At 37.7% G+C, this 68,722-nt stretch overlaps 14 protein-coding genes across 20 annotated transcripts in view; 7 read left to right on the top strand and 7 right to left on the bottom strand.

Annotated features, from left to right (window-relative positions):
- LOC106313243 (tRNA-splicing endonuclease subunit Sen2-2-like) overlaps window positions 1-2,521 on the top strand; it is a 2,613-nt gene extending 92 nt beyond the window's left edge. The window contains exons 1-4 of one of the 3 annotated variants that reach the window (XM_013751009.1): window positions 1-46; window positions 575-1,312; window positions 1,865-1,939; window positions 2,355-2,521. The exon at window positions 1-46 is cut by the window's left edge and continues 92 nt beyond it. In XM_013751009.1, the coding sequence (XP_013606463.1) occupies window positions 584-1,312; window positions 1,865-1,870 (735 nt within the window). In that variant the 5' untranslated portion in view covers window positions 1-46; window positions 575-583 and the 3' untranslated portion in view covers window positions 1,871-1,939; window positions 2,355-2,521. The other 2 variants (XM_013751008.1, XM_013751007.1) reach the window with 2 other exon arrangements.
- Window positions 2,233-4,720, top strand: LOC106315094 (interactor of constitutive active ROPs 3). The gene is given in 5 exon segments (XM_013752864.1): window positions 2,233-2,249; window positions 2,355-2,529; window positions 2,859-4,500; window positions 4,503-4,599; window positions 4,711-4,720. Coding segments are annotated over 5 exon segments (1,941 nt in total).
- Window positions 4,721-9,730: 5,010 nt separating this feature from the next.
- Window positions 9,731-10,895, bottom strand: LOC106315514 (dof zinc finger protein DOF5.3). Its single transcript, XM_013753260.1, has 2 exons — window positions 10,721-10,895; window positions 9,731-10,633 (listed from the first exon to the last, which is right to left on the bottom strand). Exons 1-2 carry the CDS (start codon window positions 10,742-10,744, stop codon window positions 9,884-9,886), a joined length of 774 nt encoding a protein of 257 aa, XP_013608714.1. The 5' UTR covers window positions 10,745-10,895; the 3' UTR covers window positions 9,731-9,883.
- A 9,982-nt stretch (window positions 10,896-20,877) lies between these two features.
- Window positions 20,878-21,562, bottom strand: LOC106317732 (NEDD8-specific protease 1). Its single transcript, XM_013755495.1, is given in 2 exon segments — window positions 20,878-21,480; window positions 21,482-21,562. Coding segments are annotated over 2 exon segments (684 nt in total).
- Window positions 21,563-27,996: 6,434 nt separating this feature from the next.
- Window positions 27,997-29,313, top strand: LOC106315092. Its single transcript, XM_013752862.1, has one exon. It carries the CDS (start codon window positions 27,997-27,999, stop codon window positions 29,311-29,313), a length of 1,317 nt encoding a protein of 438 aa, XP_013608316.1.
- A 6,131-nt stretch (window positions 29,314-35,444) lies between these two features.
- Window positions 35,445-36,412, top strand: LOC106315091 (protein ariadne-1-like). The gene is made up of 2 exons (XM_013752861.1): window positions 35,445-35,776; window positions 36,166-36,412. Exons 1-2 carry the CDS (start codon window positions 35,445-35,447, stop codon window positions 36,410-36,412), a joined length of 579 nt encoding a protein of 192 aa, XP_013608315.1.
- Window positions 36,413-37,731: 1,319 nt separating this feature from the next.
- LOC106317586 (pumilio homolog 18-like) lies at window positions 37,732-38,737 on the top strand. Of its 2 annotated transcripts, XM_013755377.1 has the most exons (2): window positions 37,732-37,795; window positions 37,865-38,737. In XM_013755377.1, exons 1-2 carry the CDS (start codon window positions 37,732-37,734, stop codon window positions 38,734-38,736), a joined length of 936 nt encoding a protein of 311 aa, XP_013610831.1. In that variant the 3' UTR covers window position 38,737. The 2 variants fall into 2 exon arrangements, with proteins under 2 accessions (XP_013610831.1, XP_013610830.1); XM_013755376.1 differs by having other exon boundaries at window positions 37,732-38,737.
- A 1,249-nt stretch (window positions 38,738-39,986) lies between these two features.
- Window positions 39,987-45,090, bottom strand: LOC106315090. The gene is given in 13 exon segments (XM_013752860.1): window positions 39,987-40,135; window positions 40,138-40,243; window positions 40,246-40,341; window positions 40,344-40,570; window positions 40,655-40,765; window positions 40,845-41,559; window positions 41,620-42,103; window positions 42,181-42,266; window positions 42,396-42,516; window positions 42,636-42,748; window positions 42,857-42,905; window positions 44,202-44,223; window positions 45,066-45,090. Coding segments are annotated over 13 exon segments (2,304 nt in total).
- A 562-nt stretch (window positions 45,091-45,652) lies between these two features.
- LOC106313117 lies at window positions 45,653-51,154 on the bottom strand. 2 transcript variants are annotated; one of them, XM_013750857.1, is made up of 11 exons: window positions 50,772-51,154; window positions 50,468-50,665; window positions 50,134-50,384; window positions 49,931-50,004; window positions 49,673-49,830; window positions 49,398-49,531; window positions 49,027-49,284; window positions 46,666-48,926; window positions 46,467-46,569; window positions 46,248-46,328; window positions 45,653-45,940 (listed from the first exon to the last, which is right to left on the bottom strand). In XM_013750857.1, exons 1-11 carry the CDS (start codon window positions 50,953-50,955, stop codon window positions 45,857-45,859), a joined length of 3,786 nt encoding a protein of 1,261 aa, XP_013606311.1. In that variant the 5' UTR covers window positions 50,956-51,154; the 3' UTR covers window positions 45,653-45,856. The 2 variants fall into 2 exon arrangements, with proteins under 2 accessions (XP_013606311.1, XP_013606312.1); XM_013750858.1 differs by having other exon boundaries at window positions 49,401-49,531.
- A 518-nt stretch (window positions 51,155-51,672) lies between these two features.
- Window positions 51,673-52,953, bottom strand: LOC106315089 (putative nuclease HARBI1). Its single transcript, XM_013752859.1, has one exon. It carries the CDS (start codon window positions 52,951-52,953, stop codon window positions 51,673-51,675), a length of 1,281 nt encoding a protein of 426 aa, XP_013608313.1.
- An 816-nt stretch (window positions 52,954-53,769) lies between these two features.
- LOC106315088 (glutathione S-transferase T2-like) lies at window positions 53,770-54,616 on the bottom strand. The gene is made up of 2 exons (XM_013752858.1): window positions 54,613-54,616; window positions 53,770-54,143 (listed from the first exon to the last, which is right to left on the bottom strand). Exons 1-2 carry the CDS (start codon window positions 54,614-54,616, stop codon window positions 53,770-53,772), a joined length of 378 nt encoding a protein of 125 aa, XP_013608312.1.
- Window positions 54,617-54,739: 123 nt separating this feature from the next.
- LOC106318916 (B3 domain-containing protein At5g60142-like) lies at window positions 54,740-56,055 on the top strand. The gene is made up of 4 exons (XM_013757081.1): window positions 54,740-54,949; window positions 55,040-55,110; window positions 55,196-55,706; window positions 55,778-56,055. The coding sequence occupies exons 1-4, from the start codon at window positions 54,940-54,942 to the stop codon at window positions 55,822-55,824; spliced, it is 639 nt and encodes a 212-aa protein (XP_013612535.1). The 5' UTR covers window positions 54,740-54,939; the 3' UTR covers window positions 55,825-56,055.
- A 1,226-nt stretch (window positions 56,056-57,281) lies between these two features.
- On the top strand, window positions 57,282-58,819 carry LOC106318915 (B3 domain-containing protein At5g60130-like). 2 transcript variants are annotated; one of them, XM_013757080.1, is made up of 4 exons: window positions 57,282-57,466; window positions 57,550-57,620; window positions 57,697-58,209; window positions 58,311-58,819. In XM_013757080.1, the coding sequence occupies exons 1-4, from the start codon at window positions 57,457-57,459 to the stop codon at window positions 58,569-58,571; spliced, it is 855 nt and encodes a 284-aa protein (XP_013612534.1). In that variant the 5' UTR covers window positions 57,282-57,456; the 3' UTR covers window positions 58,572-58,819. The 2 variants fall into 2 exon arrangements, with proteins under 2 accessions (XP_013612534.1, XP_013612533.1); XM_013757079.1 differs by having other exon boundaries at window positions 57,544-57,620.
- A 60-nt stretch (window positions 58,820-58,879) lies between these two features.
- Window positions 58,880-62,767, bottom strand: LOC106318914 (AP2-like ethylene-responsive transcription factor TOE2). 2 transcript variants are annotated; one of them, XM_013757078.1, is made up of 11 exons: window positions 62,527-62,767; window positions 61,907-62,307; window positions 61,770-61,795; window positions 61,656-61,686; window positions 61,457-61,544; window positions 61,228-61,376; window positions 60,790-60,881; window positions 60,552-60,649; window positions 60,271-60,384; window positions 59,503-59,835; window positions 58,880-59,138 (listed from the first exon to the last, which is right to left on the bottom strand). In XM_013757078.1, the coding sequence occupies exons 2-10, from the start codon at window positions 62,305-62,307 to the stop codon at window positions 59,530-59,532; spliced, it is 1,305 nt and encodes a 434-aa protein (XP_013612532.1). In that variant the 5' UTR covers window positions 62,527-62,767; the 3' UTR covers window positions 58,880-59,138; window positions 59,503-59,529. The 2 variants fall into 2 exon arrangements, with proteins under 2 accessions (XP_013612532.1, XP_013612531.1); XM_013757077.1 differs by having other exon boundaries at window positions 61,907-62,767.
- Between the last annotated feature and the right edge of the window lie 5,955 nt (window positions 62,768-68,722).

Genomic DNA, 68,722 nt, shown 5'->3' with positions numbered 1-68,722 from the left:
GACGAGATCGCGGAGGATTAACAAAGAATCAGTAACGATAATCAAGGTAATTAGTAACCTTTGATTTCGCTAAATTACTCGGTTGTTACACCTCAAATCAATCATATTGTGAATGAATCTCCATTGAAGTTAGAGTTTATTTTGGTGCATTTAAATAATTGAACTTCTATAAGGTTTGGTATTTGAATTGTGAGCTATTTGAATGTTTTCTATGTATCTTCTAAGGAATATTGGTGCACGGAAACTGTTCGTTAAAATGCCTGAAATAAGTTTTTTGCGCTAAACTCAAAAGCTTAAGCATGTATAGGGGCACGTTAAGATGCAATTTGCGTGTTGAAGTATGTATGTCTCTCTGCTGGTAATAGATAGCTTTGTCTCCAACTTGGATTCTTCCAAGTATGTCAATTGTTGATTTACCATTGGTCACTAACAATGTTCGTCTGAGTTCCTATACTGTAATACTTGTTGCTGCTGATAAACTAAGCAGAAGCATATGCTTTATATTTTGCTCAACCTGTTTTTGGCTTTTATATTCTTATGTTCAAAAGTTTGATTTTTAATGCTATATATGCAGCTTCATTCCATGGCACCCAGATGGAAATGGAAAGGTGCTGAAGCCAAAGCTCTTGCGGAACCAATTTCAAACTCAGTCTCAGAGCTCCAACTCTCTCTAGCCAAAACAGAGACATCCGGTTCCCTTTCGAGTTGCAACGTGCTTCTAGCGGTTGAGCCTGAGCAAGCTGAGCTACTCGACCGCTGTTGTTTTGGCAGACTCGTCCTATCCGCTGAGAAAGACAAGAAATGTATTCAGTTATCCTTTGAAGAAGCTTTCTATTTGCTTTACAATCTCAAATGCATCAAAATCTACCTCCAAGGCCGTTGCTTGGAGAACGAAGTCGACACTTGGATGTACATGAAATCACAAAGACCAAACTTCCCGATATTTTTCAAACCTTATTCACATTTACGGTCCAAGAACTGGGTTTTGAGATCCGGGTTGCAATACGGTGTGCATTTCGTGGCATACCGTCACCATCCATCTCTTGTCCACTCTGAATACTCTGTTTTGGTTCAGTCTGGTGATAGTAATCGGTTAAGAGTGTGGTCAGATGTCCATTGTGCTGTTCGTTTAAGCGGCAGTGTTGCCAAGACGTTATTGACTGTCCATGTGAGTGGTAACTCTAAAAAAGAGGATTTGAATCTACCTTTGTGTTTGGAGAACTACAGAGTGGAAGAGCAAACTATTTGTAGATGGAGCCCAGAACTCAATCGTGAAGATGAAACCACAAATCCAAAACCAAATGCTACCACTGTGAGTGATTTGAAATCTCTTTGATGAACCTGTCCTGGTTAACTGAGTACTGGTTTTGATTTTCCACATCAATCTCTTAAACAATTGTTTTCAATTATATTTGATATTGAGATACACAACATTTTACTTTCTTCGGGGAATCTCAAATCTCATACCATCTTTTATAATATTATATTTCTCATGAGCAGTAACATTTGAATAGAAATAGTCTTCGAGTGACATGTTAAACACCAAGTTTTTGATGGTGTTCCAGAGCTATGGATAAGCAGGTTCATTTGAATAGAATAGTCTCAAGCAAAAAAAGAAGCAGTACATTTGTTATAAAATCAGATGTTTCGACACAGACACAATCCAACGAATCTCTATGCAAACATAAGACATTAGTAAGAAGTGCGAGAAAAGATTTTGTTTCTTCCTTAAGATGTTCATTTGCTGGTAATGAATATGAATTCAGACGTAAAGAAATATTTTTATACGCTTATCCTTTCTTTTTAATAACTACCGTCATGTTTTCTTTGCCATTCGATTGTAACCTATGTCTCCATCTTTCAGTATTGAATATTCATGAGCTCTCTATACAATTGTTGGTGGGTCAGGCTATACATTGAAGAAGCAAAGAAGAGGATGGTAAATATCTTTTCGATAAACCCAAAATATATTCATCCTGTGAATTGGAGGGAGAATATTACAGTATGCAGACCCAAATCTTGATTTTGACTTTCTATAGATTCTTTACATTTATGGCTGATTCTTTTCCCCTTTTGTTGTTTCCTTATGGGAGTTATATTCAACACTGAATCTTAAAGGTTGCATTCTTGTGGTCCTCAAATACATTGCCTCTGTTTAATCAAATTCAATCACAACTTTTCTCTAGTCTCTCTCTTTTTTTTTTAACGAAAATCCATTCTAGCCAACAAATTATGACCTTTAATGATCTGTTACTATCAGTAATTCTCTTGCACATGTGCTTGAGTGTGAATGTCCTCGTGATTTTCATCTTGTCGATCTTTTTGTTTTTGATTTTGTATGTGTTTTGGGGCAGAAATGGATCTCCAGATGTTCCCAAGAAGCTGTCTCCTCGTGCTGCTCGGCCACTAAAGTTAGCAGCGCTAGAGACAGACTCTTCTTCATCTGCTATCTCAGCTAATAATAGAATACCAAAGGACACAAGTCCAAAAGTTTCAGACCGTAAACCTTCACCAAGTCCTTTCTCCGAGGTATGAGCCTCTCTTGTACTAAGCTTATTTCAGATTCAATTTTTTATTGTTTTATTCTTTGTTGGATGTTGGTGCATTTAGATTTCAATAAACTATCTTTTATTTGCATGATCCTAGATAAGCCGTTCCATCATAACATGTTACTGACTTGACTTTAATGAGGAAAAATGTAGCATACATTAGATTTCGTGTCTATGGGATATAAAATTAGGTAGAACATTTAATTTAGAGTAGTTGAGAGATAAAAATGTAACTAACTTCCACTCTATTGTCTGTTTATTTTATCTCCTTGGGATTGCCGTAACACTGTCATGCTTGTTTGCTAACAGAAGAAGAGGCCGAGCAGAATAACGGAGCTTGAGTCGCTAGTCTCACAGCTTCAAGGGGAGCTGAAGAAGGCGAAACATCAAGTCAGTGTGTCTGAGACATCAAAGAAGCAAGCAAAGCAAGAAGCAGAAGAGTCCAAGAAACAGCTACAAGAAGTTTCCTCTAAGCTCCAGGAGACTAAGAATCAGGTCTTGGAGGAAGAAACAGATAAAACCGGTGCTTTTAATCATCGAAGTGTATCTCAGGGATGGGATTTGGAGTTTGGTGCTACTAGTACTAATGAAAGGGGACGACTGGCTGTTGTTGTTCAAGAGATCCGACAACTCAAGCTTCAGATTGAGATGGTGGCTTCTTCTGAAGCTGATCATGTGAAACAAGCTGAGTTGCGTAACTCTGAGATTCAGCTTTTGAGAGGAAACTTAATGGACACGCTTTTCCTCGTCGAGAATTTTAGTAACCAACTTAAGGACTGTGAGGTAACAGACGCTGAAACGAAGGCTTTAGCCACCGAAACTCTAAGGCAAATGGAGAATGCTAAAAAGGCAGTAGAAGAACTGAAGTCAGATGGCACAAAAGCAGTTGATAGTTATAAGAAAATGGCGGTGGAGCTTGAACAGTCAAAATCTAGGATGGTATGGCTTGGAGGTCTTGTGACCAAACTTCTGGCTAACCCGGGGGTTTTGGAAAACCACGAAACTCTGCTTAAAGAGTATGCAAGTTTAGAACTTGGGGAATCAAATGAGATGAAGGATGAAATATCTTCCTTGAGATGTGAGGTAGAGCGACTGAGAGCGGCTCTAGAAGCCTCTGGTAAAAATGACCAAGAGGGGAATGTAAAGGCTTCATCTCGGTTAAGGATACAAGCTGAACTCCGGTTTGAATTAAGGACAGCTAAATCCAAGATAGACAAGCTAGAGGCGAGGTTGGTGGGTAAGGAAACAGAATTAAAGTTTATTTCAGAGGAGAACGATAACCTATGCCTATTACTAAAGAAGAACCAGAAAGAGACAGATGCTGAAGCTGAGCTGAAACAACAAAGGGAGGTAATCAAGAAGTTAAAGGCGGATTTGATGGATAAAGAAACACAACTCCAGATCGTTTCAGATCAGAACGAGACACTGAAGTCAGATATCCACAAGAGGGAGACAGATATACAAGACGTGCTCATGAAGCTAGGGTTTGCAATGAGAGAGGCTGAGAAGAATAGCCAGAGAGCGGTTAGAGTCACTGAGCAACTAGATGCAACTCAAGCGTCAAACTCAGCAATGGAAACAGAGTTAGACAAGCTAAAGGCGAGGTTGGTGGCTAAGGAAACAGAGTTACAGTTTATTTCAGATGAGACCGATAACGTATACCTATTACTGAAGAACCAGAAAGAGACAGATGCTGAAGCTGAAGCTGAGCTGAAACAACAAAGGGAGGTAATCGAGAAGTTAAAGGCGGATTTGATGGATAAAGAGACACAACTACAGATCGTTTCAGACAAGAACGAGACACTGAAGTCAGAAATGGGAACAGAACTCAGGGAGCTCCAAGTTCAATCAAACCAATTGAGAGAAGCTGCGGAAAAGGCTAACGCCATGCTCTCTGCTGGAAACAACAATAATCAAAGAAACCCTTCTTACTCTGAGGATATCGATGATGAAGTGCAAAGAAGAAAACAGGGAATAAGCTTAAGAAGATTGGTGTTTGGTGGAAGAAGTCGCAGAAATGGGTGGAGACTAACAGAATAATAATAATAAGGTAATCTATTCTAAAGTTCATATATATATTTATTAGATAAGTGATGGTTTCTCTTTGAAATCTCTAAAGGAACTGACTTTCTCTTTGCTCATCTTGGTTTCTGCTTCTCAGGTACCGTTGATTTGGAGTTGGATTGTAAGAGCTACTCCTCTGACTCTGTTATTGATGTGAATTATTAGTTTGATGACTATGTTCTGAAGGAAAAAAAAAAACACATTTTGGAAACATCTGAGTTGTGGTAATTTTATGTCAAGTAGTAGTCAGGAGCAAAACTGTTGATTCTTTTATTGTGAAACTAGTTGTTCCCTTTAAATATGACTGAGCCTACCGTAAGGCCGAAGAAGTCCTATAGAATATTGGCCCCTTTAATGGGTATTGGGCCCGAGAAGCCTAAGCCTAAAAATGGCATCTGAAGTATTCTAATCCCACAATTGCACTGAAGAATTTTTTTTTTTTTTTTTTTTGTCATCAACAACACAGACTCATACTGACTCTGTAAACTAAACTGGGTGATCTGCATCCATGTGAACAACGAAAGACGATTGCTTTCTAGCACTGCGTACTAGACTATCCGCCTTTGAATTTTGCGTTCGTGGTACATAGATAAGCTCTGATCGGGTGAAACTCTCTCTCAGGATCTTGATATCTTCTAAATAATTTGCAAAAGCTGGTCATTCCTCTGGTTCCGAAACCATCTTCATCAATTGAGAACAATCTATTGCAAACGTGACCTGAAATTGACGTAAATTCCTCATGCATTCCATTGCCCATAGTAGTGCTTCCATCTCTGCATGAAGAGGCGAAAGAATAGCCCGGACATTTCTCGCCCCTAACAATCCATCGAAACCTTCCAAAGTACTGAGCCAACCTTGTCCTGAAAAAATAATGCCCTCTTTCCACGAGCCATCTGTAAAACACCATCGTCCTGGGATCGACGGCAATATCGTATCTATTATTGGTGGTGGCGTCCTCTGATCATTCACAATTTGTGCCTCAGCCCACAATGTTAATTCTGTTTCAGCCAATTTAAGTGTATCCATAGGGTCCATATCCAAATTACTGAAAACCTTATTATTCCTAGCTTTCCAGATGTACCATAGTATCCATGCAAACTGGTGATCCTCTATCTGTGATAAAACTCTCCAGAATAGATGATCCATGTTTGTGAAGAGGGAACTTGTTGGAAAAATAGCTGGATTTGATGGTATCTTCGAAAGTGCTCAAACCTGAAGAGCTGGAGGACATTCAAAGAACACATGATTTACTGATTCCTCAGGAGCTCCACATCTTACACAACAAATATCCTCTTGAATCCCTCTTGCTTGTAAATTCTTCCGCACTGCTATACACCCTGTCACTAATCAGTAATAGTGGTCTTTCTCTATCTGGATAAATCCGCTCTACCTGATATCCTGATTTGACCGTATATTTTTCCGGTTTTTGTAAAGTGTCATCCATCTCTATCAACCCGCTGAGTCCTGCTTAGTGGAATACTTTCTATAAGTTTCGCATCCTGAGGATCCACCAAAGCCCTAATTGCCTCTGTATTCCAAGTACGCGAGGTAGAGTCAATGAGGGACTCTACTGTAAGGTCCGGGTATAAATTGTGTTGATTTTTATTAGCTAGTCTGAGGCGAGTGGTTGGGAGCCAGGGATCATTCCATACAGATATAGAAGACCCTGATCCCACCCTTTTGATTAGTCATTTGCTAACCAGAGATCTAGCAGAAACAATGCTCCGCCAGCCGTACCACGGATAATATGAACGAATCGGTTCCAAGGGTGAAGCATTCCTAAAATACCGACCTTTGAAAACTCGAGAAAATAAAGTGTTTGGCTTCTCTATTAGACGCCATAACTGTTTACCAAGCATCGCTGTGTTGAAATCAGCGATATCTTTAAACCCCAAACCTCCTTCCTCCTTATCTACACATACTTTGTCCCATGATTTCCAGTGTATGCCTCTTGTACTTCCCCCTGGACTCCACCAAAATTGTGATACCGCGCTTGTCAGTTTTTTCACCGTTGCTTTAGGCAAACGATAACAGGACATCGTGTGATTTGGTAATGCTGTAATCACTGAATTAATGATCACTTCCTTTCCACCTTTTGTGAAAAAACTTGAAAGTCCACCCATTGACTCTATTATTTAAACAATCCTGTATAAAGCTGAAAACTTGGATCTTTGATCCCCCCAGATTTTCTGGTAGACCAAGATATGATCCCATTCCTCCAAGATTCTGAATACCCAAAATATCTCTTAATTCCTGTCTGACAGATTCTTCAATCTTATATCCAAATTGGATGGAAGACTTATCAAAATTTATTAGCTGCCCTGAAACTGCCTCATATTCCTTTAAAATCCTAAGAATAGTTTGACACTCTTCCTTTTGAGCTTTACAAAAGAAAAGACTATCATCCGCAAAAAGCAAATGAGAAATCAATGGGCAAGCTCTAGCTACCTTCATTCCCGTAATTTGTTGCCCTCTCTCTGCCTTTTTTATATTTGCAATTAAAGCCTCAGTGCAAAGAATAAATAAATAAGGTGATAAAGGATCTCCTTGACGTAAACCCCTATGTGGAACAATGAGGCCACGTGGTTGGCCATTTATAAGAACCCGATATTGAACCGATGAAATACATTCCATCATCAATTTAATCCAATGAAGATCAAAACTCATTTTCTGCAATAAAGCCTTAATAAAATCTCATTCCACTCTATCATATGCTTTGCTCATATATGTTTTTATTGCCATATACTTTCCTTGACATGCTTTATTGGTCCGCAATCCGTGAAATATTTCCTGGGCGATAAGAATATTATCAGAAATCACTCTCCCTGTCACAAATGCTGATTGAATTTCAGATATGAGTAAGGGGAGATAGATTTTCAATCGCTGACACAAGACCTTGGAAATGATTTTATATCCGACATTACAGAGACTGATTGGCCTCAGTTTCGTCATCTTTGTAGGTCTCTCCGTTTTTGGTATCATACATATATTAGTAATATTTAATCGTGCAACCATTGCCCCCGAAACTAAAAAAATATTCACCATCTCAACTAAATCATTCTTAATAATATGCCAGGAGTGTTAAAAAAATAGTGTTGTCATGTCGTCCGGTCCTGGCGCCTTTTCTGGGTGCATCATAAACAAAGCCTCTTTAACCTCCTCCTCCGTCGCTAGCCTCAACAGACGTTGATTCATCTGAGGAGTGATACCCGGTGTAATCTCTGTAAGGAAACTATCGAATTCCGATGGAGAGGTTGTACTAAATAAATCTTCGAAATAGTCTACTGCCACCTTTTCCACACCATTATCTTCTGTAATCCAATTCCCATTAGCATCTTGTAGGCCAACAATTCTATTACGAACCTTTTTTTGCTTCGTTAAAGCATGATAAATTTTGTGTTAAGATCACCAGATGAATACCACATGTTCCTACTTTTTTTGTGCCAATAATATTCTTCATCCTTATATCCGTCTTGTAATTTCCTAGACACCTCCAGAATATCCTCTTGAGATCTGGTATTATATGTTTGTACCTCTTCAAGTGCTTGTTGTAACTCAATTATTTTTTCTTTTCCATAAGGTGGATTATTTTTCCACCATTTAGCAATTTCATGACGACAATTACTAATTTTTGCTACTATACTCTCTGCTCCCCCTCCGACTCTTTCTTCGCTATGGTCTATCCAACCCATTGTTATTGATTCCAGGAGACCCGCTTGTCCAATCCACCTCTTATCGAACCAAAATTGTCCTTTCCTTCTGGAAACTTTATCTTCTAGATAAGCCACCACTGGCCGATGATCAGAAGCCACCATCCCAAGATACTCTGTAAAAGAACATGGAAATAGGGTAAGAGCACAGTCTAATTAAACGACATCTAACCATCATTGCCGCTTTCCCTTTTCCTCTTCTCCCTTACCATGATAATTTGTTTTCCTTAGCCGGAAATTCTAGTAAATCACTATTCCTTATCATATTATTGAAATGAATAAAAGAATCTGCACTCTTTATAGATCCTCTTTCATGATTTCCAATAATCTTAATAACCAGTTGCACTGAAGATAATTTCACAAATTTTAATGAATTTTTAGTTTAGAATGAAAAGGATATAAAATCTACATATTATGTCTTTAAAATTTAGAAGTTATGCTTTGACTAAATTCTAAAAATAGCATTAGACAGACCCAAAGAACGAGAGTACAGAAAGTATGAGTTAGGATCGAGATGTTAGGTTTGGGCACAGTGCCTAAACCCGAACACATCCTTATGTCAGTTGATTGGATCTTCTCTGATAGCTGAAAAAATCACCTTAAACTATATTTTGTTGTGTTTATTCAATAACTAAACTCCAATTAGTAATAATCATTAATTTAAAGTGTATGTATTGTGTATAGAATAAAAGTATGCATGGATTTATATATATAACATAAACACGTGTTTCCGTGTGTAAAGCAACTATACCCCACCAACAGACAGAGATATTTTTCTATTCGCTTAAAACATTCTCTTTGTTCTTAAGTGTACATTAGCCGATGTAATCGAAATTAGGTTAGGTGAGATCTTGCTTAATCATCATTAACTGGTCTTACATTATCACCCCATAAATATCAATATAAACTATTTTAACGCGCAGCTTCATCGATGCGTAATTTAGACTTTCAGTTTTAATTTATCTTTATCAAAATTTATCGTCTACATCATTAGATAGTCACTAATGCCTCTTAGTATTAAATTAACAACCAGTCCACATTATATCAATATTTATTTGGAACCATATACAATAACATCACCGAATTGATCCTTTACGTCACTTGTAAATCAACTACGTCGGTTGACAAAATGAAAAATATCAATTAATTTAAGTAGAAACATCAGTGTCACTGAACGCGCCATTAAGAAGCCTCTATATAAGGGTTTAAAGTTAACCATTAGCGGTTAAATTCTTCATTTCCAGGAATATCTCTATGTTCAATTTAATCCAGATATATATGAACTTTGCAAATAATTTTTTTTTTGGAACTAAAAGAAAAATGTCTCATTAAAAACATAATGAAACGATGAACATACAAAAGGAAATTAAGAAACTCAACAATGTAGATCAGAAACAACAATCCCCCCCATATTGCAAGTTTGAAACTCTTTTAAAAGCCCTAATATATGTAATACTTCCTTAATCATTTAAAATAGCTATCCCCCATCTTTCCTTCCCATTAAATATGAACTCCAAACCCTAAATTAAACACCAAATAAAATTGAGGTTTTAATCTGAACTACATTAAAGCACCAGAGCTAATATAGTTCATGTTGGTCCAAAGCTCTCTTCCTGAATCAACTTGATCTACGTGACCACCTCCTCCTCCCATGTTCATCATCCCAAAGCCCTCTGCATTCATCTGCCATGGAAACCCCCATAAGACCTTGTTTGGATCACTCATGGCCATATCCAAACCGCTGCTGCCGTTTCCAAACGCATAACCAGCGTTCTCATTTTTCTGGCTTGTTCCAAACACACTCTCCATGTCAGACTGATGAGAGTTAGAGTTACCGAATGCTGAAGGAAACCCTATATGCGAAGAACTCCCCTGAGGTTGCTTGTTCAGCAGGGCAAAGGCTAAGCGGAGATCAGTGTGTTCATTGTTACCAAACCCACCGAAACTCGCCGCCGAGAACGCTGGTTCTGGAGTGGTTCTGAGGCTTCTTGTCGCCGAAGATGTGGACCGTTTGTTTTTTCGGCAGCCGCCTCCGACGGGAATGTTCCTTAGTGTCCCGCCTTTGGTCCAATATCTCCGGCATGATTTGCAGAAGTAGCGAGGCTGAGAGAGGCTGTAGTTGTTGTAGTAGCAAAACTTTGTGTTCGTTGAGTCGCAACGTGGACATCTCAGGGCTAGATCCGGTGGCTGTGGCTTCGCCGCCCCAGTCGCCAGAGAGGGTTTTTTCTGATTGTGATCTACTTCGGTTGGGTTTGGTGAACTTGATACTCCCATGGCATCTCGTGCTTTGTTGTAATTGCCGAACATGTCCTTTTAAGAGAAAGAAAAATGAATCAAGATTCTAATTTAAATAAAATCAAGATTTTGAAGTTGTGGATCGTTGTATTGGATTTTTACCTGGTGTTGTAACAAATGATCCATAAGAGCTGAATCTGAGAAGCTCCTTGAAGATTATTAGATCCAAGTGAGTGTTTGTATCTAGGAGATGGAGATTTTTTTCTTGAGGCTAGAGGGAATGATGGATATGAGTAGATCAACTAAAGTGAAAGAGAAGGAAAAGCCAAGCATTTGTATATATACACGAGAATGTGGGATGAGAGAGACACACAATTGTCGTGGCCTCGATCATATATTATTTATTTAATGGAGTATAATATTCTGAGATTGATTAGTATTGATATTGATAAATTAAACAATGCTTTGAAAGAATAATGTGAACCAATTCGGAACGTGACTTGGAGACCATAAAGCCGCCGTTTATGATTTATATATTATGTACACATAAATCGTATCTTACTGTCCATTGAAGTGTTTTGGACCTCACTGAAATGTTTCGCGTAAACCTAAACACAAAAAAAAATCTTAAACTACAAGTATACCTATAACTCTGTTCATATGATTTTTCATTTTATACTGGTGTGTTTTTCCATTTTTTAATCTTTTGTACAGTATAACAAGAGATGATAAATTGAAAATTTGAGGAAAGTTAATAATAAATTCTTACGCTTTTTTAATTATCTCTTTCTTAAACTGCATAATTATACTTATAAAACTCTGTTCATATGATTTTTCATTTTTATACTGGTGTGTTTTTTCTTTTTAAATCTTGCGTACAGTATAACAAGAGAGGATAAATTGGAAAATTAATTTGAGGAAAGTCAATAATAAATTCTTGCGCTTTTTTAATTATCTCTTCAACTCGTGTTTTGAGTTCTCGTTAAGTTACTCCACGATAGTGGATTGGTCAAATTATTTTAGCGGTCAAATATATATGATGATGATGATGATGATGAGTTGCAATCGTTATCAATAATGTAAAATCGATCCTACTATTTGATTTAAGATGAACAATGACCGTACGATGATGGATGAAAGATGATGTTCTACGTCGGATTCCTACGCACACTCATCATCTTTGTATTGTAATTTCTATTTTATGTCTCAATGGTCCGTTGAGTTGTCACCACCAGGGACCCATGCTCATCGCTATGTCTTGTTTCTTCCTTATGGGACCGATCTTTTTCAAAGTGATCACCTTCGTATCGTACTAGAGGGAGTGGGCAGATATCTCTAGTTTCCCTTGTATTATTCTGATTCAATCTGACAGAAATATGAATTTTACACATAAATAGCAAATTCATATACTATACTTATTAATTTTCGGCAAAACAAACCATGATTACATAGAAAATTTATGCTGAAATTATATATTTGCTTATCATCATAAATACATATACTGAAGTCATTCTATATATTTATATATTTATTTTAAAAAATTGAAACAAGCGTTATTATAAATAAAAAATTGCGACAAAACAAACAAATCATATCAGATGTACGTAGTACTCAATAATTAAACTCAACCAATGATTTTTGAAAGTGGGACAACTAGCTATCATCATATTCCATAATTATATATTAAGATACTTCGTATGGTTATTATTATATATAGTTGATATATTCGAAATCTAACCTACACAACTGTGAATAAAATACTTTTAGTAACATATATTATTCTTAGATTTGTACGTAGATCTAAATATATACGAAGTAAAAGCAAAGAACTAGCCGGAGAATGTGCAGCTCATGATGTATTTGCATTATCCCATGGAGATTTAAAGTTCATAGAGACACAAATCACTCAAACGCATCGGTTTTCGGGAAAGAGACTTCTATGAAGACCGAGATTTGGTCTAAGGACCATATACATCAGATTAGTAAATAGTGTTGTGCAATATATACGATTTTTAAACGTTGTAACGTGGGAAGAGATAATGAGCTACTAACTCGCACCAATTTTTAAACGTTGTGTCGTGGGAAGAGAGAATGACTAAACTCTTAATAAGAAAAATGGTTGCCCTCTAGTGATTTATTTTGTTGGCCTACTACAAAACATGCTTCTTTACTACAAAAACAAAAACTATTAAATTTTATGGTATTGATTCATGTTACATCTTGTTTTTAAATAGAATACTATTAATTTAATTTTAAAACCCACTATTCTATACATCCCACTTAATTAGTACACTTTTTCTTGGGTTTTATTTTTGATAGAATGGGTATTGGGTAAGAATCATGTGTTGTGACTGTAGTTTTCCGCCATGGAAATTGGTTATTCATTCACAAACAATCATTGGTCTCCAAATATAACAGATAATCATTATATTTCTCTTTGGACCCTACATACCTTTGGCTCCCAGTTTTATCAAGATCATCATGACCTTATTTAAACTAGAATTTAAATTTAATTAATATAAGAAAATTATAGCACCAGCAGTTCAGGCACATTTTATTCATTTGTCGATCTCCACTCTTTTTATTTCTATTTGGCATATGTTAATAGGCGTATTTTCAGCACATATAAAATGCATCAGTTTGAGGTCATTTTAGAAGTGAAACTCTTGTATAATTTCATTGCAAATTTATAAAATTTTAAATTTTCTCTACTAATCTCAATATAAAATATATACATACAATTCTCAATTTTGTCTTAAATCAACTCTGTTATACTTGGACAGATCAAAGAAATATTAGCTTTTACTATTAGGTGATGAAAATATTAGACAGATGTTTTGAGAAAAAACTTACATCTTTTCACATCTTTTAGGGGAGTTGGTTCGTGTGTGGAGTGAATTCCTTTGTCATGTGTGCGGAATGCATATGAAGTAGTCGAGTAAGGATTCATGTGAGCTATATCCAACAAAACACCAAAACACTAAATTTGGTGTAATTTCATCTCCAACAAGACACCAATTTGACACCATCCCATTAAATTTGGTGTAATGTGAATTTGGTGTAATACTATTCATCACACCAAATCTTAAAATACAAATTTTATCATGTTTCATTTAATAATAGAGTTCAATTGCTATCAAATTTTTAATTAAACATAAATATATTATGTTATTTGCATTTTTATTTTATTTTCACATAATTAAAAAAATCAAAAAAAATCACTAAATAACTATTATTATTTATCACTTACAATTAATAAAATATAAATAATAATCTGATGTGATAAAATAATTATTTATCAATAACAAATTATAAAATTATAAAACTGTAAAAATTGAAAATATCAAATAATACATAATATTACATTTAGTGTCAATTTTTTTTTTTGATAACTCTGGTATCTGGGCAGCCACATTCCCAACTATCCCCCGTAGGGGGTCCAGCGCCCCAACGGAAGGGATGTTAAATCCGCTGTGGCCGGGGCTCGAACTCGTGATGGCGGACACCTCAGCCGAGGTTCCTATACCACCAGACCACGAGACCCGGTTTTTAGTGTCAAATTTGGTGTTATTGTTTGAGATAACAAAAAATTATGACACCAAAACACCAAATTTGGTGTCACCAAATTTGACACCAAATTTGATGATCGTCGGAGATGCTTTAAAAGAAGACATTTGCAATGAAATCGATATAGAGTATGACGCATTGGATTTTGTTGGTCTTGGAATTCATGTAAATTTTACTGAAAAAGCGTTTCGTAGTGTAAGAATAATTAAATTTTATTGCTTTTGGATAATATCTAGTCTTATATTTCTCGATTTTTAGAGTTCATCATTTATTTATTTTTTTAATACGCATCCATATTTCACTATGTTTCAAACACACATATATGGATGATGGTGTTATCAAATCAAACGATACTTCAACTTTCAACAAAGAAAAAAACATATGGATGATTAACTTTTTTTTTTTTTTTTTGTTCACTATGGATGATTAACTTATATATGGACTTTTAACTTTCAAAAGTCGTAACAAGTCGAAGGCGTTAGTTAAAAAAAACAAGTCGAAAGGATTTTTCAAAATTCACAAGGCAACTCTTTTAAAATAGAGAGAGTACATTAAGAGAGATAGGGCTATTTCAAATCAAATAAAATGGAATGTGTGATATTTTTATCTTTGTTTCTACAAATCTTGATATCTTTGGTGAACATCTCAACATGATCAGAATGCTATCGCAATAATTTACCAGCTAGGAAATGAAAAAATAAAAAACCAACTAAGTCCTCCTTTAAACGCCATCATCATAAGTTATCCCGACCCAAGTACTATTTTATTTGCGACCAAAGTAAATCCGATTTCGATCATTATACTGGTTCTTAAATATATAATGCATGCAAGTAACTCACAAGAACTACATAATCAAAAGATAAAGATGATGTTTTATTGATATATCAAATAATAAATAAACCTAATTAATAGTATAGATCAAAACATGTTGAGGTTAAGAAACAGGGATGAGAGTGACATAAAATGAATCATCCATTCGAGATCCGCAACGAGGAATATTGAACATTATAATATGTCTATACAATAATCGGAAGTGGTGGGACCACCAAAAAATAGACATAAGAGTTTCGGGCTGGCTAGTCAAAGGTTATTTTTTTAGTTGATTCCGAGTCTTATTAGTGATAAAACTGGAATTTCTTGGGCAAAAAGAAAGAAAGTTAAAACAGATCGTACTGATAAGAGAGCTCTAAGATATTTATGAATCATGATATTGCAATCTATCTAGACATGATGTACTTCTAATTTATCATAGTTTATAAATTGATCGTGATTGTAATTTATATTTATCGTACGCCTATAAAGATATATCACTTGTTTTTTGGTACTCTTATTTGACCCTATTAATGACTCAATGCATAAATAAGTTTAGGTATGAAAACTAGTTCTGTTGTTTGATTTAAGAACTTCAGTTTGGTTAAGTGAATATGCTAAATTGCTAATGATGCCAGTTGAGTTGCTCACTGAAATGAGAAAATATGTCGTTTTTCTTATAGTAACTAATGTTCATGTGCTTGCTTCGTTGGTGTGTGGTTAATTATCTAAAGCAATTGATGAAGTCGGAAACTATTACTTTTTATTAAATCAACATCTGCATCAAGTTGGTCCATCTCATAATCCGTTGATGCTCGATAAACAAGAAGGGACTAGGATTTATGTTCGAATAAATAAATTATAATTTAGGTCATAAATGTTTTTACTAATTCTTACTCAACTTAAAAAAGATAACCCATTTCAAAACCTATTTGTGTAGTATTTGTTGATGTGCCTTGAATCTAAATATTGGATAATGCATCAAGTACGGTTCATCAACTGTATTGTATCTGACATCAGTTGTTGGACACTGCATCAAGTTATTGGATTTAAATTCTACAAGTCTGGTATGCATGTCTTAATATGTGGGATATTTTTTACGTATATCATTTATTTTTGTAATTCTAGTGTAAACTTAATATCATCTCCAAATAATAAGATTTCTTTTTACTAGTAGATATGTATCTAAATTGGCGAACCATGTTATACCGTTATGTCATTTTTTTTGTGTTTATACACATGTTTTCGTATTTGTTCCCCTCCCAACCAGAAACAAATTATATATTAGAACAAAAATATTTATAAGTTAAGTCACATTTGTAAACAGACATAATTCTTTATTTAAAATACTTAAAATGTTATCATGATTGGATCGTTGATGAACTATACATCGACACGACAAGGATCCAAATTAATAACATATGAAGCAAATAAGAAACCCTAATTTATGAATTAAACGTTCAAATAAGAAGATATATTTCCGGACAAAGATTTGGGGTGGGGACAACAATATAAGAGACAGAGTGATTGGCCGGCGGTATAAGTGGGCCCTTGATGCTGGCTAATTGTATAACACGTGGCGGCATGACAAAGGAATAATTTGGAGGAAATCGAGGAAAGATAGAGTGAAAGCAAGTGGTTGCAGGCTGGTTTCGTTTGCATGTGGTGTCTCACTCACCGTCAGTGGTGTCTCTCTCTTTTCTCCTTCGCATTTTATTAAAAATTATTATAAAACCTCGAGAAAATGGTTAAGATAGCATTAAAATTTTTTTTGTCACAAATATAGCTTTTAAAAATAAAAATATCAAAATATCACTTAATGTTTTATCATAATAGATAAGTATGCACTTATATCCAATGGTAAATTAATTTATACATTAGAGTTTAGAGTTATGAAATGGGGTTAAGGGTTTAGAGTTTAGGGTTTAGGGTTTAGAGTTTAGGGTTTAAGATTTAGAGTTGGGAAGTGAGTTTTTGGGATAAGATTTCAAATATTGAAAAATAAAAAAATTTAATTTTTTCAAAAGATAAAATGCTATTTTGGTCATTTCAGTTTTTGAAGACTATTTTTGTGACATAAACTTAGAAATGTGCTAGAGAATTGCCCTAAAACCTATGTCCAAATAATATGTGACCAAAAAACATTATAATCAAATTTACTTCATTCTACTGTAGTTTGGTTGTATATTTAGTCATCTAGGAATATTAATATTAACTAGAACATTCGTATGGTACGTATATCCAAAATATCGTTTCCGTTTTTAATAATAATGTTAATCATATATTATGATTTGTATATCATGTATTTTTGTTTTTGTTTCATGCGTTAAAAGATTTAATATTTTGTTAATGAATCTAATATATATAAAAACTGTTTAAAATATACTAAATTGGATATCGATCGTTTTCAAAAATACACTAAATTAAAAATATATACTAACATTTAGGTTTAATGTTTAGTGATTATTGTTTATTATTTAATATTTAAGGGGTGAGATTAAGTTTTTAAATTTTTATAAATAATTTTTAAACATTTATAAACAATTTAAGAGGGTTAATTTTCTATTTTCATAATAAATTTACGGTATTTATGAAAATGATTATTGTTTAAATATAAATTGAAAAGTGGTAATTATTTATTATTTAGGATTTAATATTTAAGAAATATGGATGAGTTTATAAGCTTGTACAAATAATTTTTTGGAAAATTGTTTTCTTAGAGCAAAAAAATGATAACTATGCTCTTTTAAACTAATCTCATATATTTTATGTTCCATTAAGCTAATTGTTTTCAAAATGGCAATAATGACCTTAAAATTGTAATTTTTAAATATAATAAATAATGAGTTCGATCAAGCAGGATCAATCGATCCGAAATTACAAGGTCGAACGGATTGATCGATCCTGATCATTATGCAGAACAAAAAAACCGCGAAGCATATACTGATCGACCTGGTCCATTTCACTCGATCGGTAAAGGTCGATATCATACAGATCGACCGATCTCGAATTATAGACCGATCGATCCGTGGAAGCATATATATGAATCATGGTAGAAATAATGTGAAAATTTTGTGAACAATCAATGGAATATAGAAGACGGCGTGAGAAGAAGGTTACCACTTTTTTTTAGTTTTTTTTTAAAATCGATTCTTTTCAAAATATGAATATTCACCCAAATATTTTGTTTCCATATTTTTAGGAAGTGATTTTTTATCCGTAGAATACATCTAATACGTAGAAATCGGTTTGTACATGTTTTTAGAATTATAGTAATGTGTAGATTTTGATTTCTACATATTTTAGATTTACATTAAATCTGTAGAAGTCGGTTTCTACGTGTTTTAGATTAATATTAATGCGTAGATTTTGTTTTCTAAAGATTTTAGATCGATAGGTTAAGCGCATAATGTGTATTCTAAATATTTTTAGAATACTTTTATTTACGTAGATCACATATTCTAAACATTCAATGAAAAAATGAATTTCGTTTTCTACTTTGTAGAATGTCATTTATACTTTATTTAGAACATAATCTGAAAATTATGATTTAAACATTTTTAGAACTGAAAAAATACCCTTAAATTCATATATGTATTTTATCAATAGTTACTATTTTCAATTTTTTTTGTTTGTAAAAGTATTTATTAAATTTATTTTCAAAAATATTAAAGGATATTATAGGCAAAAATAGCATAAAATAGATATTAGTCTAAAATGACATATTTATCATTTTTTGCTTTAAAAAACAATTTTTCCTAATTTTTTAATACATTTAGTTAAAAAAGGTTTTTCGGAATACAAATCCTTTATTGCTCTTTTGATTAGAACTGTTTTTGTTTGTTTTTTTCTTACAAATAAAACATGCGTGCGTATTTTAAAATATACTAGTCCTCATTATCTTTGAGAACACTAACCAAGGGACGTGTTACGTGGATAAAATAACAGAAAAGAAGATTTAAAGATCGGATTAGAGATTTGAGGCGCAATTTCCAAAGGGACCCGCATATATTCTTGCCTCCATCTTCAAGCAAGGCATCAAAGCGTAGATTCCCATGCAGCTTTTTTTTTTTTAGCTCTTGTCCTTATCTTTTTTAATACTCTTTTCGTTTTTTTAATATAATTCATTTTAAAATTGTACACATAGATTAACAAATGATTAATTTTTTATAATTTTTAAAAAAAACATTATTAATTATGTACCTAATCATAAATCAACCAATAATAAATTAGAAGATATATTATCATTGGTCATATAACATTAAGTATTAATAAATTTTACATAGAAAACCGAAAACGTTATATAAATTGAAACATAAAAAATTCTCTAAAACGACTTATATTAAAAAAAGGAGGGAGTAAATCTTTGGAGCTTTCTTTTGTTTGTTTCCACTTTGGTGAAATTTTCTCTTGATTCTAGAAAACGGATTCGTTTTCATGATCCATGCTCTTTTTATTCATTCATTAAGGTTATGAATGGAAAGTTAGGACAAGTGCAGTTCTTCCGCAATACATTCACCTTTCACGTTTTTTTTTTTGCAAAAGCAGTTTAAACAGGAGATCTGCATGCATTTCAATATTTTTATCTTTTTGTGGAAAAAGTGGGAGATCTGCATGCAGATCTCATTCGCTAACATTTGGTGGTGTTGATCTGTTTTTTTTTTCTTTTTGATAATAAATAATTTTGTTACAAACACTTAAATTTAAAATATATTTATCTGATTTTATAAATAATGTACAATGATTAGCTCAAACTATATAGTTTACACTAATACTGTTTGTGTTGTTTTAAAATTATAAACATGACGTTCAATCGCTGGCAAAACACAACATTTTCAAAAGAAAAAGATATAAATTTTCCTACATAAATATCAACAAGGGTAAGGAGTTAATATTTCTTTTTTTATGTTTTAAAATAGTTAATATATAGGTAAATGATTGAAATTTTGTAAATCTTGATCATCTAAAAAGAAAATAAAAGAAGTATAAGTATCTTATAAAATATTTACAGGCATTTCGACCGATCCTATAACATCTAAGATATTTGTTTAGATATCTTGGTGTAATTTTTATTGTTTTAATATATGATCTATAGTTTTGAACTGATTTTGTCATATTCATAAGTTGTAATAAATTATTTGATTGGTTTGATCTGTTTCTCTCCTGTATGATCCGCTTGATCTGCACTTCTCTCGCTTGATCTACACTTATCTCGCTTGATCTACACTTGTCCTGTTTGATCTGTATGATCTACTTGATCTGTTTGATCTGTTCCGCTTGAACTGATTTTACCATTTGAAGCCTAAGTTGTGACTGGTCTTATGTATTTAATGTTCTGTTCTTACTCAAAATATGATCCTTTTCTGTTCTTTTGTAGAAGGTTTTCTTTCATCTATATATGGCTAGTTTATTCAAAACTATGATATGCTTTCAGTTTGTTACAAAAAATCAGTTTAAAATGTAATATAACTTGTGAGAAATAGCTAATTTTGTACGTTTATTTTTAGTAATTTTGTTATCCTAGTTTACCACACTGTATTGACAAAAATAAAAACAAGCCCATCATTTACAGATGAATTTTTCATTTGATAATTTCGTTTTGTAGGATTTATCATTTAAAAATATTTGATGTGGTAACGTAGACGCATCCCTGGGGTCGCGTGATGGATTGTTTCAGAAGTTTCATTTTCCACCGTGGACCTGTAATAACTTTACCACACTGCATGAAATTGGGCCTGCAGTCACCAGAACATGGGCCTAATTACATATTGAATTTTAGAAACAATATTCTGTAATATTTTCATTAAAATTGAATATATTTTACTTTTATTTACCAAAACATGTTCATTCGTCGTCATCGGTTTAAAGTAAAACAATAACCGGTGAAAATATCAAATGTATTAGATCTGATAAAAAGTTAAAAGTCATTCAACAACCATCTCTCATTTACTCACACTCTTCTCAGACATCAACCTTCTGATCAACCCCAATATCTCTTCCCTCAAATTGTTAACCACATTCGATACAGTCTCCTTCACATCACTCAACCACAACTCATCCCGATTCTTCATTCCACCAGAGCTAAACCATTTGCATATAACCTGAGCGGTTGCAAGAAGGTGCACACCACAGTCATACCCATTCTTCTGCTGCGGTGTATCACCGCATTCTCTGAACGCAGCATCTCCATCAGACACAAACAGAGAAACCGCCTTGTATAGCTGTCTCGCATTCCATTGATTCGCTCCCATAAAGTAAGCGTGATGGAAAAACGAGTTGGTTTCTTTGTAGTACACGAGTAAGATCCAGTGTAACCCGCCTTCTTCTAGCTCGACATTGAGGTTGTCGTTCACAGGCAATATCACGAGATTTATGTCGAGTAATCTGAGAGGTTTCATGAAGTCTTTGAGTGATTCAGCGTCAGGACAGTTTGAGATCCAGAAGGCGATGGAGGCAGGGATTACTGAGATGGTAGGGGAAGTGTGGAGTGTGGATAAGTAGCTTAGGTAGAATTCAATGACACGGTCGTTTATGAAATTGGGTCCCGTTAAAGATGTCTAAATCTGATCTCCTGAGGACAACATCGTTGAAGCTGAGGATCTTGTCGTCACCCCAAGTATTTGCCATGGCAACACTGTACAAACCAAAACATTCGCTTAGGATTTTTTTCGAACAGGTTCTGTTCACTATAAAACATATTTTGGAAGAACCGCATAAAGGAATAAAATTTCTTACATCAAAACAAAACCAGTATTCAAAACAAGTGAATTCAAAAAATTGATTGTCAAAAAAGATCATCTATCAGCGGAAAGAAACTTGCTAAAGATTAAGTACCAGTATCCAACGAAGTAATGAAATTACAAATTACCTCGATTCTCTGAGTCTATACGCGGTTCCAGACGAAGATCAGTTTTAGTTTTCAAGCAATTCAACTCTTGAAGAACTGTAATCTGAAGAACATAGTCTGAATCAAAGAAAAAGAAAAGGTTGGTTTGGTGTATAAAATGGAAAGCGAAACAAATATAGGCCCATGAACCCAACTTCGGCCCAAGACTCAGGAAGTTTGATCACCAACATGACGTGCTGAAGAAGGAACCCTTATACTAAATCGAAGTCTTGTTCCATCTACAATGAAAGATCTTCTGTGAGTTGTCTCCATCAAGATGGAACATAGCCAATGGGGGAGACTTAAAGCCCTTACATCTGTTTTGTGTTCTCATCAAGAGCAGTAGGGTTAGGCCTCAATATCATCAAATCACTTTCTCTATCTATCTGAGCGAAAAGGGTAGATATTCTATCATGTCATATATACATAGGACATATATTTAAATGACCCATCATCATAGGACGTATATGATCTGATGGCTTATACTTTAGGCATACAAACATCTGTTTTTACCCAATATACAATCATCTATTTGGAGGCTTAGTTTCATGTTGGATTTCATGTAATTAGAACGGGAAAAAATGTAATTAGAACGTTACATTTATATTTGTTCCTTAGAAAATATCAAGACTTGAATATTATTTTTCTGACGATACTGGATTCTCACAAAATAGTTAATCCATTTTTTATGTTTACCTAAATAAAATATTCTCCCCGATTGTTTCGGAATATTCCTAACAATAATCATGATTTTCATCAGCTTTGATACGAAATCTAATAGAAAATTATCGCCAGAGCTCACAGAAAGCTCACACTCCTCAAATCTACTTCACATCATGATTAATACTCGCACCAGAAACCACGGTGGTAGAATGGATTTCCACGGCGGTTCAGTAACTGGCGCAACCGCGGAAAAACTCAGTGAAATACCTCGTTTTCACAAGCGTTACTGCAAGGGTTTGATGACCATGGAGACGGCTCTGGAGATGGAAACTTGGAACCATGAGGATCAACACGTGTTTAACACTAATGGACGGCTTAACGAATATTATACGACCTACAAGGAAGCTGAGATTAGAGATCTAACGCGTGGTTTGGCTGAAGCTACGAAAGTGAAGAAAAATATTGCTCGTTTAAGGATGATGCGCAAACCATTTAGCCATCTTGCTATGGTGGATGGCACATATCTTGAATCTGATAATAAGGTTATAAAGGAGCCAGAAACCACAAGAGATTTGTATCTTGTTCCTCAAGCTAATAAAGGTAAGAAAGCAGAATTAGGGGTTGCAATTTGTTGGGATTCATCAGTGCCTACGTCAGAGAATCCATCATGGACTGCGTCAGGATTTGGTGATGGAAATCAAACAAGATTGAGTAACTTAAACCAAGACAAGGTCGTCATGTTAGGAAAAGGAAATGTCACTTTTATGGAGATATGGAAGTCGGCAGGATCCTGGAAATATTACTTTCATGGAGTTATGGAAGTTGCAAGTATTTTAGAATATTTCCTAATAGGTTTATGGAAAGGGGCGATGCCCTAATCCGATTAGGTTAACCAAATAGACTCCTACTATATAAGAGGAGCTCGTGTGTACTCTTTCTCCTTTGTCCAAGAAAATAGCTAGCTTGGTTTGTGAGCTTTGGTTGTGAGAGAAAGAGAGGTTCTATATTCTTTGTACTTGAGATTATAGTGGATTGCCTCTTGCCAGGCCCCAGTGGACGTAAACCATTCTAGATGAACCACTGGATAAACAATATCTTGTGTCCATCTTCTATCTTTTCCGCATTCTTCTTCATATCTCTATTATTCTACAAACTCAACTTTCTTACTTACGTCGTCGAGTTTGTCAGAGAGTGTATCAACGAGTTTGTGTGTTTGATTCTGGTTCTTGAGTCAAACAGTTTCATCGTTGTGGTTCAACAAAGTGGTATCAGAGCCTTGGTTGGTGTCGTTGTCAATGGCAAAGTCAAGAATTGAGGTGGAGCGTTTTGATGGGAAGGGTGACTTCTCATTGTGGAAGAAGAGGATGCTTGCGCATCTGTTTGTCCTTGGTTTAAAGGATGTGTTAGAAGAGTCTACGTCACCTTCTGCGTCAGTGATGAGTAAGGATGAAGACGAAGATATATTCAGGGAGAGGTTGGTGAGAGAGGAAGCCGAAAGGCTTGAAAGATCAGAGAAGGCGATGAATCTGATCATTCTCAATGTTGGAGATCATGTGCTAAGGAAGATCGAGTTGTGTACGTCAGCTGCTTCTACATGGTCTACACTGGAGAGGTTATATCTTTCGAAGACTCTACCGAATAGAATTCACTTGCAGCACAAATTCTATACCTTCAAGATGGTCGATACTCGGAGTATGGATGAGAATATCGATGACTTCTTGAAGATTGTCTCTTACCTGTCAAGCGTGAATGTAACTGTGTCAGAGGAGGTACAAGTGATTCTGCTCCTGAATTCGCTTCCTTCACGGTTCAACTCTCTCAAGGAAATGCTTAAGTACGGCAAGGATACATTGTTGTTGGAAGAGGTGACAAGTGCAGCAAGGTCTAAAGATCGGGATCTGAAGTCCTCTACGGCTTCACATGATAGTGGTGAAGGATATTATGCTAGAGGAAGGACTGAGAAGAGGGAACCTTGGATGTGTTAGGCTTTGTGCATAGTGGTGGACATGGGAAGACTAGGTTTTACAAGCATGGTAAACTAGCTCTTCAGGGAACCTTGTCTGGGTCATTGTACCTGTTAGATGGTGAGACTGTGTCAGGTGAAGTAAAAAATAGTGTCAGGAAGAAACCATTTATGGATGAGACAGTCTTGTGGCATAGACGTCTTGGGCACATGAGTATGAAGAATCTACAGATTCTTTCCCGAAGAGGGGTGATCGATAAGAGGAAGATTGGAGTTTTGGAGTTCTGTGAGAGCTGTGTGATGGGGAAGCAGAAGAGGTTGAGCTTCAACATCGTAAGACACGATACATGTGAAGCTCTCAGGTATGTACATGCTGATTTATGGGGATCTCCAAATGTTACGCCAAGTCTGTCAGGGAAGCAATATTTCCTATCTATTATCGATGATTACACAAGGAAGGTCTGGGTATATTTCCTAGCTGATAAAGGAGAAGCCTTTAGTAAATTCTGTGAATGGAAGAAGTTGGTGGAGACTCAAGTCAAGAAGAAGGTGTGTTGTCTTAAAATAGACAATAGACTTGAATTGTGTAACACAGGTTTGACAACTTCTGTAAGCACCATGGAATCAAGAGACATAGGACTTGTGCATATACACCACAACAGAACGGTGTAGCTGAACGTATGAACATGACTCTGATGGAGAAGGTGAGGTGCTTTTTGGTTGAGTCGGGTCTAGAGGAACAATTCTGGGCTGAAGCGGTGTCTACGTCAGTGTATGTGACAAACATGAGTCCATCTTCTGCAATAGATGGGAACATTCCGGAGGAACTTTGGTTGGGCAAGAAGCCCGGTTATCTGCACCTAAGAAGATTTGGATCTGTGTTTTACATCCATGCAGATCAAGGAAAGCTCAAGGCCAGAGCTAAAAAGGGAATCTTCGTCAGCTATCCATCAGGTGTGAAATGATACAAAGTTTGGCTTCTTGAAGAGAAGAAGTGTGTTATAAGCAGGAATGTGTTATTTGCAGAAGATAAAGTCTACAAGGATTTGAGTGTCTGTGAGGTTAAAGCAGATGTTACAGAGAAGCTAAGAAATCAGACTGTGCTGGGAGAAACAGCAGGATCTGCATCAGGACCGGAAGTTGAACCTTCAGGTCGAGCTGTTGACGAAACAGCTGAAGTAGCTGTTGACGCAGATGATGAACAAGGTGGAAGTCTTGAAGGATATCAGTTAGAAAGGGATAGAGTTCAGAGAAGAATAGTGCCACCTGCACGGTACTCTGACTCGGAGGATATAACAGCGTTTGCGCTATATGTAACTGATGACGTATGTGCCGAGGAACCTTAAGACTATCATGGAGCGATGAACAACAAAGAGAGAAGGCAGTGGGATGAAGCATGTAGTGAAGAGATGTCTTCACTGGATAAGAACCAAACCTGGAAGATTGTGAGAAGGCATAGTAAGCGTAAGGTGATAGGATGCAAGTGGGTCTTTAAGCTGAAGTCTGGTATACCTGGTGTTGAGAAGTCTGGTATACCTGGTGTTGAGAAGCCTAGATTCAAGGCTAGGTTAGTTGCTAAGGGATACTCTCAGAGGGAGGGTATTGAATATCAAGATGTGTTTTCACCCGTCGTGAAACATGTGTCCATAAGGTTCCCATCGTCAATTACAGTGAATCATGATTTGGAGCTTGAGCAACTTGATGTAAAGACTGTGTTTCTTCATGGTACACTTGAAGAAGAGATTTACATGGAGCAACCAGAGGGATTTCAGGTTAAAGGGAAAGAGGATCACGTTTGTCTACTTCTGAAGGCTTTTTATGGACTAAAGCAGGCACCAAGACAATGGAACAAGTGTTTTGATCAGCTTGTGGTTAGTCATGGATTTATGAAGAGTGAATATGATCACTGTGTTTACATCAAGAAGTTAACCAATGGTACGTACATTTATCTACTGTTATATGTGGATGATATATTGGTTGCGTCAAAGGATGCAGAGAGGTTATGAAGGTGAAGCAGCTACTCAGCAGCAGATTTGAGATGAAGGACTTGGGTCCAGCAAGAAGAATTGTGGGAATGGATATTGAGAGATATTGTGTGTAGGGGATTCTGACACTATCTCAATCTGGTTATATCATGAAATTTCTCAAGGTATTCGACATGAATGAGTCAAATAGTGTGTCAACGTCTGTTGGTGCACATTTCAAATTGTCTGCCTTAGACGATGCTGAAGTAGAGACAAGTATGGAGGATATTCCATATGCTAATACTATCGGAAGCATAATGTATGCTATGATAGGCACGAGGTGTGATCTGGGATAAGCATTGGGGTTGGTTAGCAGGTTCATGAGTAAGCCTGAGATGGTTCATTGGATTGAGGTTAAGTGGGTATTAAGGTACCTGAAGGGAACACTAGATCTGAAACTGTGCTTCAGGAAGAATGAAGTATTTAAGGTTGAAGGTTTCTGTGATTCTGATTTTGCTTCAGATCTGGACAAGAGAAGGTCGATCTAAGGTTATGTTTTCATGGCTGGTGATAATACAATCAGCTGGAGTTCAAGTCTACAAAGTGTAGTGGCTCTGTCAACGACTGAATCAGAGTATATGGCGCTGGTTGAAGCGGTCAAAGAAGGAATGTGGTTAAGGGACTTAGCGGAGGAGCTTAGATTCAGGCAAGACACAGTAGAGATATCGTGTGACTCTCAAAGTGCATTGTGTCTAGCCAAGAACTGTTGGGGAAAACTACGCAGGTACTACTTTCCTCCAGGCCCCAGGCAGGACCTAGACCTCCAGATCCCCGTTTTAGGAACGCCCAGGATCCCTAGTATCGGGTACCCCGGTATCGGTTCTAGGAACCGCCTCCAGCTCCAAGAAAAGGCAAATTGCCGATAAGGAGAACCTTCCATATTTCCGAATAAGGAAGACTTCCATCTACTCCAACCGACAAGAACCGACCTATAGACGACTATATAAATGGAACCCAAACCCTAGAATAAGGGATCGACTCTTTTAGACTTGAAGGCTAGAATTAGACGGCTAGACTAGGGTTTCTTACTCAATACTTTGTAATCTCTTCTAGTTAGATCTAATAAACGCTTATTCAAGTCATAATCTCTTTTACTACTCTAAAATATATACGAAACCCAGCTTATCCATCGTTCGTAGTACTCTAAAAGATCATACACAAAAATTCCCTAACATTTTGGCGCTAGAAGGAAGGGAGTAATCTAAACTACGTGACGATGGCGGTGAATGAGCAAGACAACCCGTCATAACCTACTCCAAGAGAAGCCGAGCTACAAAGGAAACTTGACGGATTACAAAGCCAAGTAACCGACTTGTACAAGGCTCGGGAAGCTACCGAGAACCCGGAGCTTTCCTCCGAAGTTCGAAGCCTGAAGAAAAAGCTAGATGAACATTCGAAGCAGCTGAAGCAAAGGGCTGAGAAGCTTACTCAGCTCGAATCTGAAAAACTTTTTCTCCGAGATAAGAATCAAGCCCTCAACACGGCAAGCAACAAGAAGCGCCGCTTCCGCACACAGGTCCGATCCATGCCGAGCCTGGACACACCCAACACCGCAAGAGGTACCGCTCGACAGCCTTCAGGTGAAGCCGGGGCATCAAGAGAAAAAGCTGGAGATACGCGAGTCCATGAAACAATATCCAGCGACTCCGAGCCAGACTCTGAGAAGGAAACATCCGAAGGAGCCACGGCATTGCAGTCCTCGTTGACCACCTATCTGGAGCAGATGTTCTCCAAGAAGCTTGACGCCATGCAATCTATGGTAGAAAGGCTCCCCGGGGTGGCACCTCTGATTCAGAAAAGTAATCTCGATTCTTACGCTGATACTCCTTTCACAGACAACATTGCCCTGATCGAGATGCCGAGAAAGTTCTCCTTCCCCAACATAAAGATGTATGACGGCACTGGCGACCCAGACGACTACATCGCTCAATATAAACAAAGGATGCTAGCTGTAGCACTCCCAAGGGAGTTCCACGAGGCCACCATGTGCAAAGGATTCGGCTCAACCCTGATCGGACCCGCGTTGAAATGGTACATTAATCTACCCATCGGATCCATATCTTCGTTCGCAACTCTTAGCGATGGGTTCGTGGAGCAGTTCGTAAGTAGCCGAAACCTGGAGAAAACCTTGGACAGCCTCTATGAAATTCTCCAGCATCGGGTCGAAACCCTTCGCGATTACATAGCTCGCTTCAATCAGGAAAAGGTATCGATTCCTGAATGCAACGTCACCACAGCAATCTCAGCCTTTAAAAGAGGCATGCTCCCAGACGGGGATCTCTACAAGGAACTGACCAAGTATCAGTGTAAAACTATGGAAGACGTATTATCCCGAGCCTGGGCCCAGGTAAAATGGGAGGAAGACGTCGCAAGCCGCACTAGGACTCAGCAGAAACAAGCAACCAAGCAAGACCGGAGTGATCGAGACGAGAGGTCCTCCCAGAAACCCACGAAAGACCAAGAGGGCAGGAACCGGGGCAGGTACATGAGCCGTCCACTCGAGAGAGCGGAAGGGATGTCGGTGTCTACCTGGCCAGATATGTCACATTTGTCTATATCCCAACCAGAGCTAATCAACGCCCTAAGGCAGATGGGTCAACAGGTTAAATGGCCCCCGAAGATGAGGGCACCTGATTCCTTCCGGAACCCCGACCTCTGGTGTGAGTTCCATCGTGACCATGGTCACAAGACAGAGGATTGCGTCGTACTGAAGATCAAAGTCAACGAACTACTCCAGAAGGGATACCTTCAGGAGTTCCTCTCAGAAAAGGCGAAGAACCTCCTAAGCAAGGAGACACCCAGGAAATCTGCTGAAACCAAGCCCGCGTCACCACCTCGATAGGACCGAGTGATCCATGTCATATCCGGATGTTCGGAGATAAGCGGCATAAGCCATGCAGCCACAAAGAAGAGCACGCGAAACGCCAAACATGGCCTGGACACGTCCAAATCAAAACGGCTACTCTTGGGATCAAACGAGATAAGCTTCACGGCAAAGGAACAAGAGAAGGTCCTAGCTCCCCACCATGACGCTCTGGTGGTATCGCTTACCGTAGAAAACTGCTTGGTAAGGAGGATCCTAGTAGATAACGGAAGTTTAAGCAACATTATCTTCCAGACCGCCTATCAGGACCTGGGACTGGATGAAAGTGCCTTAACTAGAAAGACAAACCCACTCGTGGGATTTAGCAGAGAGGTGAAGCAAACCGCCGGTGAAGTGGTTCTTCCAGTCTATGCCGAAGGAATCAACATGTCAACTAAGTTCCTCCTCATCGACTGCCAATCATCCTACAACATGATCTTGGGAAGACCTTAGATCCATGATATGGGAGCTGTCCCCTCGACACTCCATCAAATGGTGAAGTTCCCAACTTCCTGGGGCATCAAGGCCGTCAAGGGTGATCAAGAAAATTCTCGATCCTGCTATCAAACCACCTTGAAGGGAAAAACCAAGGCTTTATAGCAATTACAGTACAGGTCCCGAGCCCTACGCGTACATGGATCAGAGACTAACAAGACGAAAAGTACGCGATGAGCTGGAAACGAAAGAAGGAGGCCGAGGAACTCTCCCCGGCTCAACATCGACCGCTTCGCATGGTCTCTTTTGGATCCGAATCAAGCTGGTCCAGAGGTAGTCAAGACCCAGAGTCCTTTCGATTCAAGGTCCAGACGCGAGGCATCATATCTGGAGAGGCGGATCCCCGTGACGATAACCCCAAGGAAGAGTTCAGGGCCAAGGACCCGTACTAAATTTACGAGCTCCAGCAGGTTTATCCCAGAGAAGCATCATTCCCCAGCTCAGAAAAGGCGACAGCCTATAGGCGCTATCTCCACGTGTTGTCAGATACCTTGGCACCCAGAAGATTCCGGCCAGATAAGGAGTGTCAAGAAGCGAGTTGAGATACCTCGTTTCCCCCATAAAGGACCATTCAGGAGACCAATCTTCTGCGTACACTCTTAAGGGGCCAGACCTCAGAAGACATTCGAAGTTCTCAGTCAACCAGAGAAAGACGACTGTGAACCCCGCCCGAGGAGTCCCAAATCCATGATGACATCTTGGTCTTTCCAAAATGGGGGCACGCGCCTCAAAGGGCACGCGCCTCGAAGTAGGATCATCCATGACGCCGGGGCAAGATCTCTAAACCCCCAAGGTCCCGAAGAAAATAGCTATCAGTATAGGGACCCTGGGGCAAGCTCAACCTACGAGCAATGCAAAGACCCATAGGTCAGAAAAGAACCCGATAAGCATTGGGAGAAAACTAGTAGAGAAACCACTTGGAGTATTCGATCCCCGACGGACTATCCCCCAGACGATGAAAGGAGGAACCCTCTCCACTTTGAGCACAACCCTCAGGCTCATCATCCGAGGAATTGCCAAACTGTCGGTCCGGGACCAACCCAACCGATGGCACACGACCAGGAGCCATGATGAGCAAGCTGAGACATGGATCTCCCAACAAGGGGACGAGGTTCTACGACAGGACAGAGTCCACGAGCTATCAAAAAGCAAAGGTAAAACGTAGTCTACCTATTTGGAACACCTTGCAACCTACTATTCTATATTAGGATCCCCGGATCTCGATTTATATTACTCTATTATCTATTGTTTAAGCATTTTGGTTTCCTACTTATATGTATGCTAAGAGTCTCCGGACGAAAGCTTATATAATGAAATAGTTCTGACTATAAAAGTAGTAGGAAAGCCACAATACTTAAAGGGGCATATAGGGCTGGATCAGGTTCCACGAAACCTTAGAATCCCAGCTCAACCTCACTTATACGTAGTATTTCCACGTGAAAACAAATGGGTATGAGACATAAAGCAGGAATGGGTCTGCGCAAGCCTGAGTATGCTGTCAATACTACCTAAAACCCATGTATAGCCTAAGGCATATCGGGGTCCCCAAAAAATCATACGCGCAAGTACCTGTATTAAAACGCTCCAGGCTATACGATACAGGGGACGCTATATAAAAGTGCCAAAGTACTGTGACATACAGGGAGCACTCGACTGCTTGACCAGACGGGGAGAGTGGTAAAGTCTGGCACTTGGATTTTAATCCACACCAACAAAACTTTAATAAGTCTGATAGTGGCTTCTGCAGAAGCAGCATGCAGCACGGGAACTCGATAGTGACCAGCTTCCGAGCGGTAGAATGCAAAATCCCAACATGTACTGGTCGTAGTCTCTCCTAGGGAAGCGGACTACGGTCCCTGCAAAAACTATAATTCAGGTTAACATGAAACCCGGATCCAGACCCACATGCCCTCTAACAAAACTTTCACGAGAAATCCCAAGAAATCTCGAAATCTTGAAAGACCCCAGGGTCCAAATACCTATAAACTACGGACCCAAGGTCCATAATCATGCTAGGATTTCACGGAACCCATATACTTCAAGGTCCAAAGCCGACCGGAACCCTGAATTCTCCAAAAAAAGCCACACGGCCCCCAGGAATCAGGAGTGATTCCCACCAAGAAACGATTCAACACGCAAAGTAGGGGCTAGAGAATCAATTCAACGCACGAAAGGAGTCAAAAGTAACAATCTCTTAAAGAGGGACCGCAAAGGATCAACCTTCGAAATGGTAGAAGACATTAGTCAAAAGTAAAAAGCTCAAAACACCAGCATAATGAGAAAAAAGGCGTGTCTAAAACCTTCAAAAAAATGGATCTCCCAAGTATCGCGATCCCGCTGCATATCCTAAGGTAGCTGCTTGAACCGGTCCTCCAGTCATCAGCTGGTCAACTCCTTCAGCTCAGAATAGGTAACAGCGATATTCTTCTTCCGGATTCCAGTGATCCACTTTCTTCTCCAGCCACTCCTTCATAAGCTCCCATCTAGCTGTAGCTCTCGTCCGGAGGACTGATTGGTCCCTGTGGAACGCCATACCCCGCACTTGGTTAAGAAGGAAAAACAATCCGGTGAGCAATCGCTGATGAACAACCATAGGAGAGATACGAGCAGATGGAGCTTCGGTACCAGCCGGAGGAACTAAAGAAGGACCAGAGACCGATAAAGCAGCTCTAACCAATCTTGGGGGAGGAGTATAAAAGGGTCGTCTCTTTCGGGTCTTTGCCTTTTGATACTCATCATAGATAATTGAAACCGAAAGCCTCGCAACGTTCCCTGAAGAAAGACAGCACGGAAAAATTAGAAGAAAGAATGGCAGCAAGAAGAAACCAAAGAACGGAATCTCACCCCACACACGACTATGGCGTAGAGCCTCCTTGTTCATCAGGAAGTTCACCCACCGGAATCGTTGAGGAACTCCCAACATGAGCTTCGCCACTACCTTCCCGATGAAAGACACTGGACGAGCTACATCTGTCATCATAATAAAACATCAGTTCCAGACAAGCGGCAAAAACAAGACGAAGAAAGAAACTTACCCACGATACACCAAAACGAAGGATGTGGAGACGATCCTAGACTCTTCACAAATAAATACCGTTTGTCCTAATCGTCTCCAAAGGGATAGTTACCCTTGATTCCCCTTGAAGGCTCCTCTACCAAAGGAGTACCATCGCGAGACCGAAGGTGATAGAATCTCGGCTTGCTCACCAATGGAGCGAAATAGTAGGAGTACAAGATCTCATGTACTCCAACGACAAAGCCATGAAATTCCCCAAGAACATGAATAGCCATTAGAGTTCTCCAGGTCAGGGGAGTAAGCTGGGAAGGACAGAAGCCAAAGAATGAAGACACCTCGGCAACAATAGAGGGGACACCAACTCGAAAACCTGCCTCCAAATACGTTTCATAGATGGCTATCTCATCAGATCCTCCATCCGGAGGCCGTTCAAACTCGGAAGGACATCTCATCACCACCGAGGGAGAAATCGCAAACTTCTTCCGAATATTGATAAGGCTCTCCTCCTGGATCTCAGAACGCGGGCCATCCTCGAGGAAGTTGGAGCGACGCTGCCTCAGGGGTGCCATCAGAACTGCCTCATTATCAGCTTCCGAAATATCTCCCCAGACGGAGGTATGAGATGAGAAAGGGTCGGCGGAGAGACAACGCGATCTTGTACGTCCACCCACGAACGAAGACGAGAAAGCTGGGGTATCGGGATTCATCTCAGAAGATCAGAAGCTCAAGACGAGTTGGAGCTACTCGAATGCATTGCAAACCTTTATATACACCAAGTTTCTCTTCCTCTAGAGCTGGAAAAAGGAAATTTTCATATTGTCCGATATTTTGGATGATCCTCAAAAGTAGCCTGGCCTGGAAGAAAAGGAAAGGACGATCTTCGAAAAAAAGGAATACGCCGCGAGAAAAGAAACTTTGTGAAAAGGAATAAAGGCCAGAGATGTTCTTTTCAAGATATCGGATATTAAGAATCTCCGGAAGAGATCTTTGAAACTCCAGACTCTGTCCTCCATGGCAGATTCAAAGAACCTGAAGAAACACTACCAAGGCTGGGTCCTCTACAGAGAAACCGTCTCTCACTTGGGTCCGAAGAAGAAATTCCAGCCTACGAAGAACCCAAAAGACGAGCTCCTGGAACGCTGTCCTGCCCGATGGATACTTGCTGAGAATAAGCAACCCCGGTTGACTTGAGTGCACAGGTTATTCCTCGAAATCGATGATGAAATCGAGAAATAAGGGCAAACTGATGGGGAAAAAATACTCAGGTACTACTTTCCTCCAGGCCCCAGGCAAGACCCAGACCTCCGGGTCCTCGTTTTAGGAACGCCCAGGATCCCCAGTATCGGGTACCCCGGTATCGGTTCCAGGAACCGCCTCCAGCCCCAAGAAAAGGCAAATTGCCGATAAGGAGAACTTTCCATATTTCCAAATATGGAAGACTTCCATATACTCCAACCGACAAGAATCGACCTATAGACGACTATATAAAGGAAACCCAAACCCTAGAATAAGGGATCGACTCTCTTAGACTTGAAGGCTAGAATTAGACGGCTAGACTAGGGTTTCTTACTCAATACTTTGTAATCTCTTCTAGTTTGATCTAATAAACGCTTATTCAAGTCATAATATCTTTTACTTCATCGTTCTGTAGTACTCTAAAAGATCCTACACAAAAATCCCCTAACAAGAACAATGTGTATCATGAGAGGATTAAGGACATCAGCAGAAAGATGCACTTCATCAGGGATATTATCGCTCAAGGTGATGTAAGTGTGAAGAAGATCTGTACTTCTAAGAATCCTGCTGATATATTAACCAAGGTTGTTCCGGTTAAGAAGTTTGAGGAAGCGGTGGACTTCCTTGGGATGTCTGAACACTAAGGAGCATCCGGCATCACCTGGAAAAGCACGAGTTTGATTAACCTAAGTAGTGGATCATGTTTGATGTCATCAAGGTGGAGTTTGTTGAGATTCATCAGTGGCTACGTCAGAGAATCCATCATGGATTGCGTCAGGATTTGGTGATGGAAATCAAACAAGATTGAGTAACTTAAACCAAGACAAGGACGTCATGTTAGGAAAAGGAAATGTCACTTTTATGGAGATATGGAAGTCGGCAGGATCCTGAAAATATTACTTTCATGGAGTTATGGAAGTTGCAAGTAATTTGGAATATTTCCTAATAGGTTTATGGAAAGGGGTGAATGCCCTAATCCGAAGGTTAACCTAATAGACTCCTACTATATAAGAGGAGCTCGTGTGTACTCTTTCTCCTTTGTCCAAGAAAAGACCTAGCTTGGTTTGTGAGCTTTGGTTGTGGGAGAAAGAGAGGTTCTATATTCTTTGTACTTGAGATTATAGTGGATTGCCTGTTGCCAGGCCCCAGTGGACGTAAACCATTCTAGGTGAACCACTGGATAAACAATTTCTTGTGTCCATCTTCTATTTTTTCTGCATTCTTCTTCCTATCTCTATTATTCTACAAACTCAACTTTCTTACTTACGTCATCGAGTTCGTCAGAGTGTATCAGCGAGTTTGTGTGTTTGATTCTTGTTTTTGAGTCAAACAGTTTCGTCGTTGTGATTCAACAATTTATGATATGAAAGATAATCTCATGCTTAAGACTGAGGGACAACTACAAGACGATTACATGACCCTCATGGGAAGAAGAGCTATGTATCCTCTTTGTAAAGCTAAGTCATCTAAGGAGAAAGAATCTTGCGTGATCTGTTTCGACGAGGACATTGATTCTGATCTCATGTTTTCTGTTGATACATGCCGTCATCGGTTTTGTGTTAACTGTGTGAAACAACATTTAACTGTGAAGCTTCTTGATGGAACGATACCTAATTGTCTTCACCACGGCTGCACGACTCAGCTGTCTGTTGATACATGTGGCCAGTGCCGTGCCTACACATTTGGGGACCTAAGGTTAATTTTCAAAAACATGGATTTTTCACACAAAAAAAAAAATATATATATATATATATATTTGCCCAAAAAAAAAAATATATATATATATATAATTGAAATTGTGAATACATGAACAGAATATATGAACAATCGAGCTCCCTATAAATATTTGTATACACTCATGAATTACTATGGTGTTTGAAAACATGGAGCCCCAAATATTGATGAAAAATGTGGAGGCCTGAGGCTGTTGCCTTTCTTGTATAGTGGTAAGCACGGCTCTGCATGTGGCAAGCTTTTGACTCCGGAGATGTGTTTGAATCGAAAGAGAGGACTAAAGAGAACTCAGTTCCTTACAACGAGAGAGTATATTGTCCTTATAAAAACTGCTCTTACTTGATGTCCAGAACCGAGCTTGTTTTAGGTTCTGCATGTGGACATAGGAAATGCTTGAAATGTGGTTGCTCCTTCTGCTTCTACTGCAAGGCTCCATGGCATAGTATGCTATCATGCACCGATTACAAGAAGTTGCATTCTAATACTCAAAATGCAAAGCTGATTTCTCTGGCAAATCTTAGTGGGTGGCGTCAATGCGGCAAGTGCAACCACATGGTTGAACGTTCTGGCGGATGCGGCCACATGACTTGTAGGTAATGTTTCTCATCACAATCCTCCTAGCTAGCAACAAGAGATCTTTTATCGAATTTGGTTATGTTTTTAGTATATATATGTTTCATATGCATGTCATTCTTCCTATGTAACCTTTTAGGTGTGGATATAATTTTTGCTACGACTGTGGAGTTGGCATGAACAGCCCATTTATCCATAGCTGTCGCATTTCTCGGGACGATCACGTTCCGCAACCAAGGATTATGTCGGAAACTGATGCGACGACTGCTGCACTTCAAGCTATTTTAAATGCTTCCATTAACTTCTTTTTTATCATATTCTTCTGTTTCATAATGTATAAAGTTTTGGGTTAAGCACAATGATTAAGAAAATTCAGTTTTCTCTTAAAACTTAAAAGCACTTTTTAAGGATATAAATTAAAACTAATTCAACCAGTTGGTTAAATAGTTCTCAATAAAATTAAAGTTAACATAGATTTCTGAGTATATTATTTGTATGTGTTTCCATATCAAGGTTGAAGATTTCATGTTTTGCTCAAGCAGACATTGGTTTTCAGAGTTTATTCAACTTTCAGAGAGTTTTCATGAAGCTAAAAACGTTTACTTGTTTAGGGCTTCACCCCTCGTATTCAATCCCAAGAGTGACGAGTTTTTCTCTTAATAAAGTGAGAAATGTTAATTTATTCTGCTTATAATTCACGTAAATATCCATTATGATTTTTTTGCGTGATCATTGTAAATTCAGTTTTCAACTGAGCTTCTAGAGGGGAAATATATACGAGAGAGTATATCGTAATACATATGTTCTTAGGAGTTAGGACTTCGTATGTCATATTAATTGGTTGGAAACAATACGACGATGTTTAATGTTTTATCCCATTGGCACTGGTAGCTGGAATACGATTCTAAATAAAATTTGCTAATAAGTAGTAAAGACATAACTCAAAATGTAATCTATCTCCGAGCTATTCATTAATTAACCTGGTTAGGTTATTTCGTTAGTTCAAAAAACAAACGGAAAAGTAAACTGAAGGCTCCATGTGGGATAGGGAGATCGATCATAAATGGAAATATGTAATCTTATCTACATTTGACGAATTAATTACAAACTAAACCTGAACACTGATAAGCTAATTAAAAAATCAAAAAAAGGAAAGTCCAAGCCATATATTTCCTTTTCCTAATAAGAAAAGCAAATACGCTAATGTCGGTCACTAGTATTTATAAATACAGATCACTACATGCATATCTAATACAACAATCAGTCTCAAATCTCTCGAACGTAAACTTCCACAGGAAACTATTAGTTCTTCTCTAGTTAAAAGATTAATTAATTCTTGTACAATGGGGATGACCCATAATAATCCCTTCTCGATGCCTACCTTGTTCGAAGCTTTGCAACGTCTCCGTCTCTCAGAAGAAGAAACCTCCGGCTCCATTCCTCCTCCTCCTGCTTTAATCCCACGCGCCGCCGTAGATAACGCGCGTTTAATCAAACTATTCAACCTAATGACTAGCAAGGAATGTGTGTCCCAGTTTAAAGAGATTATCTCAAAGGAACCTGACCCAGAAGCTCTTCCGAAGATAGTCTCGTTGCTGACTTCAGACTCCGATTACTTCATGGAGGTTGTCCGAAACAAGTACGGTTCGAAACGCGTCCAGAAGCTCCTCGGAATATCAGATGACGTGGATGCGCTCTTCTACGCCGCTATCTTGCGCCGGTTTTACGACATCATGACCGATAAGTACGCATCCTACGTGGCGATTCGAGCCATGCTGGTTTTCGACACGATGGAGAAATTTAGAATGTACGATCACGTTCTCTACTACGCGCTCGACATAGCGCGTGATCAGTACGGCTGCAGCGCGCTCAACGAGGTTATAACCGATGTGGGGGATGCTTTGTACAGAAAGCTTATACTAGACTTAGTTGCATGCAACGCTCTCTTCTTAAGCAACGATCCTTCAGGGAACTTTGTGGTTCAACACGTGCTTACACTGTATGACTCGCGTTGCACGAGTAACGTAGCGGTTAGTCTTCTTGGTCATTGCGTTGATCTGTCGTTTCAGAAGTATGGAAGTTACATTGTAGAGAAGCTTCTGGAGGCGGAGGAGTCGATGGCTGTGGTGGTTGTGGAGCTTTTGGAGTGCGAAGGAGGCAGGTTGACGAGGCTGGCGAGGAATGAGTTTGGGAGTTTCGTGGTAGTCAAGGCATTGAGAGTCACGCAGGAGATGGATAGGATCGATATGTTTTGGGATTTGGTGCAGAAGCTGATGCCTCTTCGCCACCTTTTGGTTAGGTCTCATGGAAGCAACATTGCAAAGATATTGGAGTCATGTTCTATATAGCTACAAGAGGCTCAGATTAGAATTGTTTGGTTGTTTTATGGTTGATTGCTGAAATCTTGTTGAAAGAAGTTTATCATTCACGTTTTATATAAGAGCGTTATTAGTAATAGGTTCTTTACCAAAATCTCTCAAAATAAATATATTAGTATTTTAAGTTAAAGTAATTACATAATTAAAAGTTAATGTGGTAAAATAGGTAATGTTGACATCTATAGAACTACTCTTCAAACACAAAAGAAAAGTCTCTTCCCATAGAAACGTTTCTTTCATTTCTTGCCCTCTCTCTCTTGTTTTCAATTTTTATATTAGTTTTTTTGCTGAGAAACTTTGGTAAAAATTGGGAGGTTCTTAGGGTTGGATTCTTAGCGGAATATAAGAACTCCACCTTAAGAACCCTCCAATAATCATGCTCTAAGACCATGATTAACCCCAGATAAAATCTAAGAAAAGCTAAGAACCGTCTCTTTAATAAGAGATCTAAGAGCCGTCTCTTAGCCGAAAAGTGTAAAAAAAAAGTCAAATCATGAGTTAAGAACCCCGGCTAAGAGACCGGAGTTAATCATGCCCTAAGGAACCAAAATTTGATTTTACATTGCCACTAATCGTGGACTCTCACCGTTCGTGATCACATTTGTTTTTACACCAATCAAGCACGGATAAGTTTACTGCACTGGTTCAAAAAAATTGTTTTCGGAAGTAGAAGTTTCCTAGTAAACAATTCTAATGTTACATGCACCGTACCATTTCCAAAACTATGTATGATAAATTTGCTTGAAAAAACAGAGAGGCTAAAAGGGTAGATAGAGTTCAACAAAAGTATTTCGTCTTTTAACTTTTACTGTTCTGCTATGACAATTTGTTGTATAAAATGTTTTCAATAGAAAAGCTTTATTGTTTCAGAACTAAATTGATTTACAATTCTGAATAAGAAATTGCAAATCAATTTCTCAAGCATGCATCCACATTTGGCCACAATTCTTAAACCAATCTGCACAATCAAACATTTCCAAGGCATCCTCCAAACATCAGTGTCTTCGGCTCCTGCAAAAGAGAATTGGTCACATATACTATAAACAAAAAAAACACATAACAAAATAAAGATTCAATACCTAAGAAGTTCAAAAATGATATTGGTTTATGCATCTTCAATATGCAGCGACGGAAGCAATTTATGAGTATGAGTCCTCTAAGCCACTTGGGATCAACCAAAGAAAATCCAACAAAGCAGAAAACCTCTCTTCATGCCAGAATTACATCCCATACGTTGTGTTATAAGCATCTCCAGGACTTGGAATCCGGAATTTCGGTTCTTCATATCCGTTGTTGTATAAGCTCCCACCGAATCCCAGCCGTTCATTCCTAAGAAGCTCGGCCATGCATAAAGAGTTCAAACTTTGGCTTCATTCCACTTATCCCAATGACCATTAGACAAGACTGGATTTGCTGATGGTTGTTGTCTTTGGAGCTGTGAGAAATGAGATAAGCTACTTCCTTGTGTCTGATGATATGATCCATTAGCCTTGAACTAAATCCGTAAGGATCAGTAGGTGACGGAGACAAGTTTCTGAGATCATGATGAAACCCATTTACTTGTTGTTGTGCGGCAGAAGAGACTAATGTCTCAACACTTGGAGCCCTGTTTCGTTCCCAAAGGAATTCATTTGTGATGAGAAACTTGATCTCATATCCAAGTATGTGTTAATCATCCCTCTTCCAACAGCTAGAATTGTAGGATCCACAAACTCAATATCATTTACACCAGTCGGATTACCAACCGGAGGTAGTGACTGATATGCATTCCTCATAAAAGAGCCAGTGTCAAGGAAACGAGTTCCTACGATACAAAAGGACCCTAATAATAGTCTGTAGCATCATAATACCTGCTAACTACCCAATAATAATAAAAACAAATAAATACCTGCTGCAGTATCTGAAGATAGCCCCACTCTTTCATGTGAAAAGAAGCCAGGAGGAGGCAACCTGCTGGGAGCAGAAAATCCTAGAAGTGCAGAAATTTGGGGACGTGAAACTGCTAAAAGGACAACAGAGAAACATATTGGAAATGTAGCAGAACAATGATCAAATCCAAACAAGGGAAAGCCACTAACCTGGAGCCTTGTACGAAGAGTATAAAGGACTAGCAATAAAGCTTTCCAATCCACCAGAGTAGTTTGAAGCAAATCCATTTACACTCCCGAGATTATCACGATAGATATCTCGGCTCGCCACAGACTCCGAAATAGGCTGATCTCTTGAAAACTGCCCATAAATACTACGGTTCTCCCTTTCAAATCCTTGATTACTAGATTCCCCATGCCGGGCAAAAGAAAATTTGGACTGGCTGTTATGCTGCTTCAGGAGGTTTCCAAGTTTAAGAGTACTAGATCGCTGATCAACTTCACCCAGTAACTCTGCCAAATTGTTCGGTGAAGTTACGGATTCATCCCATGGATCAAAGTCAAGTTCCAAAATGTTGGGGATTTTATCATCCTCTCCATTGCGAACCTTTTTCATGCCATCATTAGCAAACAGAGAATGCTCAACACTGAACATGGATTTCTCACCATATATGTTTGGAAGATGCAATCTATCACTGTCTGAAGAAAACCTCAAATTTGAATTGTTCACACCTGGATGTCCAGAAGGCAGAGAAGAACAAGAAGCCAATCGATTTGAATTCAAAATGGAACTTGAAGAGTTAGACAAAAATCGAGAGAGTTTGATATCTTCTTCTTCAAGGTGATGCCGCTGGCTATCTAACGATGATATATCCTCTACATCCCATTTTGAACTAACTTGCATCTGGGATTGCAAATCTGATCTCTGATGGAGTAGCTTTTTCATCAGTGTTTGCGCTATCCACCCTACATTGCTCTAAATCGCCATTGCAATATCAGGGCGTTCATCCCTCAAATTCGTAGTTATCTCCATTTGTGAAACAATAGCAGACAAGTTGCTTACAGTAGGTTCTTCTACAGCCTCATATGTATCGTCAAATGAGTTTACAGTAGCTGAAGGCTTGGCAAGGTCTCTGCCATCGTAAGAAGAGTTTGTTAAACTGGATAACCGATTGCTTGGAGGATCTCTATCAGGTGAGGTAGTTCTTTTAGACCCAGAATCAGCAACAACATTATGCTCCAAAGGCTTCAACACCTTAGGCTTGCTTTTGTTAGCAGCTATTTGGCTTTCTTCTTTGCGCGATGGTCTTTTAAGAATGTCACTACTGGATACAGGACCATGAGCTGCGTTTGCAACAACAACGGAAAAGGCCAATGTACCATTTACTGATGTTGTTCTTTGTATTTCAGAAGATCCATTTGAGGTAACCGAAGTTGCTAAAGACTGCTGGTTTGCAATATGTGACCCCCTGCAACAGAATTCCCCTATTTTATTAGATTGATTGATTAGAACACTTCTCATATAAAGCAGAAAATGAAAACATACCATGACGCTCCAGCAGGAAGAGCGGTAGATCTACTTGAGCTCCCACTCCCACTAGGTGGAGAATACATGGGAACACTTGCTGCATTCTGCTAATAGAAAATAAATTGAGACATGATAAATCTGATAGGATTTTATAAGCTAGTCATGTCACATCACAAGCTAGGATTAATAAATAGGAAAGCTTGCAAAATTGCACTTCATTTAATTAAACTTACATTCGATGGAACATTTACAATTGGTTTTGCAGAAGAAAAAGCATCCAGTGGTGGAGGTAGCATGCTCCCTAAACGGTGCTGCAGAAGATTTGTTGCTCGAGTGATTTGTTGAACTCTACTCCTTCAAAATTACTATAAGGCTTAACTAATCATCCAAAAATACTAGACCAACTATCATACGACATATATACTAAAGATAATGAATCCACGAAATAAAAAAAAAATATGAGAGAATTTTACAATTTAAGAAGACAAAATTATCGTGTATGAGCATATATGATCTCATCTTTAGTGAAATTGTCCTCTTGAGAACCAACCTGGTGCAGATAGAGACAATCAGGATTGACGTATGCCTGGAAATAAAAACATGCTATTCATCACTACAAGGACATCAACTTCAAATTTAATCTCAAAGGAGGTAGCCAAAAAACAGTCCAAGGAGTTAGAAAACAAAGGCATACCGCATTTCTCAGCCATGCATGACAATACTTAGTTGTCCCAAAACATGCCATGCAATATGTTTACACATCTGATCATCTATATTATTAAAAGAGAAGTACCCGTTTGAAAATGTCCTTAATTCATTAATTAAACTTCCTATTTATTTGTTTGTCTTTTTCAGTTACATTAATGAAATATCCTTAAATGAATTCAAAATTACCTATTTTATTTCTTGTCTTTTTAGTTACATTAATGAAATATCCTTAAATGAATTTAAACTACCTATTTTATTGATTATGTTTTTCATTTACATTAATGAAATATCTTTAAATGAATTTGGACGTAATGTCATTTAATCAACAAAAAAAAACTCATAAGTTATTTTTACGTGCATAATTTTAATAATGAAGATTTTTCAAAACGTGCATCATTAAAATGTTATCTAAAACTTGCAGCACTAATATATAACATGTATCAATAAAACTAGATTTTAACCCACATAATCGTACGGATATTATTTTTCAATTATTTAAATTTAAAAATTATTATTTATTCAAAAAATATTTAAGAATGAATATTTTTTTTTTTTAAATTATATGGTATTTGCTCCTATTGGTAGTATAAATTTAAACAAAATTTTAGCATAATATAACTCATTTGTTGTTTGCTAAATTTACGGCTTTTATTTATAATTTTTATTACTTAATTATAATATTTTCATTTTATATTTGAAAGATGAATGAATATTTCTTTCTAACAATATATTTTGTATATATATATATATATATATAATTTTTTTTTTAAATTCAATTTAAATTGTTATTATCATTGAATATAATTATTTTTGACATAATTTTAGTTTTCGTTTACATCAAAACTAATCATAATTTAGGATAATTATAATTTAAAATGTTAATTTTCAGATTTTTCAAAAAAAACGTCTAAAAATATTTTCAAAGGTTTTGTTATAATTGTTTTTAAAAAATATTGAGTTGCATTTCAAATAAAAAGGTAAAGATATTTAAAAATATTCTAATTAAAATATGTACAATTTAATATATTTTTTACGAAATGATTCAAATAAAAAAAATCACGCATGAAAGAAATCATGATTTCTGTTAACTGAGCGGGTCATTTTTTATATGATATCGCACATTCGTAAAAAAATAGATAGTTTAAGATGCAAAAAAATATTTATTTAGTGAACATAATATGATCAAATATTACAAATAGATCATTTAATAAATTAAATAATCAAAAACCGAAAATTCATGTCAGAGTCTAGTTAAGTGATTAGAACAAAAATCTCAAACACTACTTAGACCCTGATAGTTTAAAACAAAAAGGAAGCAAGACAAAACTTGCTTCAACGATTTGCCATCCAAAACTTACTTTGAGGAAGATCAAAGGAGATTCGCCGAGAGAGAGTGAGAGAGAGAGAGAGAGAGAGAGAGAGAGAGAGAGAGAGAGAGCTGTCTCCCTCTGTTTAAATACTCGATAATAAAAAGTGTTGCCAATAACTTTTTATTCGCCCTTTGGATGCGGACCCAATTTGTATTCTATATTCAATTGGGTTCGGTTTTCTTAAACTGGTAGATATTAGTCCGTAGGCCTGCGACGGATCCGGATATCCGGGAAATTTAGGGTATCCGGATCCGTCGTATCCGTGGATTTAATATCCGGATCCGGATTCGTGGTTTCCGGATATCTGAAATCCGGATATCCGTCTCGATATTCTATTACCCGCGGATATCCGGATCCGTAAAAATAATTAAATATATTTATACAAGATTTATAAATATATTTATATATGTCTATAATATTGTAAAAACTAAAATATAATATTATAATATTAATTCATGTATAAATATTAATATATCAAATATTAATATTAATAAAATTTAAAAATTTAATGTATTTTAAAAATACGGATCCGGATCCAGATATCCGTACCTAAAAATTAAGATATCCGGATTCGGTTTGCACAGATCCAAGATTTTACTATCCGGATTCGGATCCGGGCACCCGTATATCCTATTTTTGGAGCGGATCCGGAGAAGATCTTGGAGCGAATCCGGAGCAGATCTCGGAGCGAATCCGGATCTCGGATATTAAGTCTCAGGCCTATTAGTAGGTTCTTATGTTTATTTATTAAAAATATTACCTAGCCTCAATCCTTAACAATGTTGTAGTCTTGGAAGTTTTATGACATTACCAAAATTACCCAACCACACAAAGAAGGGAGGGCATTCATAGTTTGACTCCAATTACTTTTTTACAAACTTATATATCAAAAGATATTTTTCAATGCTCAAAAATTGCTAAGCGCTAGTTAGATGTTTTATATGAGATTATTGATGATGTGATTATTATTTTTGAGCACCAAAATCAATTTTTAAAAAATAATTCTAAAAATCGACTCGTTGAACTTCGATTTACCGAGTAGGCGGACGTCCAGGCGCCGCGTAAACTAAATTTTAGAACATTGGTATTTTGGACAAATTCTTTCATATAACCTGTTGTGCTTGTTTAATAAATAGAATCTAAGTTCATTTCCAAAAAGTTATTTTCCTAAAATTTATTTTGCAAAATTGATCTTTTGAAATGTCATGGAGATGGCTAATGAAATTTTTTATATCATTTAAATATGAAACTGAGTGGACCTGTAGGTAATTACAGTTTTGACCAACCAAGAAAGAGGAATAGTTTCGACATCAATTGAAACAACATAAACGGCTCTCGACTGTGTGCAGTCCAAAAATATCATTGCCCACTTCTCCTACTATACAAAGTTCAACCTAATGAATATCGCAAAAGACTGTTAAGAAAATTATCCATTATGGAACAAGTCATTCATGCCTCTAAACAAGAACAAAACAGCAAGTTCTTTGTACACATTTGATTTCTTAAGCATGCAATAAAAAGCTGATTGTGTTCAACAAAGTTTTACTTTCCTAGTAGTGGTTAAAAAGGGGTAAAAGACAAAGAAAATAATGATTAAGATAGAAGAAACCAAGTTTTCAATCTAAAGTAGGAGGAAGACCTTTGTTTGTATACTTTGTACAGTCAAATGGTCCTACTCCTTGGTTGTTCTTCTTCTTCACCTGACCATCACGAACACACAAAAATATTCTCAAGTTAGTGTCATGAACCAATTTTATGACATCTGGACTGCTTATCTTTTTGAACGATGTGAAAGATTGCAGTGGAGCAACTACTTGATTAGTGGGTAAGTGGTGAAAATTATAGAAAAAAATAAGAGGTGCATTCTACATACTGTTGTAACCTGTCACACTAGTAGAAAAAAGCTAAACTAAAATCAAGTCCTAGCGTTTCAACACATGTTTCCTTTTATCAACGCCTCTTTCAAATCTACGCGAATGGTAATGAGAGAGGGAGAGAGGACTATACCGGAGACCATGGACCTGGTTCAGGAACAGTCTTGTCGGTTGGTGAATGTTGTACACGTCCACTTTTCAGAGTTAAGATTTCCTACATTTGAAACACAAGAGATCCGCTGAGGCATTGCCAAATAATTCTATTTCATATATACGCAATAACAGCAAGTGGATCTTCACTTTATCATCATAGTTTCATTCATATCATTGAGAAATATATACTAGTTTATACCTCCCCAGCCGCCTCAATTGCAGCTAACCATTCGTCAGAAAATGGAACAGCATTTGGAGGCTTTACAATAATAGGATCAGGTTTCTTCTCAGACTTAGCATCCCTGTTGAAGTAGTGAATTATCAGCCAATTCTCAACATTCAACTGCGCTTAAGGAATAGAAGCAGATTACTAGTGGAGACTGGATTTAATTACTTACATTGGTACGGTCTTATCCTTGCCTTCTGATAAATATGTACGATCGCTACTGCTTCCAGAGGCATGGACTTCATTGCTTTCTGATGTCAAATTGTCATCGTCAGGCTGGATATCATCTCTGACTGAGAAAGCCTCGTTCGTGGTCATAGGAGTCCTTGGTTCCTCCTCTCTGGTCACGTATACTACAGGATCAGGAGAGATCTTTATAACTTGAACTTCCACATCTCCATAAGAGCCGAGTTCCTGATCAGTAACCTGAGCACTGGAATCCTTTCCACTTTCTGATGGCAAAGTGTCATCACTCAGGACAGTAAACTCGTCAGGCTGCATATCATCTCTGGCTGAGAATGCCTCTTTCATGAATATCGGAGCTCCTGATTCCTCCTCTCTGGTCAAATATTCTACAGGATCACGAGAGATCTTTGTAACTTGAACCTCACATTCTTCATGAGAGGCTAATTCTTGACCAGTAACCCAAGTACTGAAATCCTTTTCAGTATCTGTCTGGCCTTCAGCTTTTCCAACATAGTTATACACAATACATCCAGAATTTGAATCCTGGCTCGACCTGCCTTCGGAGCTTCTGGAAAAAACGGTGTCCTGATTTAGACTCTCAGGATCTCCAGATAAAGAAGCCGGGGAACCAATTGATTCACTTAGTAGAGTTTTAGGTTTTCCACACTGGTCCATTGCAGTATGGATAGCTTCTAGTTCCAGATATTCTTGATCAGGAATGCCCTTGATAGGAAACTCATCGAGGTCACTAATGAATTCTAACTCAGTAACCAGATTCACCTGTTTCAGATTCAAATTACCATCAGGCTCCTCATCTGAGCTATCTGACTCAGTAACCAGATCCATGTCTTCCAGCTCTGAGTTATCTTCAAGCTCCTCATTTGAATAAGAGAACACTGTGGCAGATACATCTTTTGCTGGACAGCAACGATCTGATGTTTCAAGTTGATCGGTCTGCTTCATTACATAAACATCCTTTACATCAGATGTATCTGCAGCTCTGGAACAGTTATACTGAATATGCTTTTCAGAAGTTAGTTTCTCAGAGCAGGTTTCATGAGATGATTCCAGAGATTTATCCTCCATCTTAACTTCAGCGGAGGTACGCATTAGTAAGTTCACTTGTTCGATGTTTTGTTCATCTGCAGAAGAACCGGTTAAGTAATCTATCTGCATATCAGCGACATCATCTGTATCTGCTCTTTCTTTTCTAGGCAAGACATCTATCTCACGACTGCCCTCTTTCCCTTCAAGGGCTAATTGGCACGAGAAGTGCTGTTCTTCAGATTCTCTAGACCAGTCTTTGCAATCGGAAAATGGACCAACGAAATCAGCCTCACAGTTTGTCTCTGTGCTATCGCTTACTTCAATTCCCTTTTCCGTTTCTACTACAGCCTGACCATCACACTCTATGTTATGACCACACGGAAGAGAGTCCAACACTGCATTTTCCTCAAAACGGCTGCATGATGATTGAACACAATCTGGTGCGTCAGCAGGCCCTGGATCTGAAGTGAGGGAATCTAAAACCTCAGACTGCTTTGCTACATTTTCAGTAGAATGGTTGATAATTAGCACATTGTTTTCTCCAGAAAGGAAATGACTCATCTCGTCTTCATCTCCAGGGTGCACGCATTCCTTTTGTGGTTTTCCATGTACATCCAATGTATCTAAGTCTTCATTGAAAGCGTTCATAGTACATACATCTTCCTCTTGATTGCGGACTTGCAACCGTGGTAACTCATCGCCAGAAGGGCCAGAAGGACCCTGCACCGGAGAATCCATGGAACCTTTGATAAATGGACCTTCTACTGAGCAGAGAGTCTTCCTTTGCTCATCCGTATTATTATCAGACATTCTACTGACCGGCAGCTTACTGCTACTCTGAAAATCTTCGCATTTTGCTGTAGAGATGTTCTCAGATGTACAAATATCACCTATAACGATACATGGATGCTGCAGGCTTTCATTTATCTGGGAACCCTTTGAACAAGACGACACTTCAGATTCTATTTTCCGAGTGCTTTTCAGGCCTATTTTCACCCTTTCTTGAGCAGAGAAACCTGCAGCTGGACCTGAACTGCCGATGTTACCAGTTGCTGACTTGGAGTTAACTCTGGGAACTTTTTCAGAAAATTGAGGTTTTTTGGAGGTAGGGATCAAAGAAAAACGAGAAGCTGAACCAATATCAGACTTTGGAAGCTGATTATGTTTTTCTTCTGCGCTGTGTGACGGTTGAGAACCAGACTGCAAAAATCAGGAATAAGAAGTATGAGAGATTAAGAGCCTAAAACCATAGTTGTAACCCTCAACAAAAGCTAGATTTCAGTACATTTCAATAATATACCTGATCGAAATAGCCAATTGACGGTGACGGCAGTCTTAAACCTGATGGCTTTGCCAGTCGGGAAACTGCAGACTGCGTGTTTCCAACTCTACTATTTTGAGCTAATGCGGTGCCCATATTAGTCAAATCAGAGTCGGCGATATTTGATGCATGAGCAAGCATATCCATATCTGATGTAGTCATAGGGCCATCGTTGGACTTCCCAGCAACAGAATGCTGTGACTTGGATGCTGAAGGAGCTCCTGATGTTTTGGTGATCTAGAGTTCAAGAAAATGCACACGTTATAGTCATGGAAAAGTAACATTCGCTTCAAATTTCTAGTGCATAATCTAATTGATATAATGGTTTGCAGAGGACAGCAATGGTTTACCACATTTCTTCTAGATTGCTTAAGAGAGGGCTTCGGAATTGAACTTCTGCTCGCCAGGCTGGAACTTGTTTTACTCTTTGTGCTGGAAGTGCCTTTCGAGAAGCTTACAGATCCTAAGCTCCTCTGAGAATTACCTGCCGTATCAGAAGAAATAACCAAGGCAATTCGATCATGTAACAATATTTAAAATCTGCCGCAAAGGCAGTTGCTGAAAACGTAAGAAGGAAAAAAACGTTATGAGAGAGGTTCTGTTTAATTACTGCATGTGGACATACTTGACTGAGTAGGTTGACTTAGTTTCGGTTTGCTGGGACTTCGAGTAATCTTTGTCATGTTGTTTGAAACTGGATCAGATTTAGTCTTAGAAACTTTAGATACGCTCGACTCCCTGCTACGTGGTGTTGTTGTATGCACATTTGCAGGTCTTTTCAGGGTTCAAAGAAGTTAAGGTTAAACAAGCAAAAAGAACATAACCAGAAAAGCATGGATGGTAATTGCTTTAACAACCAGTACATTAAGTAAGAAAAGGATATGAAGATGAAGGAGGAGGCCGGGGACAGCCACTGCGTTTGGAACCGCTCCTCAAATCCTGAGCTGAAACTTTTTTCTGTGCCAATAAATGCATTCGACAGTTAGATAGAAAGAAAAAAAAAAGCGCCTAAAAAAACTTATTTTTGCTAGGAAAGGAACACTGTAAGAAACAACTGATCTCCTTCACCAGCTCCATGAAACTCACCATGGAAGAAGATTGGGCTTTAGATGGTGTTGAGTACTTGGGCACAGTGCCAATCACAATCTTCTTCTCTCTCCTTTTACTATTCACAGGCAAGTCGTTAAACAGGTTCTCTTCAAGTGCTTGTAGACCTGGTGAAACATTAGTAAATTTGGAAGCTGACGTTGCCTCCTCCTGAATGGCAGATAACATATCTCCACCAACTAGACAAGCGTTTCCAGTGATTTTAGATAGCTCAGTGGAATCCAAAACACCTGGTTGAAGACCACATTGCCCAGCTTAATAACATAGACCAAACAGGAGAATAAAGGTAAATCCATGAACACTAACAAGTCACCTTCTTCAGTTGAAAAGGCTCTATCCCAAGCTAAGCTTTTCCGCAAGTTGAATCCTGCATTCTTTTTCTTCTTTTTCATCTGTTGTCGCTCCACACTCAATTCAACTTTGCTCCCACTGGTATTCTCCTTGCCTACACTGCCTGTATCAGTACAAGCGCTTGGCTGCTCCACGTTGCTGGTGTTGCCTGTTACTCTCCCTGCAAAATCATTTATCCAATATACACTCCAAGTTTTTAATCAAAGATTCAAAAATATGCTAAAAGGTTTGAGAAGAACATCATCTCTCGGTGAAAGAGCGCGTACCAATTGAAGAAAAAGGAGGACGAGGAGGAACGGCGCGGCTTGATATAGGGATTTGGAGAGGCGAGCAATCTAAATAGCTCTTTTCCCGGCCACCGGAAAACGACGCAACGCCTTTAAACGGCGTGTCTCTCATAAGCCAATTGGATTCGTCTTCTCCAGAGATATCTAACAGATCCTTCTCCATTGCCTACCCTCACTAAGCAACGTCCGAGATCTGAATCCCTAATCGGTATCGCTAAGAGTTTTTCTCTTACTTACACTGATGCGAGAAGCTAAGCTAGTATAGGAAACAGGTAGGGCGTTGTTCGTGGTCGGAATCGTAAATCCGTCGGCCGATGTTGAATAGAATATTCCGGCTTCGTAAGCGGGAAGAAGACGTTGGAAAAAAACTTGAAATTGAAATAAAGATGACAATCGATCGGGTCAGATTGATACACATGAGTTGACTATATTACCCTTTACTCGAATTGGTCTACACTACACAACTTTCTTCAATAGTCTAAGGACGATATCGTCATTTACGCTAAACAATTAGGACGAGTTTCAAGCCCATTACTCGTTATGTGGGCCTTGACCCGACTTTGGTTCTCTTCCTCACTTCGGTCACCACTGATTCTCTATCTATTCGTTTTCCGGTTCGAATTAAACTGGTTCGGTTCGAGGAGCATCAAAGTAAATGTAGGTACGTGAGAGCATCCACATCAATGAACCCCCACTTGGGGTTCATTGGAATTTTTTATTATTTTTTTGGTGGGGTCGGAAATAGTAATGAACCTGTATTGATTTTCTTCTTCCATTAGTGAACCCGAACATGGGGTTCTTAGAATTAAAAAAAAAATATTTTTTTAAATTTTTCAATACATTATTATTCAATAGTAGGAAAATCATAAACATGGAAAGATTATTCATCTTGATTACCGAACATTTGCCATATATTTTCAACTAGATCAGCTTTCAGACGGTGATGTATCTGTTGATCCCGAATTTGATTGCGAATGCCACGCATTTGACCGACATTAGAAAGGCTTTCCGTAGAGGAGACGACATCAACCTCGGAACTTCTGCTTGATTCTCCTGATTCGAATACATCTGTATCATACTGAGTGAATCTGTCTCGTTCGTCCTCTACTATCATGTTGTGCAGTATGACACAACATCTCATAATCCTTCCTATCTTTTCCTTGTCCCATATTAGTGCTGGGTTTTTAACTATTGCAAACCTCGCTTGCAATACTCCGAAAGCACGTTCGACATCTTTTCTTACGGCTTCTTGATGTTGAGCAAATAGCTGTGCTCTTGGAGTTTGAGGAAGTGAGATTGATTGGATAAATGTTGACCATTTCGGATAAATTCCATCGGTAAGATAGTACGCCATACGATAATTGTGGTTGTTGACCTTGAAATTAACTTTAGGAGCTCGACCTTGTAAAATGTCATCAAAAACTGGTGACCGATCAAGAACATTAATATCGTTGAGGGTACCTGGAAGTCCGAAAAATGCATGCCATATCCACAAGTCTTGTGATGCCACCGCCTCTAAGATAATTGTCGGCTTTCCTGAACCTCGTGTGTACTGTCCTCTCCAAGCTGTTGGGCAATTTTTCCACTCCCAATGCATACAGTCGATGCTGCCTACCATTCCCGGAAACCCGCGTAACTCTCCAATATCCAGTAGTCGTTGAAGATCATCAGCTGTAGGTCTTCTTAGATACTCATCTCCAAATAATTGTATTATCGCATTAGTGAAATTGTCCAAACATAAAAGTGCAGTACTTTCACCTAGTCGGAGATATTCGTCATACGTATCTCCTGATTGACCATACGCCAGCATACGTATAGCTGCTGTACACTTCTGAAGTGTAGATAGTCCGTATCTTCCATGGGCATTTCTTCTTTGCTGAAAGTATGGAACTTCATTTGTTAGAGCATCCACTATGCGAAGGAACAATGGCTTGTTCATTCGAAAACGCCGCCTAAACATTTCCGGTTGGTAAGTGGGATTTTCCTTGAAATAGTCGTTCCATAGTAGATTGTGTCCTTGTTCCCGATCTCTTTCGATATAAGCTCGTCTCTTTGGTTTTTTGGCTTGAACATCAACTAGGGAGTTGACAATATTATCAAATTCTTCATCGAACCATTCTTCAACAGCTTCATCTACGCCATCTGACTCTGATGACGACATTTGTTTTAGTAAAAATATGATTAAGTGTTTTAAAAAAATGGAGATAGAAGAAGTATTTTTTTTTATTCAAAATATGATTTAAGTGTTTAAAAAAAATGGAGATAGAAGAAGAATTTTTTTTTAAAGTAAAAACATGATTTCGTGTTAAAACAAAATTGAGATAGAAGAAGTATTTTTTTTTATTCAAAAAATTTATTTAAGTGTTTAAAAAAAATGGAGATAGCAGATGAAGCAATGAAGAACAAGTTTGAGTTCAGAAGATAGGGAAAGGGAAAGAACTTAAAGAAGATAGGGGATGATTGTTGTGTTCTGATTGTTTTAGAGAGAAGCAATGAAGAACAAGTTTAAGACCAATGCATAAATGAGACAATAGATTATATAGGCATTGTTTTACAATACACGTGAAGTGTAGAAACCAACAAAATGCTACACTTTCACACCCGTGACACAAACATAATTCATCCCTGAGTGTAGAAACCAACAAAATACAACTGTTTCTCACACCCATTACACAACATAATTGAAAACGTGTTTGTCACTACACACTACCTACTACACCCCGTGACAACTACTTAGCTAATACCACCCGTGACCTGCAGAAGCAACAAAACCACGCCAATAGTTAGTAAACAAGTAAGCAAACCAAAGAAACTACTACTACTATTTATTGTAACAGGCATAGTTCCAATTAAAGCCAACGAAACTACTACTACTATTTGATGAACTGAAATTAAATGACTATACAACTCAAATTCCAAACCAGTCATAGTTCCAATTAACATTCATTATCAGCAAAACAACCTAAAACTGACCAGATCAAAGCATCTCAGCTACGAGTTTGTCCTTGAGAGACACCTCACTATCAGTTAGAGTATCTTTTTTTGAGAGGAGACGATCTAGTAGTTTCTGTTTGGATATGTTCTGTTTCATGTCTAGAATGGTTTGTAGTCGATCATACGCTGCTTCATTCCCATGCTTCTTGCGTTTGGCGGCTGCTTTGCAAGCCTTAACACCAGGTGGTCTAACCTCTTCTTCCGAGTCAGGCACCGTCTCTGTAGCTTCCTTCCTTTTCTCCTTTGCACCATCTGTTGTTAAATAAGTTGACCTCCACTTTTGATCGAACCGCAGCTCCCTCCACGCATGTTCAAGTGTGAACTTGCCCGTGTAGTCGTTGAAGAAGATGCTTCGATCTACCCCCAAATTTGAATATGAACCCTATTTTGAAAATCACACTAATCTACAACGAAATGCTTCGATCTACCCCTATATGAAACCCAGAAGACGATTTAAAACCTAGAATCGAAAACCCCCAAAATCGTATACGAACCCTAATTTTAAAATCCCACTAATCGAACTGAAACGCAAAGATGTATCGATGAATCCACTCGATCCTCACCTATTAACGTGGAGGAGACACTCTCTACTCGAATCGATGAAGAATAGTGAAGAAATTTGAAGAAATGAGATGAGAGGAGACGATCGCTCGAGAAATCGCCTCTCGGGAGCAAACCCTAGATTTTTTCAGAAATGAGGGAAAGTGATTCTCTACACGCGATCCTCCTCCTCACGTCAATAACGCGTCGCCAATAGCTGCGTGACACCTGGCGTGAACCCGTCTCCTACGGGGTCACTGGGAAGGCCCGGCTCGCGTAAAAAAACCCATTTATCTTTTTTTTTTTAATTCCGGCCCTATGATACTGAGCCAATGAACCCCTTTACAAGTCTCAATGTGGATGCCCTGACAGTTGTCTAGTAGTATCAATAATGTTGTTCTCTTTTCCCGTTTGAAGGAACAAGCATTCACCAGAGGACAAGCTCTGTTTTATACTGCAAAAGGCAAACTGTGGCCTGTGGGATGGGAAGATAAATAATATAGACAAAGTTTTTGTTATTTTCGTTTCTTCTATTTAGAAGAGAAGAGTGTTAGATATCTTTACTTCCCCAAAAGAAATCAAAAGATCTCTGAGAGCACAAAGAGGTGACACAATGAACAAAGGTTTCTCCTTTACTCTCTTCTTCCTTCTTGATTCTCCAGTTACATTGTATCTTACTTTTATTATTTCTTTCTTCTTTTTTTTTGGAACAGGAGATTCTTCTGATGATTGTCTTCCAAAGTTCTTCAAAGTGTATCTACCTGATGATTCCGGAGATGATCTGGTAAAAACATACACACTTCTCTTCACTCTGTTCTATGTTAGTTTTCTTTGTTTTTTGGTTCAAAGTTGTAGATCCTTTTTTGCAGGACATACCCATTTCTTTCAACAGCTTCTTACCAAAGCCACTACCTGAGTACATAATTGTTAGAAGCATTTATGGAAACATTTGGAAACTGAAGTTGAGGAAACATTGTGGTGATGATGTTGATAAAGTTTCTATGCTTAATGGATGGAAGAGAATAGTAAAGGACGAAGATTTGAAAGGTGGAGAGTTCTTGGCCTTCGAGTTTGATTGCTATCGTCTTTTCAACTTTTGTATTTACGGCCAAGCTACTTGTAAAAGGCTTGGAAGTTCAGTGAAAACCAAAGAGATCACAGATGAATCTGAGGGTGAAGATGGTAAATCTGGTGTTGATGTCATAGTCATTGATGATGATAGTACGGATGATGATGATGATGATGATTCTGTTAGTAGTGGACAAGGTTCTGGTATGGAAGATCAGTCTACAAAAGATATCATAGTTATTGATGAGGATACTACTGATGATGATGATGATGAGACAAGGAGTGGAGTTGAGACAGAGATAATAGAGAAAGGTACAACAGAAATTTTTGTCTTCTGAGTGTCTTTATTTTCATGTGTATTATTAACATTTTTTCTTTAATAGGTTCTTCTGAAGTCTCAACTAAGAGTGACAGTGGAGAAGGAGAATAATGGTCTGGTTCGTGAGATCAAAGTCCATGTTATAAGTGGATGAAGCTCTCTCTCTGTGTTACTTCCAGAATATGTAAGGATGGTAAAAAATCTTAGTAGTAGGTTTAAATCAAGACACTAATCATTTCAGTACTCTGTTATCTATTATATAAATCTACCTCTTGGTGTTGTTTGTGTGTCTGCAACATGCAGTGACAACGGTCTAATACTAAATAATCATGTTGTGTTATATATTGTTTGTTCTTGAGTTTGTACAATGCAAGGTTGGGTTGATAATCTCAATGACATTATAGTACAATCACAATGTTACCAAAGCTTCAGGGCTGTTCAAACCTTAAAGTTTACGTAAGAAGAATGTTTCTGTTTCAAAAAAACAAAAAAAAAACATAAACATAAGAAGAATGTTGTGGTTGACAGAAAAACAGAAATCACAAGGAGAACAGAAAAGATGTTCAACAGTTATCCACTAGATTCTTGTCAATATCCAGCTTAAAGCTGCAGATATTATGTTTGTACTCCAGACTTATCAAGCTAACAACATGGAACTCTAGTCAAAGGATATCACTGAGTGGAGCTCAAGGACTCGTTGATAATTTGAATGATCAATTACTAACATCTACCACCCGCTGAAACAACTAATAGAACACTTACTTAGCATAGATTTTGTTTGGTATGCATGTCCAGTCACAATAGCTAACTCAACCGAAGCCAAGACTTACCTGGTATAAGGTCACACTGCACATCTTTAGTACCATAGAGCGAACTTATGGCCTTTAACCATTAAAAAGTATATATAACCAGAAAGATAAGGAAAGGACCGGCTGCTCCGTGTTTTAGTTGCTTGTAAGGAAGCAAACACTAACTAGGAAAGGAACATTGTAAGAAACAACTGATCAACCTCATTAGCTCCACTACAGTTTTCCTTAGTTTCATTTTTGTTTTGCAATGTTTTGAGTAAACTAGATCCCACCGTACCTTTTAGGATTTTTTGGAGTGTCATAGTACCATCGCGTCGACAGAAAATCGAACATGGGACCTCCGGCATTCGTCTGTGATAATGGAAACCACAAGGATGCAAGCCCTTCTCTTTCCTTAGTTTCATGTACAGTTATATCTCAAAAATATGAATTTGTTGTCACAGTGAACCACTGACCACTTGTAAATTTGGAAGCTAACATTGACTCTATGAACTTTGAACTCTTCCTAAACGTCAAGTATCAGATTACCCACCAGTTTTCCAAGTATTTTCAGTCCTACTAGCTGAACCTGAGACCAAACCTATGAACGTAGACCCATTTCTTGTTTTCGTGGGCTTTGTGGGCCTTGGCGCTAATTTTTGTTCCTTTTTTTTGGTTCAGTAATTTTTGTTGTCAGGACGAATTAAGTTGCATTTAGTGAAAGCGCGTGAGGTAATGGTCTGTATACTATTTGAAGGAAAAAAAACAGAGAAACAGAGTGCAGTCTCTGTTTTCACAATTTTCCTACAAATGTAGAAAAAAACCCTTTGAATCTAAGCCATTCGAACACGAAACCTAGAATCCCAAGAACTTATCTCATCTTCAACCCCCAAAATAAACTCTCTTCTTTTTTTGTGTGGAGGCGAACAAAGATCAGCACAAAGAGAGACACACAATGAAGAAAGGTTTCTCCTTTACTGTCTTCTTCCCTTCTTGATTCTCCATTTGAAATGTAGCATAGCCTCTCTTATAATTTCTTCAGTATCAGGTGATTCTTCTGATGGTCGTCTTCCAAAGTTCTTCAAAGTGTACTTACCTAACGACTCAGGAGACGATCTGGTAAAAAAAAAAAGACACTTTCTCTTCACTCTGTTTTTCTTTTTCTAGGGTTTGAAACTTGTAGATCTTCTTGCAGGAGATACCTGTCTCGTTCAACAGCTGTTTACCGAGCTCTGTTCCTAAGAGCGTAACCGTTACAAACATCAACGGACACGTTTGGAAACTGAAGTTGAAGAAACTTAGTGGCGATCCTGAGAAGTTCTCTATGGTTGATGGGTGGAAGAGGATCGTTAAAGACGAAGATCTGAAAGGAGGAGAGTTCTTGGCTTTCGAGTTCGATGGCTCTCGTCTCTTCAACTTCTGTGTTTACGGCCAAGCCACGTGTAAAAAGCTTGGTAAGTCCGCAGAGGTTGAAGAAGATGAATCTGATGATGACGATGATGATGATGTCATTGTTATCGACGACGACGATGATGATGATGACGATGATGATGAAGTTGATGATGAGGATGTTGATGTTGATGTTGAGGCTGATGATGTCGATGATGGTATGGAGGCTGATGGTGATGATGATCATAGGCAGCTTCTGGATGATCCGGATAGCCCGTCCTTTACTGTGATCCTGAACCCGAAGAAAAAGAGCCAACTGGTAATGATTATTAAATATCTTTTCACACTTTGCTTTGGTTTATATATGTTTGTGCTTTTGTGTATTATGTATGATGTGTGTTTCTTTCGTCATGCATGCAGCTCATCCCATCTCACATTATGAAAGACTACAACTTACACTTTACTGAGAGAATAACTATCGTCGACCCGCTCGTGCCCAAGTTCGGGACGTTGGAGAGGAAAATCAAGCTTCAGGATAACGGATGTCTGTTCGTCAAGGGCTTTGGAAGTGTCTTCAGAAGGAACAACGTGAAGACTACTGATACGATTATATGCGAGGTGAAGAAGAATGGCAATGATGTAGCTCACATTCTCAAGGTCCACATTGTTAGAGGATTATGATGATGAGTCTCTCTCGGTTTATGTATGTGGCTTTGTGAGTCTTGTTGGCATGTGTGTGTGTGTGTGTGTGTTTTTAGCACCATATTATGTAAGGATGCTTTTATGATTTGGTTTTATAGCTATGGATTGTGTTGTTAGAGATGTTTGCAACTTAACTATGTGTTAAAGACGTTTTTTATTAGGATTTCCTGAATCTCATCACTCTGTTTATTTCTCTAGCAATTAAACCCATGTTGATGTTGTCTATACATACCATGTTGTCTCGCTGCCTGTAACTATATCGTGTCTTGTGTTGTTTGGTTATAACAAGTAAAATTCTCACAGTATATTCATACAAATAGATTGCATTGAGTTTGAACAAGGTTATCCGAATCAGTCTCAGAGACATCATAGTAATATGACAAATGGGGTTTGGGTTTCTGTTTTGTAAGTACCCCCTGGCTTATATGTTACAAATCAAAAGAAGAATGAGAAGCAAACAATGGCAAATAGAGTGCAATATATTTTAGGGATTGGCCCTTCCACAGTCAAGTTCAAAGTTTTCCAACTTTCAGCGATGTTTGGAACCTGCACGTTCACGTAAGAAGAATGTTGTTACTCACAGTTTTTATATGACCTTTAAAAACTATTGACAGAAGAAGATAAGACACGAGGAGAATAATGCTAAAAACTCTGTATCATTCTTCTGCCTATTAGCTAATCATTTCTCATTCTACTTTCAAGTTTAGCCCATCAAGATTCATACTACTATAAAAGCATCTCAAACTGTAGGGATCTTCCATCAAATTTGGGTTCTTTTCTTGTGGAGTATAAGCAAAGGGTTCTTTTCTTGTGGAGTATAAGCAAAACGTGTTAAACATGATGAGGAAACTGCAACTTGTGTGCTGGGAAAAAGATGAGCTGAATGATATTGCGTCCTAAAAACTCGTACCTTGAGTGTGGCGGAAGAATCAGGACGCTATGGTGGTGGTTGTGAGCGGTTAATGTCATGGTGGTGATGAGATGCGTACTCAGATGGGTGGATGACATAGAGACCGGGCATATTCAGATTGAGGAAGGGCAGAGAAGGATGAAGAGTAGCAGTGGATGAAGAAGGCGGGTGTGTAGCTGAGTGTGAGAATCCTGATGATGCTGCATTTGATAGCAGTGGCGTTGCTGTAGCTGTTGTGGCCGTTCCACCACTGGGCTGATCTTGCGGTTGCCATGTCCTGGCAGGGAAGCTTTGGGGAGACCTTGGCATAAAACCTTCCTTTGGTGTTCTTTCCTGGAGAAAAGAAATGATTTTTTTAGCGCAGAGTAGTATTCATTGACATCGTCAAGTATTTCAGTTTGATGATAAGCCTATATCACGACAAAGAACTAACAAGCAATAACACAACACTAACAGGCAAAAACATAAAACTCTGCTCAAAGTACTTAACTGATCAAATATCACAACGGTAACCAGTATTCTAAAAATCAATAATCCTGTACAAGCCGCCTAACCACCGCCTAACGATTTTTAGAACATTGACAGTAACCACTTGCTGAATATCTAATTGCAGAAGTTACTCATAAGTCGACCAAAGTTTGCTAAGTTTCAAAACTCATATGTAATATGCTGTTCTAGTTATGGACAGAAGCAACAGAAGATTGTGCACGTTGTAGATGCGTGGCAGTGACACCAGTTGGATATAAAGAGATGGTATTTAGTATTTACCATGGGTGAAAAGAACGCAGAAGGATGGACATGCCGGTTAATAAGGTGGTCTGAACCCCTTTTCAAGAAATTGAAAGGTGTATCACATGTCGATGCAGCCATGTGGTTCTCCATCTGTTTATCAAATGGATGAGTTTCTTTATGAACCAAGAAAGAACCATGAGAACTCGAGCTAGTTAATGGGAAAAAATAGCTTTGAGTTGCAGACTGCGATGTGATATGGTCAAGAAACATTGATATTAAAGCAAACTAAATCATATTTGGTGAGGGAAAAAAGGCACCTTGGAGTTCCTTCCACATACGACATTGTTAAGGTTTTGCTTTGGGCTATCTCCCAGTGAAAGAGAGATTCCCAAGTTGAGGTCGAGCTTAGCATTAGCTATATAAGGAAATTAGAAAACACCTTAACAAGTTAGTCGTAGCTTCACACACACTGAGAAGAAATATCCAGGATGGCAGAAAAACCTGCACAGCATCGACCAGTTTAACAAGCAAGGAACGGAGCATCAATTACATTACCTGCCGCTGGAATAATCCTGGGTGCATGAGGCTCGATTAAAGAAGCAGCCTCCCTTCCATTCCATTTTGTGGCTATCGCCTTGTCATAAGCCCTGATTCCATAGAAGAATATGAGCAATTAGTTAGTATGAAAGACACCATCTCAATTCAAGTTTACGATCAATAAGAGCATGCAGCTTATACCCAGATGACAATGACCCCAAGATCGCTAATAACTGTATCATAACCATCAGAATTTGTGGATATAACTCATAATCACAAATGGGTTTTCTGCTAGTGGTCTAACAGAGATTTGTTCACATGAACGAAAGATAACAAACTCTTCATCTACGGCACTTCGCTCATTTTAGCAATGGCTTTAAGCACAATCAGACAAAACCACGAAGGACACAGCATGTGTAAAGGACAAAAATTTAGATCCCTAGAGAAGTTGATTACATGTTTCCATTTAACTGCTCCATTTGAGCTCCTCCCCATCCGCCAATCTTCGGCAAATTAGCTCCTTGATATCTTGAATTATTCCTCGAGAAACCAGAGCTCTGACGCCGAAGTACTTGCACAACTTCCTCTTTGGCAAGATTCGCCATCTGCAAAGTTGGAAAACCAGATAAGAACACACATCAAAGCATGCAAGTCTTCATTACATTTTCGACATCTTAGTCAAAACCTGCTTGAGATCCTCTTCATAGTCGCTGATAACGAAATTGATGTCAGCCTCCAAACCCCTGAACTTGACAGCAGCTCGATCATACGCCCTGCACCAAAGGATATTCAAACATGAACTTATTGAACACCCATATTCTTGTACCATAAGCAGAAACAGTTGAGATATCAATTAGATCATACAAAACAACATAAGTTGTTACCTAGCTGCAGCATGGGCAGTGTCAAATCCACCTGTTGAATTCAAAAGAGTGAAACTTCATTAGAGAGTTAAGAGCACAGAAGAAATCAAGCTGACGGTGGTAAAACTTCATTACCTAAATAAACTTGTTTACCGCAATCCCTGCAACAAAGAAAATTTGACAGAAGGAAAAGATTATTACAAGATCTAAAGTGTCTCACGAGGAACACATCAACAACTCATCCAAGACCAATCAAAGAGAAGCAGGTTTACCAGATATGTGACTCCCATCTGCCTGTCCTCCTATAGAAAGTGACGCCTCTATACTGAGAACTCTTTGACCTAGGCCCTCTCCTGCTCTTCTTCACCGGCTGTGCTGGTGGCTGCATCACCCTCGCAGCGTCTCGGCCTTGATTCCCTCTCTGAAAAGAAATATCAACGGAGCTCCTGGAACTCTGTCCGCTCGAATCCCCAAAGCTCGCACCTTTCTCAATAGGGAAAAACTCCTTAGTCATCACCTCACTTCTTCCTTCTTCATCTTCTCGACCTCCTCCTTTCAGTATCTCAAACTGAAACTTCACGGCGGGTGTGGAACACAGCTCCTCTTCACCATCGATGCAGCTGGACGCCTCGGCATTGACTAGCGAAGAGTTCGACGTCACTGATTCATCCATCTGATTCAAAACAGCACCGGAAACCTCCTTTGAGTCGACGTCGAGATTGAGATCCAGCATCAATCTCAAAAAAGTCAGCAAAAAGCTTCACACAAATACTAATCGTCAAAACCTTTTGCACAGATACGATCAAAGCCTATCCACTAATCCGATGAACTGACTCAGCGATCGATCGCCGTCGAATTGAAATGAACAGAGATCGGAAGAAAATCACATTACATGGGGTCGGAATCTTCACGAGCAGAGGAGGAGAATCAACAGGAGATTAGATTCTTAAATTAATCAAAACGCGGCCTGGGTTGAACGGCGAGGATAGAGGATGATTTACAGATGATGACGGAGAGATACTAAGGAGACATGGATGGCGATGAGAGTTGAAAGAGAAGGCGACTGACTAGGCTTCGCCGGAGGAGGAAGAGATTATCGTCTCGTCGGGAATGATGATGGGACTTGGGTCAGTGGCAACATATAATAAATATTCGCTTCCATCTTTCTCGGCAATTGGATACCGGTTATCCCGGTTCCATGGGGGTAAAGTGCCAACGTGCTACTCGTTTTGCTTTCTTTAACATGGTGTAGAATTTAAATTAGTGTTAAGAAACTGAAGCGTGATTCTAGCTTTTACTCAAGTGCTTCACTAAATGTGTGTTTAGCTTTTTCTGATTTCGTTACCGAAGCTAACTAAGTCATTAATTAGTAGTAATTGCTAGTTATCACCAAAATCGAAAAGGAAAAAACACGAATCTAGTCGTTCATAACTTTGAAGACGTTTTCATTTATGAGCGGGTCCTATATTTACAGATATGTCGTTCTCACCAAAAAGATATGTCTCGTGATTATTGATTTAAATAGATTCCAACTAATGTAAGAAATGGGTTATATAAACTAAAAATAACTGCATGCACTCATGTATAAACTAGTTTCTTTTAAAATGTGATTATTTCAAAAAATAATGTACAAAATATGGATTCTACTAAGACGATCGTGAAGAAAGTGAGTTTCACTAACATATCAGATTGATAATTATAGTGTTTCTTATTTGATATAGTTATGAAATTTTGATTTTTCTTATTGGTTCGATAATTACACACACATTAGCTTAAGGTGTTTTATAGTTGATTAGGTAAATTGTCATATATTTTTCACTGACAGTCAAATTTCAGCGGTTAGAAATGAAACATATGCTTTGTACAAAATGTATAAACAATATCAAGTTTACAGAAAATCACATATACATCAATTTTATGTCATTACTTTATAAATTCTAACTGAATATCTATAAATAACATATGATTTGATTTAGTAATAACCAGGGCTGGCCCGTCCAACGGACGAGATGAAAATTTAAAAACATTTAAACAGTTAGAATGAATGTTTTTAATATAAATTTGTATCATATAAAAATATACATATTAGTTAAATATTGTACATGTTAATGTATTTGAATACTAAATAGACTATGAAGCTACCAATATTTGCTTTGATTACTGTTGAACGAACTATGTAAATTAAATTGGTTGGTAAGATGTTAGTACAAAACTATATGTCATGTCTTGGGATTTTTGATCTTATACCATCTTTCTTTTGAGGTTGGAACATTCATCGGGTTTAGTTGTACGTGGTTGTTGTTTTGATTAAATTATTTAAAGTAGTTTTCTTTTTATGGTTATATACATGCAGGTTTCCTTTTTCTTTATTTGGCCAAATATTGAAAATTATAAATATACTCTACCACTAAAAATATTTCTATGTATATATAATTTTTTAAAAAATATTATTCAATGTTTATTTCACCATGATTAGGAAAATAAGTTGAATATATCTTAGACCACAAATCATAAATATTCTCAGTCTTATACATTTTGTTCTTCAAGTTATTGTTACTTTTATTTCCTTTTATACATTTCTCTTAATATTTATGTATGCATCCATGATATTTTTTAAAAAGGATTTTTCATTAACTAATGTATTTATTGTAGTTTTAAATATATTATAGTTTTCGTGCACTTGATTAAATTTTTTTGGCGTTGGTGGTATTTGAAGTGGTTGAGAACCTGAATGGATATTTACTTTCATAAAGTTTTTGGTGTATGTTTAAAAATAAAAATTTGTAAAGGCTTTTAAATCATATGAATATAATATTCAATACACTACTGTTGACTGTTTATATACTTAAAATTCTGACGTAGGTAATTGCAAATTTGCTGAACTCTTAGATTCATTGCTACTTTATAAATTATCACAGGATGAGGTACATAGGGTAAAGATTGCTTTGATGATAATATAACGTCCATATCGTAATGTGTGTGTTTTTTTTAATCTACTATGTATTAAGAAATAATTAACACATTCATCAATAATATTAAAGAGTAAAAAGTTCTGTCAATTGTTCATAGTATAAGTTCAAAGTTAAACTTAAGCCCAACCAAAGAAATAAAACCCAGTACCGATAAGCTCAAGTGATGCGCCGCGTTTCACAGAAGATGGACACATGTCGGCCTGTCAGAGAGTGATTTTTCACGTGGATAGCTTAGGAGAGAGGCAAACATTTTTTTATATATATAGATGTTTCTCTTCAAGTTCTACAACAATGCAATTGGCCAGGTACACTTCAAACCAAAAAGAAATGAAAGAAGCCATATACATAATTAACTCGCATCTAATCTTATGGCTTGAGTCTAGCTCGAAAGTAGTGTGAAACAAAGAGATTAAAGCAGCGAAGAAACTGCAGGTAGGGTTTACAAGGGTAATCATAAAGTGAAACAAAATTCTTTAGATAATTAGACGCAGGCTCCGAATAGAGAAAGTGGATCAAGCGTTGCAGTATCTAGCGGATCTAGCAGATCGAGTGGAACAAGAGTGGATCTAGCGTATCGAATGGTACAAGTGTGGATCAAGCGTATCGAGTGGTACAAGTGTGGATCAAGCGGATCTAGCGGTTCAAAACATATGTTTGAATGGTAAAAGTGGATATAAATAGTACAAAGTACTGTACAAATTTAAATTAATGTATATTAATATTTATTATACTATTTATTTTCATAATTAAGAAGAATTATTCTTAAAATACTTTATAAATAAATAAAATTTATTCACAATTTAATATAAAATTATTTTAAACATATATATTATTATTATTAGTTTTAAAATTAAATATTTATCTTATTTTGGATGATTTTAAAATTTTAGTTATATTTATTTATTTATTGATTTAATAGATCTTAATATATATTAAATAAATCTTAATATATATTTTTAACAATGATAAACTTATACATAAATAAATTTAAAGTATATATTAGTAGAATGATGAATTTAAAATATATTTTAACTATGATAAATTATATAATATTACTTTATTATAAATTATAATAATTTATTATATGTTAAGAAAAAAAACACTTGTACCACTCCAAATATGAAGGGTGTTTACTGTTACTAGTGGTTGTTAGGTTTTCTTTACAAAATGAACCACTTGTGGATCAGATTTTTTTTAAAGTGAGACATACACTTTTGTTATTATTTTTCTTGAATGTCAAATTTTAGGTGGATGCTTCACAATGGTTTAGGAACCACTTTTGTTCCATCTCCCATTCGAACTCGCATTCGTTCTTCTTTTGCAAAGCGACAAAGCTTAGCTACTCACCTAAGTAGTTAGGTAAAAGCTTCGCTCAGTTTTCACATGGATCGGCGCCGGTGCTTTGGCCCCTTAATGCATCGAGAGTTCGAACTCAGGTTACAGTCCAACATTGAAATGACCTCAAAAATATCGTTGCTTATAGACGAATCTCATTTTTTTTAATGTTTTATTATAGTGGGGTAGGTCAAATGATAATGTCGACACCCTTTAGCCGGTTGCCAAAAGTGGAATGTCAGAAAAATCTCGAAGATCATGAATCTTAACAAATAGAATATAGCCACGTCTACAACAGAGATTGCGCCCCAGCCACTTCTCATTCTCAGGTCAAAGTCTTCGTCATCTGTCTATCTAATCTGACGGCCCACGTCCGTTTTTTACTTTCCTGAAATTTAGGAGTTCTACCTTATTTTTTCTAAGATTTCTACTGTTTTTTTTTTTAAAAACCAATGCACTTATATAGTTTCATTTTCATGCAATTTCTTTACTATCAATTCTCTCGTATAGTCATTTTTAAGTTTTTATCACAAAATAACTTTTTTTTAAAAAAAGATCAAAATAGTCTCTTTTTATTTTAGAAATTTTTACTTTTATTTTTTATTTTTAAAAATTTGAAACTTTATCCCCAAAACCTCATCTCTTAACTCTAAACTCTAAGTCTATATTAGTTAACCATAGGATAAAAATACATTTTTACTCTTTAATAAAATTTATTTTTATTATTTTCTTCTTTGAGTGATGTTTTTTTGTCAAAAACTTAAAAAGTCTATGCCAGAGAATTTTTCATTCTTTATTTTTACATGTGTCACGATTTGCATAAATTATTGTTGCCTAAATGTCAAAGTGTAATTCGATTTCTGGAGTCGTAGACTAAGGATTATACTTATAAAATTTTCCTTTTATTATAATATTATAGTTACATTGAGATTTATCGTATATATGGGTATAATGGTGATATATATGTTGGACATAAACCACCACTAAATATTATGAAGAAATTATAAAAAATAGTATAAAATTAATCTCTAACATATAATTCTGTAGTCAAAACAAATAATAATAGTATTGCTCCCACCTCTTTACAGCCACGGTGTTGAACCGCCAGTGTCTTGCCAACTCTGTACAAGTTCTTCTTATTACCAGCTTCTTACTGTTGCAGACTTTCATTTAATAGTGTTCTCAGGACAAGTACGCATTGTACCGTGTTGACATCAATTATTTTTTTTACTAAATATATCAATCATTTTTCATTTGTGGACTATGATAAAAAAATTGATGGTACTATAGATATCTGAAATTTAAAATTTAGATAAAACTAATATTAAAATTCCTTTGTTTAGTATTTTAAATCATATGTTATAATATCCTTTTCATGTTGGTGTCATTTTCGTAGGAATTATTATCATTCGTATCTTTAAATTATAATATGTTAACCATATAAGGTAGACGAGGTTGAGTTGAAGACGTGGACGCCGTCCTGCCCGTTAAAGGAAATAGTTTTTTTTTCTTTGGCAAGCTCTCCATACCTAATATATATCATAGATACTGTTATCATGGTTTTCCACAATGTCCAAAACCACATGGTTACTATACCGAGGATAATGTTATAAATGAAATGTCTATAACCGGTCCGGTCCATAACCGGCCCAATGCTAGAGAGAGTCGCCAAACCCTAGTTTCCTTTTATCTCTTGGTTTATGATTTGTATTCTTTCTATATTTGTATTTCTTTTCTTTACTCTTTCCATTATTCTATGACGGTGTAACTCCCTATATATAAAGGGCTCCTTATGTTTATGAATAATACAGAAACATATAGATTCTATTCTCTAGTTTCACAACACGTTATCAGCACAATAGCTCTAAGAACCTTAAGCTAAAATCCTGAGACCTAAAACCCTAATTCCCCGGCGATAAACCCTACCGACGATCACGAACCCTAAGCTCGATACTCAGCCTGTTCCTGTTCGTGATCTGTCCTCAGCACGCGACCTCAGTTCGTCCTCAGCACGCGACCTCAGTCTGTCCTCAGTTCGCGACCTCAGTCCGTTCGCGAGACACGATCTCAGCCTGTTCGACGCGACCCGATAGCAGCTTGCTCCCGTTCGCGATAGGCGACCTCAGTCCACTCCAGCACGATCGCGACCCGATAGCAGCTCGATACCGTTTGTGACCCGACGATCTCAGCTCGATACTCGACGCGATCAGCTCCAGCTCGCGACGATCAGCAAGCAATCCGTTCGCGGCTCTTCTCTAGTTGGAGGTCCATTCAACCCGTCTTGAGGTTAAGGTAAAACTAAACCTAAGAACCAAACCCTAAGACAATAGACCCAAACCTTAAAACCTGAATTTGAATCTCATTGTTTGATCTAAACTGAAACCCTAATACCCTAAAGCCTAGCCGCACGTATGCACAATGCATACCATGCAAACCCTAATTTGAAATCGAAATTGATTTGATTGTTTATGTGATTGAATGTTTTGAATCTGATTATGATCACATAGAACCGATTGCTAAGATTGATTAATCTCATTCTTGAATTTGGTTGTTTGAATTGATGATCCAATTGAATGAATTAAGGTTTAGGAAATCGCCTAGGTTTATGTTGTTCTCATCTTGTTTAAAACTTAATCTGACCGGCCTGGTTAAATTGAAACCCTAATTGATTGAATATGATCATTAGGTTGATAGTAACTAAATTCCTTGATGCATTGATTGATTGTTTGATTGAGGTTTCATGTTTCCATGATCACTTAGAAACCGTTCTTGCTAGGATGA

This window comes from Brassica oleracea, chromosome C9 (genome assembly GCF_000695525.1).
Source record: "Brassica oleracea var. oleracea cultivar TO1000 chromosome C9, BOL, whole genome shotgun sequence".
In the NCBI taxonomy this organism is placed as follows: Eukaryota; Viridiplantae; Streptophyta; class Magnoliopsida; order Brassicales; family Brassicaceae; genus Brassica; species Brassica oleracea.
The sequence above is the reverse complement of the archived record's forward strand: the minus strand, read 5'-3'. Positions and strand labels throughout refer to the sequence as shown.

Excerpts from the sequence above, each read along its gene's own strand:
- LOC106315514 (XM_013753260.1), bottom strand. The coding sequence starts at position 10,744 with ATGGATCATTTGTTACAACACCAG. Across the intron at positions 10,634-10,720 it reads ATCATTTGTTACAACACCAG|GACATGTTCGGCAATTACAA; the intron begins GTAAAAATCCAA and ends TTCTCTTAAAAG.
- LOC106315092 (XM_013752862.1), top strand. The coding sequence starts at position 27,997 with ATGCCGAGCCTGGACACACCCAACACCGCAAGAGGTACCGCTCGACAG.
- LOC106315091 (XM_013752861.1), top strand. The coding sequence starts at position 35,445 with ATGAAAGATAATCTCATGCTTAAGACTGAGGGACAACTACAAGACGAT. Across the intron at positions 35,777-36,165 it reads TACACATTTGGGGACCTAAG|AACCGAGCTTGTTTTAGGTT; the intron begins GTTAATTTTCAA and ends CTTGATGTCCAG.
- LOC106317586 (XM_013755376.1), top strand. The coding sequence starts at position 37,732 with ATGGGGATGACCCATAATAATCCCTTCTCGATGCCTACCTTGTTCGAA.
- LOC106313117 (XM_013750857.1), bottom strand. The coding sequence starts at position 50,955 with ATGGAGAAGGATCTGTTAGATATCTCTGGAGAAGACGAATCCAATTGG. Across the intron at positions 49,532-49,672 it reads AAGTCAACCTACTCAGTCAA|GTAATTCTCAGAGGAGCTTA; the intron begins GTATGTCCACAT and ends CTGATACGGCAG. Across the intron at positions 46,329-46,466 it reads CAATTGAGGCGGCTGGGGAG|GAAATCTTAACTCTGAAAAG; the intron begins GTATAAACTAGT and ends TTTCAAATGTAG.
- LOC106315089 (XM_013752859.1), bottom strand. The coding sequence starts at position 52,953 with ATGTCGTCATCAGAGTCAGATGGCGTAGATGAAGCTGTTGAAGAATGG.
- LOC106318916 (XM_013757081.1), top strand. Across the intron at positions 55,111-55,195 it reads ATGATTCCGGAGATGATCTG|GACATACCCATTTCTTTCAA; the intron begins GTAAAAACATAC and ends CCTTTTTTGCAG. Across the intron at positions 55,707-55,777 it reads GACAGAGATAATAGAGAAAG|GTTCTTCTGAAGTCTCAACT; the intron begins GTACAACAGAAA and ends TTTCTTTAATAG.
- LOC106318915 (XM_013757079.1), top strand. Across the intron at positions 57,621-57,696 it reads ACGACTCAGGAGACGATCTG|GAGATACCTGTCTCGTTCAA; the intron begins GTAAAAAAAAAA and ends ATCTTCTTGCAG. Across the intron at positions 58,210-58,310 it reads CGAAGAAAAAGAGCCAACTG|CTCATCCCATCTCACATTAT; the intron begins GTAATGATTATT and ends TCATGCATGCAG.
- LOC106318914 (XM_013757077.1), bottom strand. The coding sequence starts at position 62,367 with ATGCTGGATCTCAATCTCGACGTCGACTCAAAGGAGGTTTCCGGTGCT. Across the intron at positions 61,687-61,769 it reads CGGTAAACAAGTTTATTTAG|GTGGATTTGACACTGCCCAT; the intron begins GTAATGAAGTTT and ends TGAATTCAACAG. Across the intron at positions 60,385-60,551 it reads TATGTGGAAGGAACTCCAAG|ATGGAGAACCACATGGCTGC; the intron begins GTGCCTTTTTTC and ends TTTGATAAACAG.